Source organism: Oncorhynchus keta, unplaced genomic scaffold, assembly GCF_023373465.1.
Source record: "Oncorhynchus keta strain PuntledgeMale-10-30-2019 unplaced genomic scaffold, Oket_V2 Un_contig_28_pilon_pilon, whole genome shotgun sequence".
NCBI classification, from domain to species: Eukaryota; Metazoa; Chordata; class Actinopteri; order Salmoniformes; family Salmonidae; genus Oncorhynchus; species Oncorhynchus keta.
Genome location: NW_026286334.1, coordinates 1 through 72,089, shown reverse-complemented (window position 1 = coordinate 72,089; position 72,089 = coordinate 1). Strand labels below are relative to the sequence as shown.

Here is a 72,089-nt window from a genome sequence, read left to right as displayed (position 1 = left end):
GCTGTTGGTCTGCACTGGGTCCTGTTATGCTGTTGGTCTGCACTGGGTCCTGGTATGGTATGCTGTTGGTCTGCACTGGGTCCTGTTATGGTATTCTGTTGGTCTGCACTGGGTCCTGGTATGGTATGCTGTTGGTCTGCACTGGGTTCTGTTATGCTGTTGGTCTGCACTGGGTTCTGGTATGCTGTTGGTCTGCACTGGGTTCTGTTATGCTGTTGGTCTGCACTGGGTTCTGGTATGCTGTTGGTCTGCACTGGGTTCTGTTATGGTATGCTGTTGGTCTGCACTGGGTCCTGTTATGGTATGCTGTTGGTCTGCACTGGGTCCTGTTATGCTGTTGGTCTGCACTGGGTTCTGTTATGCTGTTGGTCTGCACTGGGTTCTGTTATGCTGTTGGTCTGCACTGGGTTCTGTTATGCTGTTGGTCTGCACTGGGTTCTGGTATGCTGTTGGTCTGCACTGGGTTCTGTTATGCTGTTGGTCTGCACTGGGTTCTGGTATGCTGTTGGTCTGCACTGGGTTCTGGTATGCTGTTGGTCTGCACTGGGTCCTGTTATGGTATGCTGTTGGTCTGCACTGGGTCCTGTTATGCTGTTGGTCTGCATTGGGTCCTGGTATGCTGTTGGCCTGCACTGGGTTCTGGTATGCTGTTGGTCTGCACTGGGTCCTGTTATGCTGTTGGTCTGCACTGGGTTCTGGTATGCTGTTGGTCTGCACTGGGTCCTGTTATGGTATGCTGTTGGTCTGCACTGGGTTCTGGTATGCTGTTGGTCTGCACTGGGTCCTGTTATGGTATGCTGTTGGTCTGCACTGGGTCCTGTTATGGTATGCTGTTGGTCTGCACTGGGTCCTGGTATGCTGTTGGTCTGCACTGGGTCCTGTTATGCTGTTGGTCTGCACTGGGTCCTGGTATGCTGTTGGTCTGCACTGGGTCCTGTTATGGTATGCTGTTGGTCTGCACTGGGTCCTGTTATGGTATTCTGTTGGTCTGCACTGGGTCCTGGTATGCTGTTGGTCTGCACTGGGTCCTGTTATGCTGTTGGTCTGCACTGGGTCCTGGTATTCTGTTGGTCTGCACTGGGTCCTGGTATGCTGTTGGTCTGCACTGGGTCCTGTTATGCTGTTGGTCTGCACTGGGTTCTGTTATGCTGTTGGTCTGCACTGGGTCCTGGTATGCTGTTGGTCTGCATTGGGTCCTGTTATGGTATGCTGTTGGTCTGCACTGGGTTCTGGTATGCTGTTGGTCTGCACTGGGTCCTGGTATGCTGTTGGTCTGCACTGGGTCCTGTTATGCTGTTGGTCTGCACTGGGTCCTGGTATGCTGTTGGTCTGCACTGGGTCCTGTTATGGTATGCTGTTGGTCTGCACTGGGTCCTGTTATGGTATGCTGTTGGTCTGCACTGGGTCCTGGTATGGTATGCTGTTGGTCTGCACTGGGTCCTGTTATGGTATGCTGTTGGTCTGCACTGGGTCCTGTTATGGTATGCTGTTGGTCTGCACTGGGTCCTGTTATGCTGTTGGTCTGCACTGGGTCCTGTTATGGTATGCTGTTGGTCTGCACTGGGTCCTGGTATGCTGTTGGTCTGCACTGGGTCCTGTTATGCTGTTGGTCTGCACTGGGTTCTGTTATGCTGTTGGTCTGCACTGGGTTCTGTTATGCTGTTGGTCTGCACTGGGTTCTGTTATGCTGTTGGTCTGCACTGGGTTCTGTTATGCTGTTGGTCTGCACTGGGTCCTGGTATGCTGTTGGTCTGCACTGGGTTCTGTTATGCTGTTGGTCTGCACTGGGTTCTGGTATGCTGTTGGTCTGCACTGGGTTCTGTTATGCTGTTGGTCTGCACTGGGTTCTGGTATGCTGTTGGTCTGCACTGGGTTCTGTTATGCTGTTGGTCTGCACTGGGTTCTGGTATGCTGTTGGTCTGCACTGGGTTCTGTTATGCTGTTGGTCTGCACTGGGTTCTGTTATGCTGTTGGTCTGCACTGGGTTCTGGTATGCTGTTGGTCTGCACTGGGTTCTGTTATGCTGTTGGTCTGCACTGGGTTCTGGTATGCTGTTGGTCTGCACTGGGTTCTGGTATGCTGTTGGTCTGCACTGGGTCCTGTTATGGTATGCTGTTGGTCTGCACTGGGTCCTGTTATGCTGTTGGTCTGCATTGGGTCCTGGTATGCTGTTGGTCTGCACTGGGTTTGGTATGCTGTTGGTCTGCACTGGGTCCTGTTATGCTGTTGGTCTGCACTGGGTTCTGGTATGCTGTTGGTCTGCACTGGGTCCTGTTATGGTATGCTGTTGGTCTGCACTGGGTCCTGTTATGGTATGCTGTTGGTCTGCACTGGGTCCTGTTATGGTATGCTGTTGGTCTGCACTGGGTCCTGGTATGCTGTTGGTCTGCACTGGGTCCTGTTATGCTGTTGGTCTGCACTGGGTCCTGGTATGCTGTTGGTCTGCACTGGGTCCTGTTATGGTATGCTGTTGGTCTGCACTGGGTCCTGTTATGGTATGCTGTTGGTCTGCACTGGGTCCTGGTATGCTGTTGGTCTGCACTGGGTCCTGTTATGCTGTTGGTCTGCACTGGGTCCTGTTATGGTATTCTGTTGGTCTGCACTGGGTCCTGGTATGCTGTTGGTCTGCACTGGGTCCTGTTATGCTGTTGGTCTGCACTGGGTTATGGTATGCTGTTGGTCTGCACTGGGTTCTGGTATGCTGTTGGTCTGCACTGGGTCCTGTTATGGTATGCTGTTGGTCTGCACTGGGTCCTGGTATGCTGTTGGTCTGCACTGGGTCCTGGTATGCTGTTGGTCTGCACTGGGTCCTGGTATGCTGTTGGTCTGCACTGGGTCCTGTTATGCTGTTGGTCTGCACTGGGTCCTGGTATGCTGTTGGTCTGCACTGGGTCCTGTTATGGTATGCTGTTGGTCTGCACTGGGTCCTGTTATGGTATTCTGTTGGTCTGCACTGGGTCCTGTTATGCTGTTGGTCTGCACTGGGTCCTGTTATGGTATGCTGTTGGTCTGCACTGGGTCCTGTTATGGTATGCTGTTGGTCTGCACTGGGTCCTGTTATGGTATTCTGTTGGTCTGCACTGGGTCCTGGTATGCTGTTGGTCTGCACTGGGTTCTGGTATGCTGTTGGTCTGCACTGGGTCCTGTTATGCTGTTGGTCTGCACTGGGTCCTGGTATGCTGTTGGTCTGCACTGGGTCCTGTTATGCTGTTGGTCTGCACTGGGTTCTGGTATGCTGTTGGTCTGCACTGGGTCCTGGTATGGTATGCTGTTGGTCTGCACTGGGTCCTGTTATGGTATGCTGTTGGTCTGCACTGGGTCCTGTTATGCTGTTGGTCTGCACTGGGTTCTGGTATGCTGTTGGTCTGCATTGGGTCCTGTTATGCTGTTGGTCTGCACTGGGTCCTGTTATGCTGTTGGTCTGCACTGGGTCCTGTTATGGTATGCTGTTGGTCTGCACTGGGTCCTGGTATGCTGTTGGTCTGCACTGGGTCCTGTTATTCATTTCTAATAGATTTAATTTAGATCATTAACAATTGTCAGGGCTTTTTCTTGGAAAAACACGTCTTTCAATGGCAGAAAACGTTTCATTTGCTTCAGCTTTTGGGTTTAGGGTTGTTGTTCAAAAAGCTGTCTTCTGCTTCTCAGAAGGCCTTGTGAAACAGCAGAGAACATGAGATGGCCTGATAACAGCATTTACAGAGAGAACATGAGACAGCCTAATAACGTCTCCGTCACCCTCGACGATGACATCATCCAAGGGTACAATAACAGAGTAGTGTTCCTCACAATATGCCTCCCGAATGACAACCTATTCCCTATGTAGTGCACTAGATTTGACCAGTGCAGATGGCACCCTATTCCCACTATGTAGGGAATAGGGTGCCATGTGGGACATATCCTCCGACGGCAGGAAGTGTCCAGTCCCACTCTCCTATAGAGCTCTGTATTGAGACCGACAGGACAATGATTGGACAACACAGCAGCCTGTAGTAGTGAAAGGTAAGGATTTTAAACAGCCCTGAAGACTCATCAGGTTGGAGAGATATCGTCATGGTGATCAGACTTCATCAATAGGGCCGTGGGTTCTTCTGACGTGAGCTGAACACGACCGGCTTGTCTTGTTTTGTTTTCATATGGTGCTTCCTTTCCCTTTGATAGATCTAAGACATGGTGGATACGGATCAGCTTTGATAGATCTAAGACATGGTGGATACGGATCAGCTTTGATAGATCTAAGACATGGTGGATACGGATCAGCTTTGATAGATCTAAGACATGGTGGATACGGATCAGCTTTGATAGATGGTGGATACGGATATAGATGGTGGACATGGTGGATATGGATCAGCTTTGATAGATCTAAGACATGGTGGATACGGATCAGCTTTGATAGATCTAAGACATGGTGGATATGGATCAGCTTTGATAGATCTAAGACATGGTGGATACGGATCAGCTTTGATAGATCTAAGACATGGTGGATACGGATCAGCTTTGATAGATCTAAGACATGGTGGATACGGATCAGCTTTGATAGATCTAAGACATGGTGGATATGGATCAGCTTTGATAGATCTAAGACATGGTGGATACGGATCAGCTTTGATAGATTAGAACATGGTGGATATGGATCAGCTTTGATAGATCTAAGACATGGTGGATACGGATCAGCTTTGATAGATCTAAGACATGGTGGATATGGATCAGCTTTGATAGATCTAAGACATGGTGGATACGGATCAGCTTTGATAGATCTAAGACATGGTGGATACGGATCAGCTTTGATAGATCTAAGACATGGTGGATACGGATCAGCTTTGATAGATCTAAGACATGGTGGATACGGATCAGCTTTGATAGATTAGAACATGGTGGATACGGATCAGCTTTGATAGATTAGAACATGGTGGATATGGATCAGCTTTGATAGATCTAAGACATGGTGGATACGGATCAGCTTTGATAGATCTAAGACATGGTGGATACGGATCAGCTTTGATAGATCTAAGACATGGTGGATACGGATCAGCTTTGATAGATCTAAGACATGGTGGATACGGATCAGCTTTGATAGATCTAAGACATGGTGGATACGGATCAGCTTTGATAGATCTAAGACATGGTGGATACGGATCAGCTTTGATAGATTAGGACATGGTGGATACGGATCAGCTTTGATAGATCTAAGACATGATGGATACGGATCAGCTTTGATAGATCTAAGACATGGTGGATACGGATCAGCTTTGATAGATCTAAGACATGGTGGATACGGATCAGCTTTGATAGATCTATAACATGGTGGATACGGATCAGCTTTGATAGATCTAAGACATGGTGGATATGGATCAGCTTTGATAGATCTAAGACATGATGGATACGGATCAGCTTTGATAGATCTAGAACATGGTGGATATGGATCAGCTTTGATAGATTAAGACATGGTGGATACGGATCAGCTTTGATAGATTAGGACATGGTGGATACGGATCAGCTTTGATAGATCTAAGACATGATGGATACGGATCAGCTTTGATAGATCTAAGACATGGTGGATATGGATCAGCTTTGATAGATCTAAGACATGGTGGATACGGATCAGCTTTGATAGATCTAAGACATGGTGGATACGGATCAGCTTTGATAGATCTAAGACATGGTGGATACGGATCAGCTTTGATAGATCTAAGACATGGTGGATACGGATCAGCTTTGATAGATCTAAGACATGGTGGATATGGATCAGCTTTGATAGATCTAAGACATGGTGGATACGGATCAGCTTTGATAGATTAGAACATGGTGGATATGGATCAGCTTTGATAGATCTAAGACATGGTGGATACGGATCAGCTTTGATAGATCTAAGACATGGTGGATATGGATCAGCTTTGATAGATCTAAGACATGGTGGATACGGATCAGCTTTGATAGATCTAAGACATGGTGGATACGGATCAGCTTTGATAGATCTAAGACATGGTGGATACGGATCAGCTTTGATAGATCTAAGACATGGTGGATACGGATCAGCTTTGATAGATTAGGACATGGTGGATACGGATCAGCTTTGATAGATTAGAACATGGTGGATACGGATCAGCTTTGATAGATCTAAGACATGGTGGATACGGATCAGCTTTGATAGATCTAAGACATGGTGGATACGGATCAGCTTTGATAGATCTAAGACATGGTGGATACGGATCAGCTTTGATAGATCTAAGACATGGTGGATACGGATCAGCTTTGATAGATCTAAGACATGGTGGATACGGATCAGCTTTGATAGATCTAAGACATGGTGGATACGGATCAGCTTTGATAGATTAGGACATGGTGGATACGGATCAGCTTTGATAGATCTAAGACATGGTGGATACGGATCAGCTTTGATAGATCTAAGACATGGTGGATACGGATCAGCTTTGATAGATCTAAGACATGGTGGATACGGATCAGCTTTGATAGATTAGAACATGGTGGATACGGATCAGCTTTGATAGATCTAAGACATGGTGGATATGGATCAGCTTTGATAGATTAGGACATGGTGGATACGGATCAGCTTTGATAGATCTAAGACATGGTGGATACGGATCAGCTTTGATAGATCTAAGACATGGTGGATACGGATCAGCTTTGATAGATCTAAGACATGGTGGATACGGATCAGCTTTGATAGATTAGAACATGGTGGATATGGATCAGCTTTGATAGATCTAAGACATGGTGGATACGGATCAGCTTTGATAGATTAGGACATGGTGGATACGGATCAGCTTTGATAGATCTAAGACATGGTGGATACGGATCAGCTTTGATAGATCTAAGACATGGTGGATACGGATCAGCTTTGATAGATTAGGACATGGTGGATACGGATCAGCTTTGATAGATCTAAGACATGGTGGATACGGATCAGCTTTGATAGATCTAAGACATGGTGGATACGGATCAGCTTTGATAGATTAAGACATGGTGGATACGGATCAGCTTTGATAGATCTAAGACATGGTGGATACGGATCAGCTTTGATAGATCTAAGACATGGTGGATATGGATCAGCTTTGATAGATCTAAGACATGGTGGATACGGATCAGCTTTGATAGATTAGAACATGGTGGATACGGATCAGCTTTGATAGATCTAAGACATGGTGGATACGGATCAGCTTTGATAGATTAGGACATGGTGGATACGGATCAGCTTTGATAGATCTAAGACATGGTGGATACGGATCAGCTTTGATAGATCTAAGACATGGTGGATACGGATCAGCTTTGATAGATCTAAGACATGGTGGATACGGATCAGCTTTGATAGATCTAAGACATGATGGATACGGATCAGCTTTGATAGATCTAAGACATGGTGGATACGGATCAGCTTTGATAGATTATAGATCTAAGAATGGTGGATACGGATCATGGTGGATACGGATCAGCTTTGATAGATTAGGACATGGTGGATACGGATCAGCTTTGATAGATCTAAGACATGGTGGATACGGATCAGCTTTGATAGATTAGAACATGGTGGATACGGATCAGCTTTGATAGATTAGGACATGGTGGATACGGATCAGCTTTGATAGATCTAAGACATGGTGGATACGGATCAGCTTTGATAGATTAGAACATGGTGGATACGGATCAGCTTTGATAGATCTAAGACATGGTGGATACGGATCAGCTTTGATAGATCTAAGACATGGTGGATACGGATCAGCTTTGATAGATCTAAGACATGGTGGATATGGATCAGCTTTGATAGATCTAAGACATGGTGGATACGGATCAGCTTTTATAGATTAGAACATGGTGGATACGGATCAGCTTTGATAGATCTAAGACATGGTGGATACGGATCAGCTTTGATAGATCTAAGACATGGTGGATACGGATCAGCTTTGATAGATCTAAGACATGGTGGATACGGATCAGCTTTGATAGATCTAAGACATGGTGGATACGGATCAGCTTTGATAGATCTAAGACATGGTGGATACGGATCAACTTTGATAGATCTAAGACATGGTGGATACGGATCAACTTTGATAGATTAGGACATGGTGGATACGGATCAGCTTTGAGAGTGATTAGCAGTTGTTGTTGATGCAGGTGTAGCAAAATGCATGTGCTTCTAGCTCCGACAGTGCAGCAATATCTAACAAGTAATATCTAACAAATTACACAACATATACCTAATACACACAAATCTAGGTAAGGAATGAATTAAGAATATGGACGAGCTATGTCAGAGCGGAATGAACTAAGATACGGCAGAATAGTATGGAATACAGTATACACAGATGAGTTATCCCATTCCTTAAATTGCTGTTACCCTAGTTATTATCCTGTTTACTATAGTCAACATTATAGGCTGATACCCTAGTTATTATCCTGTTTACTGTAATATCACAACATTATATGCTGTTGATACCCTAGTTATTATCCTGTTTACTGTAGTCAACATTATAGACTGTTGATACCCTAGTTATTATCCTGTTTACTGTAGTCAACATTATAGGTTGATACCCTAGTTATTATCCTGTTTACTGTAGTCAACATTATAGACTGTTGATACCCTAGTTATTATCCTGTTTACTGTAGTCAACATTATAGGCTGATACCCTAGTTATTATCCTGTTTACTGTAATATCACAACATTATAGACTGTTGATACCCTAGTTATTATCCTGTTTACTGTAGTCAACATTATAGACTGTTGATACCCTAGTTATTATCCTGTTTACTGTAGTCAACATTATAGACTGTTGATACCCTAGTTATTATCCTGTTTACTGTAGTCAACATTATAGGCTGATACCCTAGTTATTATCCTGTTTACTGTAGTCAACATTATAGACTGATACCCTAGTTATTATCCTGTTTACTGTAGTCAACATTATAGACTGTTGATACCCTAGTTATTATCCTGTTTACTGTAGTCAACATTATAGACTGTTGATACCCTAGTTATTATCCTGTTTACTGTAGTCAACATTATAGACTGATACCCTAGTTATTATCCTGTTTACTGTAATATCACAACATTATAGGCTGATACCCTAGTTATTATCCTGTTTACTGTAGTCAACATTATAGACTGTACCCTGATACCTGTTTACTGTAGTCAACATAGTTATTATCCTGTTTACTGTAGTCAACATTATAGACTGATACCCTAGTTATTATCCTGTTTACTGTAGTCAACATTATAGACTGTTGATACCCTAGTTATTATCCTGTTTACTGTAGTCAACATTATAGGCTGATACCCTAGTTATTATCCTGTTTACTGTAGTCAACATTATAGGTTGATACCCTAGTTATTATCCTGTTTACTGTAGTCAACATTATAGACTGATACCCTAGTTATTATCCTGTTTACTGTAGTCAACATTATAGACTGTTGATACCCTAGTTATTATCCTGTTTACTGTAATATCACAACATTATAGGCTGTTGATACCCTAGTTATTATCCTGTTTACTGTAGTCAACATTATAGACTGTTGATACCCTAGTTATTATCCTGTTTACTGTAATATCACAACATTATAGACTGATACCCTAGTTATTATCCTGTTTACTGTAGTCAACATTATAGGCTGATACCCTAGTTATTATCCTGTTTACTGTAATATCACAACATTATAGACTGAAACCCTAGTTATTATCCTGTTTACTGTAGTCAACATTATAGGCTGATACCCTAGTTATTATCCTGTTTACTGTAGTCAACATTATAGACTGTTGATACCCTAGTTATTATCCTGTTTACTGTAATATCACAACATTATATGCTGTTGATACCCTAGTTATTATCCTGTTTACTGTAGTCAACATTATAGGCTGTTGATACCCTAGTTATTATCCTGTTTACTGTAATATCACAACATTATAGACTGTTGATACCCTAGTTATTATCCTGTTTACTGTAGTCAACATTATAGGCTGATACCCTAGTTATTATCCTGTTTACTGTAGTCAACATTATAGACTGTTGTTACCCTAGTTATTATCCTGTTTACTGTAGTCAACATTATAGGCTGTTGATACCCTAGTTATTATCCTGTTTACTGTAATATCACAACATTATAGACTGATACCCTAGTTATTATCCTGTTTACTGTAGTCAACATTATAGGCTGATACCCTAGTTATTATCCTGTTTACTGTAGTCAACATTATAGGCTGTTGATACCCTAGTTATTATCCTGTTTACTGTAATATCACAACATTATAGACTGTTGATACCCTAGTTATTATCCTGTTTACTGTAGTCAACATTATAGGCTGATACCCTAGTTATTATCCTGTTTACTGTAGTCAACATTATAGACTGTTGATACCCTAGTTATTATCCTGTTTACTGTAGTCAACATTATAGGCTGATAAGTTATTATCCTGTTTACTAGTTATTATCCTGTTTACTGTAGTCAACATTATAGACTGTTGATACCCTAGTTATTATCCTGTTTACTGTAGTCAACATTATAGACTGATACCCTAGTTATTATCCTGTTTACTGTAGTCAACATTATAGGCTGATACCCTAGTTATTATCCTGTTTACTGTAGTCAACATTATAGACTGATACCCTAGTTATTATCCTGTTTACTGTAGTCAACATTATAGACTGTTGATACCCTAGTTATTATCCTGTTTACTGTAGTCAACATTATAGACTGTTGATACCCTAGTTATTATCCTGTTTACTGTAGTCAACATTATAGACTGATACCCTAGTTATTATCCTGTTTACTGTAGTCAACATTATAGGCTGATACCCTAGTTATTATCCTGTTTACTGTAGTCAACATTATAGACTGATACCCTAGTTATTATCCTGTTTACTGTAGTCAACATTATAGACTGATACCCTAGTTATTATCCTGTTTACTGTAGTCAACATTATAGACTGTACCCTGTTATTATCCTGTTTACTGTAGTCAATTATCCTAGTTATTATCCTGTTTACTGTCAACATTATAGGCTGATACCCTAGTTATTATCCTGTTTACTGTAGTCAACATTATAGACTGATACCCTAGTTATTATCCTGTTTACTGTAGTCAACATTATAGACTGATACCCTAGTTATTATCCTGTTTACTGTAGTCAACATTATAGGCTGATACCCTAGTTATTATCCTGTTTACTGTAGTCAACATTATAGGCTGTACCCTAGATACCTGTTTACTAGTTATTATCCTGTTTACTGTAGTCAACATTATAGGCTGATACCCTAGTTATTATCCTGTTTACTGTAGTCAACATTATAGACTGTTGATACCCTAGTTATTATCCTGTTTACTGTAGTCAACATTATAGGCTGATACCCTAGTTATTATCCTGTTTACTGTAGTCAACATTATAGGCTGATACCCTAGTTATTATCCTGTTTACTGTAGTCAACATTATAGACTGTTGATACCCTAGTTATTATCCTGTTTACTGTAGTCAACATTATAGACTGATACCCTAGTTATTATCCTGTTTACTGTAGTCAACATTATAGGCTGATACCCTAGTTATTATCCTGTTTACTGTAATATCACAACATTATAGGCTGATACCCTAGTTATTATCCTGTTTACTGTAGTCAACATTATAGGCTGATACCCTAGTTATTATCCTGTTTACTGTAGTCAACATTATAGGCTGATACCCTAGTTATTATCCTGTTTACTGTAGTCAACATTATAGGCTGATACCCTAGTTATTATCCTGTTTACTGTAATATCACAACATTATAGGCTGTTGATACCCTAGTTATTATCCTGTTTACTGTAGTCAACATTATAGGCTGATACCCTAGTTATTATCAACTTATAGTTTACTGTAGTCAACATTATAGACTGATACCCTAGTTATTATCCTGTTTACTGTAGTCAACATTATAGACTGATACCTGTTTACTAGTTATTATCCTGTTTACTGTAGTCAACATTATAGGCTGATACCCTAGTTATTATCCTGTTTACTGTAGTCAACATTATAGGCTGATACCCTAGTTATTATCCTGTTTACTGTAGTCAACATTATAGGCTGATACCCTAGTTATTATCCTGTTTACTGTAGTCAACATTATAGACTGTTGATACCCTAGTTATTATCCTGTTTACTGTAGTCAACATTATAGACTGTTGATACCCTAGTTATTATCCTGTTTACTGTAGTCAACATTATAGACTGATACCCTAGTTATTATCCTGTTTACTGTAGTCAACATTATAGACTGATACCCTAGTTATTATCCTGTTTACTGTAATATCACAACATTATAGGCTGTTGATACCCTAGTTATTATCCTGTTTACTGTAGTCAACATTATAGACTGATACCCTAGTTATTATCCTGTTTACTGTAGTCAACATTATAGACTGATACCCTAGTTATTATCCTGTTTACTGTAATATCACAACATTATAGACTGTTGATACCCTAGTTATTATCCTGTTTACTGTAGTCAACATTATAGGCTGATACCCTAGTTATTATCCTGTTTACTGTAATATCACAACATTATAGGCTGATACCCTAGTTATTATCCTGTTTACTGTAGTCAACATTATAGACTGATACCCTAGTTATTATCCTGTTTACTGTAGTCAACATTATAGACTGATACCCTAGTTATTATCCTGTTTACTGTAGTCAACATTATAGGCTGATACCCTAGTTATTATCCTGTTTACTGTAATATCACTGATGGCCATAGTTATTTAGACTGTACAGTGGCCATAATGTCCTTTAACTAAATGAATGCCTAGTTATTATCCTGTTTACTGTAGTCAACATTATAGACTGATACCTAGTTATTATCCTGTTTACTGTAGTCAACATTATAATGCTGATAATGCCCTTTAACTTATCCTGTTTACTGTAATATCACAACATTATAGAATGTTGATACCACAGTTATTATCCTGTTTACTGTAATCAATGCATTATAGACTGATACCCTAGTTATTATCCTGTTTACTGTAATATCCAACATTAATGAATGCCTTGATGCCACAGTGGCCATAATGCCCTTTAACTAAATGAATGCCTTGCTGCCACAGTGGCCATAATGCCCTTTAACTAAATGAATGCCTTGCTGCCACAGTGGCCATAATGCCCTTTAACTAAATGAATGCCTTGCTGCCACAGTGGCCATAATGCCCTTTAACTAAATGAATGCCTTGCTGCCACAGTGGCCATAATGCCCTTTAACTAAATGAATGCCTTGCTGCCACAGTGGCCATAATGTCCTTTAACTAAATGAATGCCTTGCTGCCACAGTGGCCATTGTGCCCTTGGGCTGTATGTAATAATTCTAAGGCTTGGCCGTGGCCATACTCCCCATAGCCTTGCTCTGAAGCACCACTCACACGCACGGCTCTCTCAGATATCTCAGTTCTTATTCACCGTCACGTGATCAGGTCCTTCTCACAGCCGTTCCGTACAGCTATTAACTACTGAAGTCGGCATTTGGGGCATCTGTTCATTTATTTCACGTTTATTTAACCTTTAATAACTAGGCAAGTCGGTTAAGGCCTTAGGCCTACAGTGGGGCAAACAAGTATTTAGTCAGCCACCAATTGTGCATGTTCTCCCACTTAAAAAGATGAGAGAGGCCTGTAATTTTCATCATAGGTACACTTCAACAGACAAAATGAGAGAAAAAAAATCCAGAAAATCACATTGTAGGATTTTTTATGAATTTATTTGCAAATTATGGTGGAAAATTAGTATTTGGTCAATAACAAAAGTTATTTTAATACTTTGTTATATACCCTTTGTTGGCAATGACAGAGGTCAAACGTTTTCTGTAAGTCTTCACAAGGTTTTCACACACTGTTGCTGGTATTTTGGCCCATTCCTCCATGCAGATCTCCTCTAGAGCGGTGATGTTTTGGGGCTGTTGCTGGGCAACACAGACTTTCAACTCCCTCCAAAGATGTTCTATGGGGTTGAGATCTGGAGACTGGCTAGGCCACTCCAGGGCCTTGAAATGCTTCTTACGAAGCCACTCCTTCGTTGCCTGGGCGGTGTGTTTGGGATCATTGTCATGCTGAAAGACCCAGCCACGTTTCATCTTCAATGCCCTTGTTGATGGAAGGAGGTTTTCACTCAAAATCTCACGATACATGGCCCCTTTCATTCTTTCCTTTCCTGGTCCCTTTGCAGAAAAACAGCCCCAAAGCATGATGTTTCCACCCCCATGCTTCACAGTAGGTATGGTGTTCTTTGAATGCAACTCAGCATTCTTTGTCCTCCAAACACGACGAGTTGAGTTTTTACCAAAACGTTATATTTTGGTTTCATCTGACCATATGACATTCTCCCAATCTTCTTCTGGATCATCCAAATGCTCTCTAGCAAACTTCAGACGGGCCTGGACATGTACTGGCTTAAGCAGGGGGACACGTCTGGCACTGCAGGATTTGAGTCCCTGGCGGCGTAGTGTGTTACTGATGGTAAGCTTTGTTACTTTGGTCCCAGCTCTGCAGGTCATTCACTAGGTACCCCGTGTGGTTCTGGAATTTTTGCTCACCGTTCTTGTGTTCATTTTGACCCCATGGGGTGAGATCTTGCGTGGAGCCCCAGATCGAGGGAGATTATCAGTGGTCTTGTATGTCTTCCATTTCCTAATAATTGCTCCCACAGTTGATTTCTTCAAACCAAGCTGCTTACCTATTGCAGATTCAGTCTTCCCAGCCTGGTGCAGGTCTACAATTTGTTTCTGGTGTCCTTTGACAGCTCTTTGGTCTTGGACATAGTGGAGTTTGGAGTGTGATTGTTTGAGGTTGTGGACATGTGTCTTTTATACTGATAACAAGTTCAAACATTAATACAGGTAACGAATGGAGGACAGAGGAGCCTCTTAAAGAAGAAGTTACAGGTCTGTGAGAGCCTTGTTTGTAGGTGACCAAATATTTATTTTCCACAATAATTTGCAAATATATTAATTAAAAATCCTACAATGTGATTTTCTGGATTTTTTTTCTCATTTTGTCTGTCATAGTTGAAGTGTACCTATGATGAAAATTACAGGCCTCTCTCATCTTTTTAAGTGGGAGAACTTGCACAATTGGTGGCTGACGAAATACTTTTTTTGTCCCACTGTATATATCACGATGTCAAGGCCTATATATCACGATGTCAAGGCCTATATATCACGATGTCAAGGCCTATATATCACGATGTCAAGGCCTATATATCACGATGTCAAGGCCTATATATCACGATGTCAAGGCCTATATATCGCGATGTCAAGGCCTATATATCGCGATGGCAAGGCCTAAATATGTCAAGGCCTATATATCGCGATGTCAAGGCCTATATATCGCGATGTCAAGGCCTATATATCGCGATGTCAAGGCCTATATATCACGATGTCAAGGCCTATATATCACGATGTCAAGGCCTATATATCACGATGTCAAGGCCTATATATCACGATGTCAAGGCCTATATATCACGATGTCAAGGCCTATATATCACGATGTCAAGGCCTATATATCACGATGTCAAGGCCTATATATCACGATGTCAAGGCCTATATATCGCGATATCAAGGCCTATATATCGCGATGTCAAGGCCTATATATCGCGATGTCAAGGCCTATATATCACGATGTCAAGGCCTATATATCACGATGTCAAGGCAAACAACACAATTATCACAACACAGGTTGTAAAATGAAATGTTTTGGGGGTGGGGGGGGGCTTGGCTTCCCCACATATGCACATACACTACATACACACACACACACATAACAAACACACACATACACACACACACAACAAACACACACATACACACACACACACACTAACACACTCATCATGTGTTCAATTAAATTTAATGTAATTTCTTTAATGTTTTTGTTCTCTTTCCACAGGTGGGTGTCATCTCCAGAATCATCTCCAAGGCCTATATATCCAGAATCATCTCCTGTCAAGAATCATCAGAAGATGTCATCTCCTGTCCAGAATCATCTCCCTCTCACATGTCAAGGCCTATAGATCTGTCAAGGCCTCCAGAATCATCTCAAGGCCTCTCCAGAGTCATCTCAAGGCTCTCCAGAATCATCTCCTCTCCAGAATCAAATCTCCTCTCCAGATATCTATCTCCTCTCCAGAATCATCTCCTCTCCACACACTCATCTCACTCATCAGAATCAAATCTAATGTCTTTCCTTTAATCATCTTGTTCTCCAGAATCATCTCCAGAATCATCTCCAGAATCATCTCCTCTCCAGAATCATCTCCTCTCCAGAATCATCTCCTCTCCAGAGTCATCTCCTCTCCAGAATCATCTCCTCTCCAGAATCATCTCCTCTCCAGAATCATCTCCTCTCCAGAATCATCTCCTCTCCAGAATCATCTCCTCTCCAGAATCATCTCCTCTCCAGAATCATCTCCTCTCCAGAATCATCTCCTCTCCAGAATCATCTCCTCTCCAGAATCATCTCCTCTCCAGAGTCATCTCCTCTCCAGAATCATCTCCTCTCTAGAATCATCTCCTCTCCAGAATCATCTCCTCTCCAGAATCATCTCCTCTCCAGAATCATCTCCTCTCCAGAATCATCTCCTCTCCAGAATCATCTCCTCTCCAGAATCATCTCCTCTCCAGAATCATCTCCTCTCCAGAATCATCTCCTCTCCAGAGTCATCTCCTCTCCAGAATCATCTCCTCTCTTTTAGAATCATCTCCTCTCCAGAATCATCTCCTCTCCAGAGTCATCTCCTCTCCAGAATCATCTCCTCTCCAGAATCATCTCCTCTCCAGAATCATCTCCTCTCCAGAATCATCTCCTCTCCAGAATCATCTCCTCTCCAGAATCATCTCCTCTCCAGAATCATCTCCTCTCCAGAATCATCTCCTCTCCAGAATCATCTCCTCTCCAGAATCATCTCCTCTCCAGAATCATCTCCTCTCCAGAATCATCTCCTCTCCAGAATCATCTCCTCTCCAGAGTCATCTCCTCTCCAGAGTCATCTCCTCTCCAGAATCATCTCCTCTCCAGAATCATCTCCTCTCCAGAATCATCTCCTCTCCAGAATCATCTCCTCTCCAGAATCATCTCCTCTCCAGAGTCATCTCCTCTCCAGAATCATCTCCTCTCCAGAATCATCTCCTCTCCAGAATCATCTCCTCTCCAGAATCATCTCCTCTCCAGAGTCATCTCCTCTCCAGAATCATCTCCTCTCTACAGTACCTGGTCTACTAACGTGATCCATCACAATTACCACCCATCAGGTCCATGCAGAGTGCCATCATACTGCTGAGGAGACAGTACAACCAACTGTCTGAACCAAAGATGAAACATTTCAGCTAACTGTCTGAACCAAAGCTGAAACATTTCAGCTATCTGTCTGAACCAAAACTCTGACAGTCCTGCTCTGCCTCTGTTCTGATCTATTCTAAAACATCCTTTTCTGATCTGACCTGGATGTTACTCTGAAACACCCTGTTCTGATCTGAACGTTACTCTGAAACACCCTGTTCTGATCTGGACGTTACTCTGAAACACCCTGTTCTGATCTGAACGTTACTCTGAAACACCCTGTTCTGTTCTGTTCTGATCTGGATGTTACTCTGAAACACCCTGTTCTGATCTGAACGTTACTCTGAAACACCCTGTTCTGTTCTGATCTGGATGTTACTCTGAAACACCCTGTTCTGATCTGGACGTTACTCTGAAACACCCTGTTCTGATCTGGACGTTACTCTGAAACACCCTGTTCTGATCTGGACGTTAATCTGAAACACCCTATTCTGATCTGGACGTTACTCTGAAACACCCTGTCTGATCTGGACGTTAATCTGAAACACCCTGTTCTGATCTGGACGTTACTCTGAAACACCCTGTTCTGATCTGGACATTACTCTGAAACACCCTGTTCTGATCTGGACGTTACTCTGAAACACCCTGATCTGATCTGGACGTTAATCTGAAACACCCTGTTCTGATCTGGACGTTAATCTGAAACACCCTATTCTGATCTGGACGTTACTCTGAAACACCCTGATCTGATCTGGACGTTAATCTGAAACACCCTGTTCTGTTCTGATCTGGACATTACTCTGAAACACCCTGTTCTGATCTGGACGTTATTCTGAAACACCCTGATCTGATCTGGACGTTATTCTAAAACACCCTGATCTGATCTGGACGTTAATCTGAAACACCCTGTTCTGATCTGGACGTTATTCTGAAACACCCTGTTCTGATCTGGACGTTATTCTGAAACACCCTGTTCTGATCTGGACGTTATTCTGAAACACCCTGATCTGATCTGGACGTTATTCTAAAACACCCTGATCTGATCTGGACGTTATTCTGAAACACCCTGATCTGATCTGGACGTTAATCTGAAACACCCTGTTCTGATCTGGACGTTATTCTGAAACACCCTGTTCTGATCTGGACGTTACTCTGAAACACCCTGATCTGATCTGGACGTTACTCTGAAACACCCTGTTCTGATCTGGACGTTACTCTGAAACACCCTGTTCTGTTCTGGACGTTACTCTGAAACACCCTGTTCTGTTCTGATCTGGACGTTACTCTGAAACACCCTGTTCTGTTCTGGACGTTACTCTGAAACACCCTGTTCTGATCTGGACGTTACTCTGAAACACCCTGTTCTGATCTGGACGTTACTCTGAAACACCCTGTTCTGATCTGGACGTTACTCTGAAACACCCTGTTCTGATCTGGACGTTACTCTGAAACACCCTGATCTGATCTGGACGTTACTCTGAAACACCCTGTTCTGATCTGGACGTTACTCTGAAACACCCTGTTCTGTTCTGATCTGGACGTTACTCTGAAACACCCTGTTCTGATCTGGATGTTAATCTGAAACACCCTGTTCTGATCTGGACGTTACTCTGAAACACCCTGTTCTGATCTGGATGTTACTCTGAAACACCCTGTTCTGTTCTGTTCTGATCTGGACGTTATTCTGAAACACCCTGTTCTGAAACACCCTGTTCTGAAACACCCTGTTCTGAAACACCCTGTTCTGATCTGATCTACTGTGGACGTTGCTCTGACACTGTCTCTGGTCTCCATAATGAATGATGTCTCTGCTCTGCCCTCCAACCACACAGACTGTCAGGTGGTGAAGGTCCCCCACCTGGTGTTCTTAGTGTTGGGTATGGTGTCTCTCAGTGAGAACCTGTTGGTGGTGGTGGCCGTGGTGCGCAACAAGAACCTCCATTCCCCGATGTACATGTTTATCTGTAGCCTGGCCACGTTCAACACCATCTCCTCCCTCTCCAAGACCTGGGAAACCCTAATGATGGAGTTCAGCGACGTCGGACAACTGGACTCCCGGGGGGACTCCGTCCGGAGGGTCGATGACATCATAGACGCGCTGCTCTGCATGTCTTTTATCGGCTGCATCTGTAGCTTCCTGGCCATCGCTGTGGACCGCTACGTCACCATCTTCCACGCACTGCGCTACCACAACATCATGACCACGAGGCGAGCCGCCGCCGCCCTGGCGGGGATCTGGGCGCTGTGCGGCGTCGCCGGGGCGGTCATGGTGGCGTTCTGTGACGCCACGGTCATCAAGATCTTTTTCATCGTGCTCTTCCTCATCTCGCTGCTCCTCATCCTCTTCCTCTACATCCACATGTTCCTGCTGGCTCGGTCCCACGCCAGGAAGATTGCAGCGCTGCCCGGGAGTGCCATGCCGCACCGCAGCCTCCGGGGGGCGCTCACGCTCACCATGCTATTCGGGGTGTTTGTGGTGTGCTGGGCGCCTTTCTTCCTCCACCTCCTCCTCCTCATGGTGTGTGTAGAGAACCCCTACTGTGAGTGCTACCGCTCTCTGTTCCAGCTGAATTTGGTTCTGCTGATGAGTCACGCCGTGGTCGACCCGGCCATCTACGCCTTCCGCAGCGCAGAGCTACGAAACACCTTCAGGAAGATGCTGCTCTGCTCCGACTCACCACTCTGCTACAAGGTCAAAGCTCTGTTCCACTGAAGGGCTTTGTCTGCACCCTTTCCCTAGATAATGCACAACTTTCCACCAGAGTTTTTGACCCCGCAGGGCTTGGTTAAAGGTAGGGCACTATATGGGGAATAGGGCATTGGTTAGAGGTAGGGCACTATATGGGGAATAGGGCCTTGGTTAAAGGTAGGGCACTATATGGGGAATAGGGCCTTGGTTAGAGGTAGGGCACTATATGGGGGTAGGGCCTTGGTTAAAGGTAGGGCACTATATGGGGAATAGGGCCTTGGTTAGAGGTAGGGCACTACATGGGGAATAGGGCCTTGGTTAAAGGTAGGGCACTATATGGGGGTAGGGCCTTGGTTAAAGGTAGGGCACTATATGGGGAATAGGGCCTTGGTTAAAGGTAGGGCACTATATGGGGAATAGGGCCTTGGTTAAAGGTAGGGCACTACATGGGGAATAGGGCCTTGGTTAGAGGTAGGGCACTATATGGGGAATAGGGCATTGGTTAGAGGTAGGGCACTATATGGGGAATAGGGCCTTGGTTACAGATAGGGCACTATATGGGGAATAGGGCCTTGGTTACAGGTAGGGCACTATATAGGGCCTTGGTTAAAGGTAGGGCACTATATGGGGAATAGGGCCTTGGTTACAGGTAGGGCACTATATGGGGAATAGGGCCTTGGTTATATGTTTAACTATATATGGAATAGATAACTACTGTATATTATACAGTACATTTAACTATATACAGAATAGATAACTACTGTATATTATACTATATGTATAACTATATACAGAATAGATAACTACTGTATATTATACTATATGTATAACTATACACAGAATAGATAACTACTGTATATTATACAGTACATTTAACTATATACAGAATAGATAACTACTGTATATTATACTATATGTATAACTATATACAGAATAGATAACTACTGTATATTATACTACACGTATAACTATATACAGAATAGATAACTACTGTATATTATACTATATGTATAACTATACACAGAATAGATAACTACTGTATATTATACTATATGTATAACTATACACAGAATAGATAACTACTGTATATTATACTATATGTATACTACAGTGCGTTTGGGAAGTATTCAGACACTTGCCCTTTTCCACATTTTGTTATGTTACAGCCTTATTCTAAAATTGATTAAATTATGTTTTTCCTCATCAATCTACACACAATACCCCATAATGACATCACACTACCCCATAATGACATCACAATACCCCATAATGACATCACAATACCCCATAATGACATCACAATACCCCATAATGACATCACAATACCCCATAATGACATCACAATACCCCATAATGACATCACAATACCCCATAATGACAAAGCAAAACAGTTTTTTAAAAAAATGTTTGCACATTTATAACAAATAAAAAAAGAAATACCTTATTTCAGTCAGTATTCAGACCCTTTGCTATGAGACTTGAAAATGAGCTCAGGTGCATTTGGAAAGCCACACACCTGTCTATATAAGGTCCCATAGTTGACAGTGCATGTCAGAGCAAAAACCAGGTTGAAGGAATTGTCCGTAGAGATCTGAAACAGGATTGTGTTGAGGCACGTGTCTGGGGGAGGGTACCAAAAAATGTCTGCAGCATTGAAGGTCCCCAAGAACACAATGGCCTCCATCATTCTTCAATGGAAGAAGTTTGGAACCACCAATATTCTTCCTAGAGCTGGCTTGCCCGGCCAAACCGAGCAATCAGGGGAGAAGGGCCTTGGTCAGGGAGGTCCCCAAGAACCCAATGTCCAGAAGGACAACCATCTCTGCAGCACTCCACCAATCAGGCCTTTATTGTAGAGTGGCCAGACGGAAACCACTCCTCAGTAAAAGGCACATGGTGGACTGGGGACAGCAAGGAGCCATCATGTCAGGTAGTCCTGGGGCATGGTCCTAGGGCTCAGGTCCTCCGAGAGAGAGAAAGAAAGAAGGAGAGAATTAGAGAACGCACACTTAGATTCACACAGGACACCGAATAGGACAGGAGAAGTACTCCAGATATAACAAACTGACCCTAGCCCCCCGACACATAAACTACTGCAGCATAAATACTGGAGGCTGAGACAGTTGTACTAGACCCCCTCAAACATTTTAAGTCATCATTGGGTTGTATGCACCAGTTATGTGTGGAGATATGGCCAAGTGGATCTAGTCCAATATGACCCCCTGCAGCTGAATGGCCGCCATATTGGAAATGGCCGCCAGGGGGTAATGGACTAAATCTGTGATGGCACAATAACCCCCCAAAATACTTCTTTAGACATGCCCCAGCTATGTGTGGAATGTGGTGGCTCTATTAGAAAGTCGACTATTCTTTCCCATAGCTGCTAGACTACGGTCAAAATGACCTCAATATGACCCCCATAAGGTCTTCCCAGACAGCACACATACATCTCGCCGACGTCGGCCCGACGCATACATTATACATTGGGCTGATGTAGTATGGAGAGCGTTTGCGCATTGGCAAGATGACGTCACCATTAGATCATATTTGACCTTGCTTGCATAGCTGCTAAGTTATACTGGCAATAATAAAAAATAAGCTTTACATTTAGCAGACACCAGTTACATTAGTGAGTGCATACATTTATGTACTTATCTTTTATCATACTTCAACCCCGTGTGAATGAAACCTACAACCCTGGCACCATGCGCTACCAACTGAGCTTACAGGGGACTGTCCCTAGACTAAGTGAATTTCTTTGTGGGTAAAATGAAGAGAGACGATTCAGGTTAATGTCAAATTTACTAAGCTTTTGCTATACCATCAAGTTGTTAAACGATCTGCAGCACAGAAAAGAGAGAAACGAGGAACAGAGAAACGTCACGTTGAATATAAGAGAGCGTGTGCAGTTAGTTCCATAAAGACGGACTTAAAGGTGTTATTACAGGCTAAGTGCAATGAATATGTGATGACTATATTTACACAAAAAAAGGTAACATTTGAGTGTTCGTGTACCAACTTGGACACTGACAACATAAAGTGGAACGATCTTGGGTATATTTGTTTCCTATCGGCTGGACTAGAGGTTTGTATCTCTTTCAAAAGAAATGGAAATTCTGACCCGAAAGGTTTTGAGGCATATCGGGAAGTGCTGTTTTTTACGCAGTTTGCAGACACCAAATCTCGCGATAAAATAAACTACGAATCCCATGATGCCGTGCGCTGTCCGAGGACACGCGGATCCCCCTCGAGCTCTGCTGTAACGGTCTTCCACTGACAGGACGGTCGTTCTATGTCCTTATGGCTCGTACAACTACAGAAAACACTTTTTTTTGACAGGATCAAAAACCTCTTGAATTTCAATGTATGTATTCCGTTACGTGTCAGCTTTGTCACGTAGTTTTACAACTTTACAACGAAAAATGTATATATACACACACACACACACACACACAACTACTTTTGCCGAGTGTCGGGGCTAAGCTAACTTAGCTAGTAAGCGAAACAACCCCGGTTGTTATCGTTCTGTCAGAATCAGGCTTCAGACAGACAACTAAACGTTTAGCTAACCACATCTAAAACTGTTTCCACAGGGTTGTTCTGGAAGCTTTTTATAAAGTGAAGGAAGTTTTTTTTTGTCGTCCTCCAGACTTCCCTTCCCCCCAATGTCAACCACACAGAAGCCTCTGCGTATGTGACAGCTAGTTAGTTAGTTAGCTCTAGAAGGATAACTAGATGTTTTGCAAGTTCTAGTAGCTAAACCTTTGCACATTTTTTTTTTTATTTCACCTTTATTTAACCAGGTAGGCTAGTTGAGAACAAGTTCTCATTTGCAACTGCGACCTGGCCAAGATAAAGCATAGCAGTGTGAACAGACAACACAGAGTTACACATGGAGTAAACAATTAGCAAGTCAATAACACAGTAGAAAAAAATGGGCAGTCTATATACAATGTGTGCAAAAGGCATGAGGAGGTAGTAACTTGGCTAGCTAGCTACTTAGCGAGCAGACTAGCTACTAACTATAGTTGGCTTGCTAGCTAGCTTTTTTTTATTTGCCTTGTTAGCTATATATCAGAATATGGCTGTGTAGCTAGTAAACTTAGTTCAACCAGAACTTTGGTTGTTTAGCTGAGGATCACCCACAGTTCGTGGCTACTGGATTAGTCTGTTGTGGCTAATCATTTTATTTTGGACGTTTTCATTTCAGGTGTTGGATTAATGGTTGACCTGCTCTAGTTGGAGGTATGTTTTGGTATTATGTCTTATCATCAGATACGTTTCTTCACTTAAATATATACTTATCAACATAAATGATTACTCCTGTTGTAAATTATAGTCATTAGTAAACGATGATGATGTGTGCTGTCTGCAGGCTCTGTGGTCAAACGTCTCAGGGAGGAGGAGATGCATCGTGTTCTGTCCCAGGGTGCATTGCGGCAGATGGCCTACGTGCGGCCTGTGGTCGTGGGCCTGTCGGTGTGTGAGGCTCGCCTGGCCGTGTCGGTGTGTATTGTAGGCCGCCTGCCCCCGGGCCCGGCCAGCACTGGATCAGTACCTCAGCCTTTAACAGGGCAGTAGAACAGCCCAAGCTCCGGCCGGAGGACCAGGACCCACCCAGCCATCCCCCCAGCCTGGCTGGAACAGAGCCCGTCTATGGGGCAGACTCCTCCAAGCTGCCTGTGGAGGCTCCACCGGAGGCCCCAGAGATAGACCCTCTGCAGGACAAGTCCATTGGTCTGGTGCAGAGGTTCAAGAAGACCTTCAAGCAGTATGGGAAGGTGATGATACCTGTCCATCTCCTGACCTCCAGCGTCTGGTTCGGGACCTTCTACTACGCTGCTATGCAGTGAGTCACCTGTCTCTGGTCTAATCTCCCTGGGGATTCCTATATTAACCCACCTGTCTGGTGTTCCTCTCCCTGGGGATTCCATTACTATGGTCTTTTGTTATGAGTCATTTCGCTATACATAGAGAATTTAGAAGTGCAGTACCTAACTGGTCTTTTGGCCTGAGTCATTTAGCTATACATAGAGCATTTAGAAGTGCAGTACCTAACTGGTCTTTTGTTATGAGTCATTTAGCTATACATAGAGAATTTAGAAGTGCAGTACCTAACTGGTCTCTTGGCCTGAGTCATTTAGCTATACATAGAGCATTTAGAAGTGCAGTACCTAACTGGTCTTTTGGCCTGAGTCATTTAGCTATACATAGAGAATTTAGAAGTGCAGTACCTAACTGGTCTCTTGGCATGAGTCATTTAGCTATACATAGAGCATTTAGAAGTGCAGTACCTAACTGGTCTTTTGTTATGAGTCATTTAGCTATACATAGAGCATTTAGAAGTGCAGTACCTAACTGGTCTTTTGGCCTGAGTCATTTAGCTATACATAGAGCATTTAGAAGTGCAGTACCTAACTGGTCTTTTGGCCTGAGTCATTTAGCTATACATAGAGAATTTAGAAGTGCAGTACCTAACTGGTCTTTTGGCCTGAGTCATTTAGCTATACATAGAGCATTTAGAAGTGCAGTACCTAACTGGTCTTTTGGCCTGAGTCATTTAGCTATACATAGAGAATTTAGAAGTGCAGTACCTAACTGGTCTTTTGGCCTGAGTCATTTAGCTATACATAGAGAATTTAGAAGTGCAGTACCTAACTGGTCTTTTGGCCTGAGGTTACTGACATTGCTGTTTTGTTCATTGTACTACTACCTAGATACTCAATGGCCAGTTTATTAGGTACACCCATCTAGTACTGTGTCGAACCCCGCTTTGCCTCTACAACAAGCTGTTTGATTTACCGGCATGTCAACTGAGCCAGAGTCAAACGGATTGGGAAGTAGGTGCTCTTCCACGCGTTGGAGGTGAGCAGTCATCACTGGTGTGGGACACTTCCTGATGCTGTTTGCTGATAGAAACAGGCACAGTGGAGGGAAGGGGGGCACGGTTCTCTTTTGAAAGACTCTCTCCAATAATAATGACTTCCTCTGAATCGACTGATCGGGTCACTAATCTGTAGAATGTTTTTGTATTCCCCCCTGCATGCTTGGGTTCAGGTTCCCAAATATGTCTGTTACAGGCAAGGAGACACATTTTCTTTTCATCACACAGAAAGTCAACAAAGATTTTTATTTTTTATTTTGTTCAGGGGCAGAACAACAGATTTTTACCTTATCAGCATGGGGATTCGATCTAGCAACCTTTCGGTTACTGGCCCAACACTCTAACTACTATGCTGTGGAAATGATCTCAAATGAGTGCAGGAAATGCAGAAAATTATTTTAGGTTGAAGTTGAATTGAGCGGTATAAACCAATCAGAATGGAGAAAGACTCATTGAAATCATTTAGAATGTATGTGTTGCCACCCCAAGGTCACTGCTCATAAAGCACATGTAGAACTTTTATTAATCAAAAACATAAAATACTGTAAAAATTTCAAATAAAAAAATAAAAATAAATACTATAAATATGATATGATATTTTGGTCTTATCGCCCAGCCCTAGATAAAACTGCACATTTTTAGTGGCATTTTATTGTCCCCCAGCACAAGGTGCACCTGCGTAATGCTCATGCTGTTTAATCAGCTTCTTGATATGCCACACCTGTCCAGGTGGATGGATTATCTTGGTGAAGGAGAGATGCTCACTAACAGAGATGTCAACAAATGTGAGCACAACATTTTTGAGAAATCAGCTTTTTGTGCGTATGGAACATTTCTGGGATATTTTATTTCAGCTCATGAAAAATGGGACACTTTACAGGTTTATTTTTGTTAGGTGAAGTTTACAATGCAAGTTACCTGCTGCGGTATATCTCAGAGCATAAGCTGGGGAGTCTGAGTCGGTCAGTTTCCTCTCTAGCTATAGCGTACATTGTTTGTTTAACAGTGTTATCTGACAAAGGTATTGATGTGAGTTTCTGTGCCTCTACCTCACCACACATTGCTTTCACCATATCTGCAATAGTGTGTAGTTTCATAGTGTAGCTAGACATTCACCATGGGAATGATTCAATAGTGTGTAGTTTCATAGTGTAGCTAGACATTCACCATGGGAATGATTCAATAGTGTGTGGTTTCATAGTGTAGCTAGTCATTCACCATGGGAATGATTCAGTAGTGTGTGGTTTCATAGTGTAGCTAGACATTCACCATGGGAATGATTCAATAGTGTGTGGTTTCATAGTGTAGCTAGTCATTCACCATGGGAATGATTCAATAGTGTAGCTAGTCATTCAGCATGGGAATGATTCAATAGTGTGTGGTTTCATAGTGTAGCTAGTCATTCACCATGGGAATGATTCAATAGTGTGTGGTTTCATAGTGTAGCTAGTTATTCAGCATGGGAATGATTCAATAGTGTGTGGTTTCATAGTGTAGCTAGTCATTCACCATGGGAATGATTCAATAGTGTAGCTAGTCATTCACCATGGGAATGATTCAATAGTGTAGCTAGTCATTCACCATGGGAATGATTCAATAGTGTAGTTTCATAGTGTAGCTAGTCATTCACCATGGGAATGATTCAATAGTGTGTGGTTTCATAGTGTAGCTAGTCATTCACCATGGGAATGATTCAATAGTGTAGCTAGTGATTCACCATGGGAATGTTCCAATAGTGTGTAGTTTCATAGTGTAGCTAGTCATTCACCATGGGAATGATTCAATAGTGTGTGGTTTCATAGTGTAGCTAGTGATTCACCATGGGAATGATTCAATAGTGTAGTTTCATAGTGTAGCTAGTCATTCACCATGGGAGTGATTCAATAGTGTGTGGTTTCATAGTGTAGCTAGTGATTCACCATGGGAATGATTCAATAGTGTGGTTTCATAGTGTAGCTAGTCATTCACCATGGGAGTGATTCAATAGTGTAGTTTCATAGTGTAGCTAGTCATTCACCATGGGAATGATTCAGTAGTGTGTGGTTTCATAGTGTAGCTAGTCATTCACCATGGGAATGATTCAATAGTGTAGCTAGTGATTCACCATGGGAATGTTCCAATAGTGTGTAGTTTCATAGTGTAGCTAGTCATTCACCATGGGAATGATTCAATAGTGTGTGGTTTCATAGTGTAGCTAGTGATTCACCATGGGAATGTTCCAATAGTGTGTAGTTTCATAGTGTAGCTAGTCATTCACCATGGGAATGATTCAATAGTGTAGCTAGTCATTCACCATGGGAATGATTCAATAGTGTGTGGTTTCATAGTGTAGCTAGTCATTCACCATGGGAATGATTCAGTAGTGTGTGGTTTCATAGTGTAGCTAGTCATTCACCATGGGAATGATTCAATAGTGTGTGGTTTCATAGTGTAGCTAATCATTCACCATGGGAATGACTCAATAGTGTGTGGTTTCATAGTGTAGCTAGTCATTCACCATGGGAATGACTCATTACATTTACATTTAAGTCATTTAGCAGATGCTCTTATCCAGAGCGACTTACAAATTGGTGCATTTGGTTTCATAGTGTAGCTAGTCATTCAGCATGGGAATGATTCAATAGTGTAGCTAGTCATTCACCACGGGAATGATTCAATAGTGTAGCTAGTGATTCAGCATGGGAATGTTCCAATAGTGTGTGGTTTCATAGTGTAGCTAGTCATTCACCATGGGAATGATTCAATAGTGTAGCTAGTCATTCACCACGGGAATGATTCAATAGTGTAGCTAGTGATTCAGCATGGGAATGATTCAATAGTGTGTGGTTTCATAGTGTAGCTAGTAATTCACCATGGGAATGATTCAATAGTGTGTGGTTTCATAGTGTAGCTAGTCATTCACCATGGGAATGACTCATTACATTTACATTTAAGTCATTTAGCAGACGCTCTTATCCAGAGCGACTTACAAATTGGTGCATTTGGTTTCATAGTGTAGCTACTCATTCACCATGGGAATGATTCAGTAGTGTGTGGTTTGATAGTGTAGCTAGTCATTCACCATGGGAATGATTCAATAGTGTGTGGTTTCATAGTGTAGCTAGTCATTCACCATGGGAATGATTCAATAGTGTAGCTAGTCATTCACCACGGGAATGATTCAATAGTGTGTGGTTTCATAGTGTAGCTAGTCATTCACCAGCCAGAGTCAGTGGAACTGGGGGCTCCCAGCCGGAGTCAGTGGGGGCTCCCAGTCAGAGTCAGTGGGGGCTCCCAGTCAGAGTCAGTGGGGGCTCCCAGTCGGAGTCAGTGGGGGCTCCCAGTCGGAGTCAGTGGGGGCTCCCAGTCGGAGTCAGTGGGGGCTCCCAGTCGGAGTCAGTGGGGGCTCCCAGTCGGAGTCAGTGGGGGCTCCCAGTCGGAGTCAGTGGGGGCTCCCAGTCGGAGTCAGTGGGGGCTCCCAGTCGGAGTCAGTGGGGGCTCCCAGTCGGAGTCAGTGGGGGCTCCCAGTCGGAGTCAGTGGGGGCTCCCAGTCGGAGTCAGTGGGGGCTCCCAGTCGGAGTCAGTGGGGGCTCCCAGTCGGAGTCAGTGGGGGCTCCCAGTCGGAGTCAGTGGGGGCTCCCAGTGGGGTGGGGGCTCCCAGTCGGAGTCAGTGGGGGCTCCCAGTCGTGTCAGTGGGGGCTCCCAGTGGGGTGGGGGCTCCCAGTCGGAGTCAGTGGGGGCTCCCAGTCGGAGTCAGTGGGGGCTCCCAGTCGGGTCAGTGGGGGCTCCCAGTCGGAGTCAGTGGGGGCTCCCAGTGGGTCAGTGGGGGCTCCCAGTCGGAGTCAGTGGGGGCTCCCAGTCGGAGTCAGTGGGGGCTCCCAGTGGGGGCTCCCAGTCGCTAGTCATTCAGTGGGGAGTCAGTGGGGGCTCCCAGTCGGAGTCAGTGGGGGCTCCCAGTCGGAGTCAGTGGGGGCTCCCAGTCGGAGTCAGTGGGGGCTCCCAGTCGGAGTCAGTGGGGGCTCCCAGTCGGAGTCAGTGGGGGCTCCCAGTCGGGTCAGTGGGGGCTCCCAGTCGGAGTCAGTGGGGGCTCCCAGTCGGAGTCAGTGGGGGCTCCCAGTCGGAGTCAGTGGGGGCCCCAGTCAGTGGGGGCCCCCAGTCGGAGTCAGTGGGGGCCCCCAGTCGGAGTCAGTGGGGGCCCCCAGAGTCGTGGGGGCTCCCAGTCAGTGGGGGGCTCCCAGTCAGGGGGCTCCCAGTCAGTGGGGGCTCCCAGTCGGAGTCAGTGGGGGCTCCCAGTCGGAGTCAGTGGGGGCTCCCAGTCAGAGTCAGTGGGGGCTCCCAGTCAGAGTCAGTGGGGGCTCCCAGTCGGAGTCAGTGACATAATGAAATTCAGTTAGAATACATTCCCGTCTGAGCCCTGTGTCAACACGTAAATTAAACAGATGTGTTATATAGAGTAGAGGGAACACGATCACTATGGTGAAGTCCTGTTCCAGTTTTATATAGAAATATATACACACCCACAATGTATAGCCAATGTGTACTTTACACATTTCATTACTGATTATATTTGTATATATTGCAAATAAAAACAACGGCATTAGCATGAGAAGAACCTACCAGTCCAAAACGATGTCCTCCCCGTGCAAAAACACGTCTTATGTCTGTGAGCCGAAGCGATGCTCGCTCACAGGCTCGTCGTCCTGTAGCAACTCTCTCACTTTCCCTATCAATGTCTTCTATCGTTTGGTGTAAATCTATATACCTACACTTTGATTTAGATTCGCCATAATGTTTTATATAAAAGTGCTGAAAATGCTCTTTACCAAATATTGCTGTGCGTAACGAGCGGTTGGCTGCTTCAACTCAGATCTTTAATGGCGAATGAACCTTTTTTACCTTCGCATTTACTACGAAGGTTGGTCCTCCAACATTTAACCATTACGCTTTGCCGTTTACCTCAGCTCATTGGCTAGCGACCAAGCTAGATTTCTAGACGATCGGTGGTCATCGGGCCAAGATACAATCAATCAACGAAACACCACTCGTATCATTGGTGCGCAATGAGGTCATTGCTTAGTGTCTTCAAACCGGTTTCTTTGGGTCAATTACGTCCCGCGACAAGAACCATCAAGTCTGGTGGTGTCTACTAACAACCAGAGGATTGCAACGAAACCAACCATGACTGGATAAACGTGCGTTTGGTGTAATTATTACATCGAATGTTTCATCGGTAGTTAAATGAGACGGAATTCACGACACGAGCGGTTTACAAAACGTTTCGTGTTAGGCTATAAAAAAAATGGATTTTTTTCAAAGAAAACGGCACTGCATTTGATCACTGGGATCCTCAGGACGACAAATTAGCCGTCCGATTACCAAGACTTTTGAATGATGTGAGACACTTGTATTTCCATTCATGTTTAATATCACCATTTCTTATTTTTGAATTTGACGCTCTGCAATTTCACCGGATGTTGTCGAATTTGATCCCGCTGGCGGGATCCGTGTGCTAATTCAGGGCTTGTCATGAAGCATCTCACAGTAAGGGGATCCGTGTGCTAATTCAGGGCTTGTCATGAAGCATCTCACAGTAAGGGGATCCGTGTGCTAATTCAGGGCTTGTCATGAAGCATCTCACAGTAAGGGGATCTGTGTGCTAATTCAGGGCTTGTCATGAAGCATCTCACAGTAAGGGGATCCGTGTGCTAATTCAGGGCTTGTCATGAAGCATCTCACAGTAAGGGGATCCGTGTGCTAATTCAGGGCTTGTCATGAAGCATCTCACAGTAAGGGGATCCGTGTGCTAATTCAGGGCTTGTAATGAAGCATCTCACAGTAAGGGGATCCGTGTGCTAATTCAGGGCTTGTAATGAAGCATCTCACAGTAAGGGGATCCGTGTGCTAATTCAGGGCTTGTAATGAAGCATCTCACAGTAAGGGGATCCGTGTGCTAATTCAGGGCTTGTAATGAAGCATCTCACAGTAAGGGGATCTGTGTGCTAATTCAGGGCTTGTAATGAAGCATCTCACAGTAAGGGGATCTGTGTGCTAATTCAGGGCTTGTAATGAAGCATCTCACAGTAAGGGGATCTGTGTGCTAATTCAGGGCTTGTAATGAAGCATCTCACAGTAAGGGGATCTGTGTGCTAATTCAGGGCTTGTAATGAAGCATCTCACAGTAAGGGGATCTGTGTGCTAATTCAGGGCTTGTCATGAAGCATCTCACAGTAAGGGGATCTGTGTGCTAATTCAGGGCTTGTAATGAAGCATCTCACAGTAAGGGGGATCCGTGTGCTAATTCAGGGCTTGTAATGAAGCATCTCACAGTAAGGGGATCTGTGTGCTAATTCAGGGCTTGTAATGAAGCATCTCACAGTAAGGGGATCTGTGTGCTAATTCAGGGCTTGTCATGAAGCATCTCACAGTAAGGGGATCCGTGTGCTAATTCAGGGCTTGTCATGAAGCATCTCACAGTAAGGGGATCTGTGTGCTAATTCAGGGCTTGTCATGAAGCATCTCACAGTAAGGGGGATCCGTGTGCTAATTCAGGGCTTGTAATGAAGCATCTCACAGTAAGGGGATCTGTGTGTTAATTCAGGGCTTGTAATGAAGCATCTCACAGTAAGGGGATCTGTGTGCTAATTCAGGGCTTGTAATGAAGCATCTCACAGTAAGGGGGATCCGTGTGCTAATTCAGGGCTTGTAATGAAGCATCTCACAGTAAGGGGATCTGTGTGCTAATTCAGGGCTTGTAATGAAGCATCTCACAGTAAGGGGGATCCGTGTGCTAATTCAGGGCTTGTAATGAAGCATCTCACAGTAAGGGGGATCCGTGTGCTAATTCAGGGCTTGTAATGAAGCATCTCACAGTAAGGGGATCCGTGTGCTAATTCAGGGCTTGTAATGAAGCATCTCACAGTAAGGGGGATCTGTGTGCTAATTCAGGGCTTGTAATGAAGCATCTCACAGTAAGGGGGATCCGTGTGCTAATTCAGGGCTTGTAATGAAGCATTTCACAGTAAGGGGGATCCGTGTGCTAATTCAGGGCTTGTAATGAAGCATCTCACAGTAAGGGGATCCGTGTGCTAATTCAGGGCTTGTAATGAAGCATCTCACAGTAAGGGGATCTGTGTGCTAATTCAGGGCTTGTAATGAAGCATCTCACAGTAAGGGGATCCGTGTGCTAATTCAGGGCTTGTAATGAAGCATCTCACAGTAAGGGGATCCGTGTGCTAATTCAGGGCTTGTAATGAAGCATCTCACAGTAAGGGGATCCGTGTGCTAATTCAGGGCTTGTAATGAAGCATCTCACAGTAAGGGGATCTGTGTGCTAATTCAGGGCTTGTACTGAAGCATTTCACAGTAAGGGGATCGGTGTGCTAATTCAGGGCTTGTACTGAAGCATTTCACAGTAAGGGGATCGGTGTGCTAATTCAGGGCTTGTCATGAAGCATCTCACAGTAAGGGGGATCTGTGTGTTAATTCAGGGCTTGTCATGAAGCATCTCACAGTAAGGGGGATCTGTGTGTTAATTCAGGGCTTGTCATGAAGCATCTCACAGTAAGGGGGATCTGTGTGTTAATTCAGGGCTTGTCATGAAGCATCTCACAGTAAGGGGGATCTGTGTGTTAATTCAGGGCTTGTCATGAAGCATCTCACAGTAAGGGGATCTGTGTGCTAATTCAGGGCTTGTAATGAAGCATCTCACAGTAAGGGGATCTGTGTGCTAATTCAGGGCTTGTCATGAAGCATCTCACAGTAAGGGGGATCCGTGTGCTAATTCAGGGCTTGTAATGAAGCATCTCACAGTAAGGGGATCCGTGTGCTAATTCAGGGCTTGTCATGAAGCATCTCACAGTAAGGGGGATCCGTGTGCTAATTCAGGGCTTGTCATGAAGCATCTCACAGTAAGGGGATCTGTGTGCTAATTCAGGGCTTGTACTGAAGCATTTCACAGTAAGGGGATCGGTGTGCTAATTCAGGGCTTGTACTGAAGCATTTCACAGTAAGGGGATCGGTGTGCTAATTCAGGGCTTGTCATGAAGCATCTCACAGTAAGGGGGATCTGTGTGTTAATTCAGGGCTTGTCATGAAGCATCTCACAGTAAGGGGGATCTGTGTGTTAATTCAGGGCTTGTCATGAAGCATCTCACAGTAAGGGGGATCTGTGTGTTAATTCAGGGCTTGTCATGAAGCATCTCACAGTAAGGGGGATCTGTGTGTTAATTCAGGGCTTGTCATGAAGCATCTCACAGTAAGGGGATCTGTGTGCTAATTCAGGGCTTGTAATGAAGCATCTCACAGTAAGGGGATCTGTGTGCTAATTCAGGGCTTGTCATGAAGCATCTCACAGTAAGGGGGATCCGTGTGCTAATTCAGGGCTTGTAATGAAGCATCTCACAGTAAGGGGATCCGTGTGCTAATTCAGGGCTTGTCATGAAGCATCTCACAGTAAGGGGATCCGTGTGCTAATTCAGGGCTTGTCATGAAGCATCTCACAGTAAGGGGGATCCGTGTGCTAATTCAGGGCTTGTCATGAAGCATCTCACAGTAAGGGGGATCTGTGTGTTAATTCAGGGCTTGTCATGAAGCATCTCACAGTAAGGGGATCCGTGTGCTAATTCAGGGCTTGTCATGAAGCATCTCACAGTAAGGGGGATCCGTGTGCTAATTCAGGGCTTGTCATGAAGCATCTCACAGTAAGGGGATCCGTGTGCTAATTCAGGGCTTGTAATGAAGCATCTCACAGTAAGGGGATCCGTGTGCTAATTCAGGGCTTGTACTGAAGCATTTCACAGTAAGGGGATCCGTGTGCTAATTCAGGGCTTGTCATGAAGCATCTCACAGTAAGGGGATCTGTGTGCTAATTCAGGGCTTGTCATGAAGCATCTCACAGTAAGGGGGATCTGTGTGTTAATTCAGGGCTTGTAATGAAGCATCTCACAGTAAGGGGATCGGTGTGCTAATTCAGGGCTTGTAATGAAGCATCTCACAGTAAGGGGATCTGTGTGCTAATTCAGGGCTTGTAATGAAGCATCTCACAGTAAGGGGATCCGTGTGCTAATTCAGGGCTTGTAATGAAGCATCTCACAGTAAGGGGGATCCGTGTGCTAATTCAGGGCTTGTAATGAAGCATTTCACAGTAAGGGGATCCGTGTGCTAATTCAGGGCTTGTCATGAAGCATCTCACAGTAAGGGGATCCGTGTGCTAATTCAGGGCTTGTCATGAAGCATCTCACAGTAAGGGGATCCGTGTGCTAATTCAGGGCTTGTACTGAAGCATTTCACAGTAAGGGGATCCGTGTGCTAATTCAGGGCTTGTAATGAAGCATTTCACAGTAAGGGGATCCGTGTGCTAATTCAGGGCTTGTAATGAAGCATTTCACAGTAAGGGGATCCGTGTGCTAATTCAGGGCTTGTAATGAAGCATTTCACAGTAAGGGGATCTGTGTGTTAATTCAGGGCTTGTAATGAAGCATCTCACAGTAAGGGGATCTGTGTGCTAATTCAGGGCTTGTAATGAAGCATCTCACAGTAAGGGGATCTGTGTGCTAATTCAGGGCTTGTAATGAAGCATCTCACAGTAAGGGGATCTGTGTGCTAATTCAGGGCTTGTAATGAAGCATCTCACAGTAAGGGGATCTGTGTGCTAATTCAGGGCTTGTAATGAAGCATTTCACAGTAAGGGGATCTGTGTGCTAATTCAGGGCTTGTAATGAAGCATCTCACAGTAAGGGGATCTGTGTGCTAATTCAGGGCTTGTAATGAAGCATCTCACAGTAAGGGGATCCGTGTGCTAATTCAGGGCTTGTAATGAAGCATCTCACAGTAAGGGGATCCGTGTGCTAATTCAGGGCTTGTAATGAAGCATTTCACAGTAAGGGGATCCGTGTGCTAATTCAGGGCTTGTAATGAAGCATCTCACAGTAAGGGGATCTGTGTGTTAATTCAGGGCTTGTAATGAAGCATTTCACAGTAAGGGGATCTGTGTGTTAATTCAGGGCTTGTAATGAAGCATCTCACAGTAAGGGGATCTGTGTGTTAATTCAGGGCTTGTAAATGAAGCATCTCACAGTAAGGGGATCTGTGTGCTAATTCAGGGCTTGTAAATGAAGCATCTCACAGTAAGGGGATCTGTGTGTTAATTCAGGGCGTGTAAATGAAGCATCTCACAGTAAGGGGATCTGTGTGCTAATTCAGGGCTTGTAATGAAGCATTTCACAGTAAGGGGATCTGTGTGTTAATTCAGGGCTTGTAATGAAGCATTTCACAGTAAGGGGATCTGTGTGCTAATTCAGGGCTTGTAATGAAGCATTTCACAGTAAGGGGATCCGTGTGCTAATTCAGGGCTTGTAATGAAGCATTTCACAGTAAGGGGATCTGTGTGCTAATTCAGGGCTTGTAATGAAGCATTTCACAGTAAGGGGATCTGTGTGCTAATTCAGGGCTTGTAATGAAGCATCTCACAGTAAGGGGATCTGTGTGTTAATTCAGGGCTTGTAAATGAAGCATCTCACAGTAAGGGGATCTGTGTGTTAATTCAGGGCTTGTAAATGAAGCATCTCACAGTAAGGGGATCTGTGTGCTAATTCAGGGCTTGTAAATGAAGCATCTCACAGTAAGGGGATCTGTGTGTTAATTCAGGGCGTGTAAATGAAGCATCTCACAGTAAGGGGATCTGTGTGCTAATTCAGGGCTTGTAATGAAGCATTTCACAGTAAGGGGATCTGTGTGTTAATTCAGGGCTTGTAATGAAGCATTTCACAGTAAGGGGATCCGTGTGCTAATTCAGGGCTTGTAATGAAGCATTTCACAGTAAGGGGATCTGTGTGCTAATTCAGGGCTTGTAATGAAGCATTTCACAGTAAGGGGATCTGTGTGCTAATTCAGGGCTTGTAATGAAGCATTTCACAGTAAGGGAATCTGTGTGCTAATTCAGGGCTTGTAATTAAGCATCTCACAGTAAGGGGATCTGTGTGCTAATTCAGGGCTTGTAATAAAGCATCTCACAGTAAGGGCTACACTTGTCTACACCTGTATTCTGCGTTTGTGATAAAGTTTGATTTGAAGTACAACAGTCAAGTGCTTTTCCCATGATCTAAGGGCACTCTAGTTGAATTGTATCTTTAAAAAAAAATTGTAATCATTTTCATTTAGATTTTAAAGGTTAACTACATTACAATGTTTAAAGATGAAATTATAATCTAACAGTAACAGAATGTCTGTCTGTCACTGCCATGTGACTCACTGTTTTATAGAAGCTACCCGTTTTGGTGAACAGGGTGGTGTACCTAATAAACTGGCCACTGAGTGTATGTTTCATGTGAAGGCACAGTATCTGGCCTGAGTTAACCTGGATATTACACAGTATCTGGCCTGAGTTAACCTGGATATTACACAGTATCTGGCCTGAGTTAACCTGGATATTACACAGTATCTGGCCTGAGTTAACCTGGATATTACACAGTATCTGGCCTGAGTTAACCTGGATATTACACAGTATCTGGCCTGAGTTAACCTGGATATTACACAGTATCTGGCCTGAGTTAACCTGGATATTACACAGTATCTGGCCTGAGTTAACCTGGATATTACACAGTATCTGGCCTGAGTTAACCTGGATATTACACAGTATCTGGCCTGAGTTAACCTGGATATTACACAGTATCTGGCCTGGGTATTACACAGTATCTGGCCTGAGTTAACCTGGATATTACACAGTATCTGGCCTGAGTTAACCTCTATATTACATAGTATCTGGCCTGAGTTAACCTCGCTGTATATTTCACAGGGGAGTGAATGTGGTGCCTTTTCTGGAGTTCATTGGTTTACCAGAGAAGATCGTTGGTCTGCTGAATCACTCTTCTGGGGGCTATGCCCTTACTGCCTACGCCATGTACAAGGTAATACTCCCTGTCTACTCCATGTACAAGGTAATACTCCCTGTCTACTCCATGTACAAGGTAATACTCCCTGCCTACTCCATGTACAAGGTAAGAATACTGCCTGTCTACTCCATGTACAAGGTAAGAATACTGCCTGTCTACTCCATGTACAAGGTAAGAATACTGCCTGTCTACTCCATGTACAAGGTAAGAATACTGCCTGTCTGTTCCATGTACAAGGTAATACTCCCTGTCTACTCCATGTACAAGGTTAGAATACTCCCTGTCTACTCCATGTACAAGGTTAGAATACTCCCTGTCTACTCCATGTACAAGGTAAGAATACTCCCTGTCTACTCCATGTACAAGGTTAGAATACTCCCTGTCTACTCCATGTACAAGGTTAGAATACTCCCTGTCTACTCCATGTACAAGGTAAGAATACTCCCTGTCTACTCCATGTACAAGGTAATACTCCCTGTCTACTCCATGTACAAGGTAAGAATACTCCCTGTCTACTCCATGTACAAGGTTAGAATACTCCCTGTCTACTCCATGTACAAGGTTATGAATACTCCCTGTCTACTCCATGTACAAGGTTAGAATACTCCCTGTCTACTCCATGTACAAGGTTAGAATACTCCCTGTCTACTCCATGTACAAGGTAATACTCCCTGTCTGTTCCATGTACAAGGTTAGAATACTCCCTGTCTACTCCATGTACAAGGTTAGAATACTGCCTGTCTACTCCATGTACAAGGTAATACTCCCTGTCTACTCCATGTACAAGGTAAGAATACTCCCTGTCTACTCCATGTACAAGGTTAGAATACTCCCTGTCTACTCCATGTACAAGGTTAGAATACTCCCTGTCTACTCCATGTACAAGGTTAGAATACTCCCTGTCTACTCCATGTACAAGGTTAGAATACTCCCTGTCTACTCCATGTACAAGGTAATACTCCCTGTCTGTTCCATGTACAAGGTTAGAATACTCCCTGTCTACTCCATGTACAAGGTTAGAATACTGCCTGTCTACTCCATGTACAAGGTTAGAATACTGCCTGTCTACTCCATGTACAAGGTAATACTCCCTGTCTACTCCATGTACAAGGTAATACTCCCTGTCTGTTCCATGTACAAGGTAATACTGCCTGTCTACTCCATGTACAAGGTAATACTCCCTGTCTACTCCATGTACAAGGTTAGAATACTCCCTGTCTACTCCATGTACAAGGTAAGAATACTCCCTGTCTACTCCATGTACAAGGTAAGAATACTCCCTGTCTACTCCATGTACAAGGTTAGAATACTGCCTGTCTACTCCATGTACAAGGTTAGAATACTGCCTGTCTACTCCATGTACAAGGTAATACTCCCTGTCTACTCCATGTACAAGGTAATACTCCCTGTCTGTTCCATGTACAAGGTAATACTGCCTGTCTACTCCATGTACAAGGTAATACTCCCTGTCTACTCCATGTACAAGGTTAGAATACTCCCTGTCTACTCCATGTACAAGGTAAGAATACTCCCTGTCTACTCCATGTACAAGGTTAGAATACTCCCTGTCTACTCCATGTACAAGGTAATACTCCCTGTCTACTCCATGTACAAGGTAAGAATACTCCCTGTCTACTCCATGTACAAGGTTAGAATACTCCCTGTCTACTCCATGTACAAGGTTAGAATACTCCCTGTCTACTCCATGTACAAGGTTAGAATACTCCCTGTCTACTCCATGTACAAGGTTAGAATACTCCCTGTCTACTCCATGCACAAGGTAAGAATAATATATAATTATATCAATGCATATAATTAGTGCACATTTGATATAATTTGTGTATATTTTAAGACAAATTATAGGAAACCTGCCCTGTACACGTCACTTTAGGTCAAATCAAATTTATTTGTCAAGCCCTTCCTACATCAGCTGATGTCGCAAAGTGCTGTACAGAATCCCAGCCTAAAACCCCAAACAGCAAGCAATGCAGGTGTAGAAGCACGGTGGCTAGGAAAAACTCCCTAGAAAGGCCAAAACCTAGGAAGAAACCAGGCTATGAGGGGTGGAGATTATAAACCTAGAGAGGAACCAGGCTATGTGGGGTGGAGATTATAAACCTAGAGAGGAACCAGGCTATGAGGGGTGGAGATTATAAACCTAGAGAGGAGCCAGGCTATGAGGGGTGGAGATTATAAACCTAGAGAGGAACCAGGCTATGAGGGGTGGAGATTATAAACCTAGAGAGGAGCCAGGCTATGAGGGGTGGAGATTATAAACCTAGAGAGGAACCAGGCTATGAGGGGTGGAGATTATAAACCTAGAGAGGAACCAGGCTATGTGGGGTGGCCAGTCCTCTTCTGGCTGTGCCGGGTGGAGATTATTACAGAACATGACCAAGATGTTCAAATGTTCATAAATGACCAGCATGGTCAAATAAAAATGAGTGAGAATACTCACTGACTATGACTTGTACAGGGTAAGAATACTCACTATGATTTGTACAGGGTAAGAATACTCACTATGATTTGTACAGGGTAAGAATACTCACTATGACTTGTACAGGGTAAGAATACTCACTATGATTTGTACAGGGTAAGAATACTCACTATGACTTATACAGGGTAAGAATACTCACTGACTATGACTTGTACAGGGTAAGAATACTCACTGACTATGACTTGTACAGGGTAAGAATACTCACTAAGAATACTCACTATGATTTGTACAGGGTAAGAATACTCACTGACTATGACTTGTACAGGGTAAGAATACTCACTGACTATGACTTGTACAGGGTAAGAATACTCACTATGACTTGTACAGGGTAAGAATACTCACTATGACTTGTACAGGGTAAGAATACTCACTATGACTTGTACAGGGTAAGAATACTCACTCACTATGACTTGTACAGGGTAAGAATACTCACTATGACTTGTACAGGGTAAGAATACTCACTATGACTTGTACAGGGTAAGAATACTCACTATGACTTGTACAGGGTAAGAATACTCACTATGACTTGTACAAGGTAAGAATACTCACTATGACTTGTACAAGGTAAGAATACTCACTATGACTTGTACAGGGTAAGAATACTCACTGACTGACTTGTACAAGGTAAGAATACTCACTCACTATGACTTGTACAGGGTAAGAATACTCACTATGACTTGTACAGGGTAAGAATACTCACTGACTGACTTGTACAGGGTAAGAATACTCACTATGACTTGTACAGGGTAAGAATACTCACTATGACTTGTACAGGGTAAGAATACTCACTATGACTTGTACAGGGTAAGAATACTCACTGACTGACTTGTACAGGGTAAGAATACTCACTATGACTTGTACAGGGTAAGAATACTCACTCACTATGACTTGTACAGGGTGAGAATACTCACTAAGAATACTCACTATGACTTGTACAGGGTAAGAATACTCACTGACTGACTTGTACAAGGTAAGAATACTCACTCACTGGGACTTGTACAAGGTAAGAATACTCACTATGACTTGTACAGGGTAAGAATACTCACTGACTGACTTGTACAAGGTAAGAATACTCACTCACTATGACTTGTACAGGGTAAGAATACTCACTATGACTTGTACAGGGTAAGAATACACACTATGACTTGTACAGGGTAAGAATACTCACTGACTGACTTGTACAGGGTAAGAATACTCACTGACTGACTTGTACAGGGTAAGAATACTCACTATGACTTGTACAGGATAAGAATATTCACTGACTATGACTTGTACAGGGTAAGAATACTCACTATGACTTGTACAGGGTAAGAATACTCACTATGACTTGTACAGGGTAAGAATACTCACTATGACTTGTACAGGGTAAGAATACTCACTATGACTTGTACAAGGATATGTGCATACGACGCCCTGTTCAGGATAAGCATAAATACTCAGATTGCAACATCAGCTTCAATTCACTTGTTCTACTGAACTTAGTGGCTTTCTTTATCCTTTATTCAGATTGCTACACCCGCCAGATACACGGTGACTCTGGGTGGGACGTCCTTCTCGGTGCAGTACCTCCGTAAACACGGCTACTTCTCCACCCCTCCGCCCGTCAAAGACTACCTGCAGGACCGGATGGAAGAGACCAGGGAGAAACTCACAGAGAAAATGGAGGAAACTAAGGAACTGTTCTCTGAAAAAATGGAGGAAACCAAAGAACTACTCTCGGGGAAAATGGAAGATACGAAAGAACGATTGTCTGGTATTTCCGAAAAGATGGAGGAGACGAAAGAACGTTTCTCTGGAAAGATGGAGGAGACGAAAGAACGTTTCTCTGGAAAGATGGAGGAGACGAAAGAACGTTTCTCTGGAAAGATGGGGAGACGAAAGAACGTTTCTCTGGAAAGATGGGGAGACGAAAGAACGTTTCTCTGGAAAGATGGGGAGACGAAAGAACGTTTCTCTGGAAAGATGGGGAGACGAAAGAACGTTTCTCTGGAAAGATGGAGGAGACGAAAGAACGTTTCTCTGGAAAGATGGAGGAGACGAAAGAACGTTTCTCTGATAAACTACAGGAAGCCAAAGACGAAGTGTCTTACCGAAAGAAGCTCGATTAGTCTTGTTCACAAGTGGTTGTGAATAAACACGTTTGGTGTCTTCAATGTGGTTGGGGTCAAAGACAGAATTAAGGCACATATTATGAACCTATTGTTGAGAGACGAATGAGTCCAGACATTACGCTGTTCTTCTGCAGTTCCTGACTGCCCCAGCTAGTACCATTATACCTGCTATAAGGAGGAGGCTGGTGGGATTTCTCAGTTGTATTAGAATACACTGAGGAGCATTATGAATTCTGGGTATGAAAAATAAAATTCCTGTTTTAATTCATCATCGTCCATCAAAGCCTCATGAAGACTGTAACTGCATGTGTCTTTCAACGTTTTAAATCACGTTTTCTAATGTCTTTTTAATCCAATACCCAAAGTTTAATATATTGTATTATTTTTGTGTTCCTACTACCTAATGTCTAGTCAACTGAAAGTTGTGCATTTAATAGGAAGTGTGATTACAGACGTCGTTTGGTTGATTCCTTAAAGGGGATACTTCCGGATGTTGGCAATGCAGCCCCTTTATCTACTTCCGCAGTCAGATTAAATCATGGACAAAATCCAGAAGTATCCCTTTAAGTTGCTCTGTGGATATTACAGAAGTATTCAACCAAAATGCAATGAAATGAAAACCACAGTCTGAACAGAAGGGTGTTGGATGCTGTAGTACCAGTTATTGGACTGTACTGTTAATGTCATGTCTGGTATGATCACAATTTGCAATAAAGCAGAATATTGAGCTTCCAAACATCGTTCCGTTTCCTGTCTTCATTCCATGTTCTGAGTACTGTACTTAACTATGGAACAGTTCACTCCCAAAATCATGTAGGGAATTGAAAGCCCAACAACTGATTACCAGCAGCATTGATAAAGGCTGAAGCCGTCGCTTTCAAGGAGAGAGAGACACTAATCCGGACGCTTATTAGAAGTCCTGCTACGACCTCCCAACGGGCCGTCAAACAGTCGAGACGTCAAAGATTGAATTATACCATGCCGGCTCTGACGCTCGTGGCAGGGCTTACAAACTATCACAGATTACAGAGGGAAACAGAGCCACGGGCCTACCAGAAGAGCTAAATTCGCATCGAGGAAAGCCATACATGAGAGCACCAGCTGTTCCGGACGACTATGAACTTGCTCACCATAGGCAATGTGAGTAAGACTTTTGAACAGGTTAACATTCACAAGGCCACGCTAACATCTGGCAAGTGTCAATGCTGTTAATTTACTATAACTCAGCATTCAACACCATAGTGGCTAAGCTCAGGACCCTGGGACTGAACACCTCCCTCTGCAACTGGGTCCTGGACTTCCTGATGGGCCGCCCTCAGGTGGTGAGGGTGGGCACCAACACATCCACCACGCTGACCTCAAACACGGGGGTGTTGTGCTTCGTCCCCTCCTGTACTCCCTGTTCACCCATGACTGTGTGACACGACTCCAACACCATTATTACGTTTGTGGACGACGGTGGTAGGCCTGATCACAGACAACGAGGAGACTATAGGGAGGAGGTCAGAGACATGGCAGTATGGTGCAAGGACCACAACCTCTTCCTCAACGAGGAGACAGACAGTCTATAGGGAGGAGGTCAGAGACATGGCAGTATGGTGCCAGGGCAACGACCTCTTCCTCAACATACACAAGCTGACCGTGGACTACAGGAAATGGAAGGCCAAGCAGGAATAGAACAGGGGAAAGCAGGAATAGAACAGGAGAAAGCAGGAATAGAACAGGAGAAAGGAATAGATCAGGGGAAAGCAGGAATAGAACAGGGGAAAGCAGGAATAGAACAGGAGAAAGGAATAGATCAGGGGAAAGCAGGAATAGATCAGGAGAAAGGAATAGAACAGGGGAAAGCAGGAATAGAACAGGAGAAAGCAGGAATAGAACAGGAGAAAGGAATAGATCAGGGAAAGCAGGAATAGAACAGGAGAAAGCAGGAATAGAACAGGAGAAAGGAATAGATCAGGGGAAAGCAGGAATAGAACAGGAGAAAGCAGGAATAGAACAGGAGAAAGGAATAGATCAGGGGAAAGCAGGAATAGAACAGGAGAAAGCAGGAATAGAACAGGAGAAAGGAATAGATCAGGGGAAAGCAGGAATAGAACAGGGGAAAGCAGGAATAGAACAGGAGAAAGGAATAGATCAGGGGAAAGCAGGAATAGAATAGGAGAAAGGAATAGAACAGGGGAAAGGAATAGAACAGGGGAAAGGAGGAATAGATCAGGAGAAAGGAATAGATCAGGGGAAAGCAGGAATAGAATAGGAGAAAGGAATAGAACAGGGGAAAGGAGGAATAGATCAGGAGAAAGGAATAGATCAGGGGAAAGCAGGAATAGAACAGGAGAAAGCAGGAATAGATCAGGAGAAAGGAATAGATCAGGGGAAAGCAGGAATAGATCAGGGGAAAGGAATAGAACAGGAGAAAGCAGGAATAGAACAGGAGAAAGCAGGAATAGAACAGGAGAAAGGAATAGATCAGGGGAAAGCAGGAATAGAACAGGAGAAAGCAGGAATAGAACAGGAGAAAGGAATAGATCAGGGGAAAGCAGGAATAGAACAGGAGAAAGGAATAGATCAGGGGAAAGGAATAGATCAGGAGAAAGCAGGAATAGAACAGGAGAAAGCAGGAATAGAACAGGAGAAAGCAGGAATAGAACAGGAGAAAGGAATAGATCAGGGGAAAGCAGGAATAGATCAGGAGAAAGGAATAGATCAGGGGAAAGCAGGAATAGAACAGGAGAAAGCAGGAATAGAACAGGAGAAAGGAATAGATCAGGGGAAAGCAGGAATAGATCAGGAGAAAGGAATAGATCAGGGGAAAGCAGGAATAGATCAGGAGAAAGGAATAGATCAGGGGAAAGCAGGAATAGAACAGGAGAAAGCAGGAATAATACAGGAGAAAGGAATAGATCAGGGGAAAGCAGGAATAGAACAGGAGAAAGCAGGAATAGAACAGGAGAAAGGAATAGATCAGGGGAAAGCAGGAATAGAACAGGAGAAAGCAGGAATAGAACAGGAGAAAGGAATAGATCAGGGGAAAGGAATAGATCAGGAGAAAGCAGGAATAGAACAGGAGAAAGCAGGAATAGGAGGAGGACTGCTATAGAGTAGACTAGTAAATGAGGACTGCTATAGAGTAGACTAGTAAATGAGGACTGCTATAGAGTAAACTAGTAAATGAGGACTGCTATAGAGTAAACTAGTAAATGGGGAGGACTGCTATAGAGTAGACTAGTAAATGGGGAGGACTGCTATAGAGTAGACTAGTAAATGAGGACTGCTATAAAGTAGACTAGTAAATGAGGACTGCTATAGAGTAAACTAGTAAATGGGGAGGACTGCTATAGAGTAGACTAGTAAATGAGGACTGCTATAAAGTAGACTAGTAAATGAGGACTGCTATAGAGTAAACTAGTAAATGGGGAGGACTGCTATAGAGTAGACTAGTAAATGGGGAGGACTGCTATAGAGTAAACTAGTAAATGGGGACTGCTATAGAGTACACTAGTAAATGGGGAGGACTGCTATAGAGTAGACTAGTAAATGGGGAGGACTGCTATAGAGTAGACTAGTAAATGGGGAGGACTGCTATAGAGTACACTAGTAAATGGGGAGGACTGCTATAGAGTACACTAGTAAATGGGGAGGACTGCTATAGAGTAGACTAGTAAATGAGGACTGCTATAAAGTAGACTAGTAAATGAGGACTGCTATAGAGTAGACTAGTAAATGAGGACTGCTATAAAGTAGACTAGTAAATGAGGACTGCTATAGAGTAAACTAGTAAATGAGGACTGCTATAGAGTAAACTAGTAAATGAGGACTGCTATAGAGTAGACTAGTAAATGGGGAGGACTGCTATAGAGTAAACTAGTAAATGAGGACTGCTATAGAGTAGAATAGTAAATGAGGACTGCTATAGAGTAGACTAGTAAATGAGGACTGCTATAGAGTAGACTAGTAAATGAGGACTGCTATGAGTACACTAGTAAATGAGGACTGCTATGAGTACACTAGTAAATGAGGACTGCTTTAGAGTAGAATAGTAAATGAGGACTGCTATAGAGTAAACTAGTAAATGAGGACTGCTATAGAGTAAACTAGTAAATGAGGACTGCTATAGAGTAAACTAGTAAATCAGGACTGCTATAGAGTAAACTAGTAAATGGGGAGGACTGCTATAGAGTAAACTAGTAATTGAGGACTGCTATAGAGTAGACTAGTAAATGGGGAGGACTGCTATAGAGTAAACTAGTAAATGAGGACTGCTATAGAGTAGACTAGTACATGAGGACTGCTATAGAGTAAACTAGTAAATGAGGACTGCTATAGAGTAGACTAGTACATGAGGACTGCTATAGAGTAGACTAGTAAATGAGGACTGCTATAGAGTAAACTAGTAAATGAGGACTGCTATAGAGTAGACTAGTAAATGTGGACTGCTATAGAGTAGACTAGTAAATGGGGAGGACTGCTATAGAGTAGACTAGTAAATGAGGTTTGCTATAGAGTAGACTAGTAAATGGGGAGGACTGCTATAGAGTAGACTAGTAAATGGGGAGGACTGCTATAGAGTAGACTAGTAAATGAGGACTGCTATAGAGTAGACTAGTAAATGAGGACTGCTATAGAGTAAACGAGTAAATGAGGACTGCTATAGAGTAAACTAGTAAATGAGGACTGCTATAGGGTAGACTAGTAAATGAGGACTGCTATAGAGTAGACTAGTAAATGGGGAGGACTGCTATAGAGTAGACTAGTAAATGGGGAGGACTGCTATAGAGTAGACGAGTAAATGAGGACTGCTATAGAGTAAACTAGTAAATGAGGACTGCTATAGAGTAGACTAGTAAATGAGGACTGCTATAGAGTAAACTAGTAAATGAGGACTGCTATGAGTAGAATAGTAAATGAGGACTGCTATAGAGTAGACTAGTAAATGAGGACTGCTATAGAGTAGACTAGTAAATGAGGACTGCTATGAGTACACTAGTAAATGAGGACTGCTATGAGTACACTAGTAAATGAGGACTGCTTTAGAGTAGAATAGTAAATGAGGACTGCTATAGAGTAAACTAGTAAATGAGGACTGCTATAGAGTAAACTAGTAAATGAGGACTGCTATAGAGTAAACTAGTAAATCAGGACTGCTATAGAGTAAACTAGTAAATGGGGAGGACTGCTATAGAGTAAACTAGTAATTGAGGACTGCTATAGAGTAGACTAGTAAATGAGGACTGCTATAGAGTAGACTAGTAAATGGGGAGGACTGCTATAGAGTAAACTAGTAAATGAGGACTGCTATAGAGTAGACTAGTACATGAGGACTGCTATAGAGTAGACTAGTAAATGAGGACTGCTATAGAGTAAACTAGTAAATGAGGACTGCTATAGAGTAGACTAGTAAATGAGGACTGCTATAGAGTAGACTAGTAAATGGGGAGGACTGCTATAGAGTAGACTAGTAAATGAGGTTTGCTATAGAGTAGACTAGTAAATGGGGAGGACTGCTATAGAGTAGACTAGTAAATGGGGAGGACTGCTATAGAGTAGACTAGTAAATGAGGACTGCTATAGAGTAGACTAGTAAATGAGGACTGCTATAGAGTAAATGAGTAAATGAGGACTGCTATAGAGTAAACTAGTAAATGAGGACTGCTATAGGGTAGACTAGTAAATGAGGACTGCTATAGAGTAGACTAGTAAATGGGGAGGACTGCTATAGAGTAGACTAGTAAATGGGGAGGACTGCTATAGAGTAGACGAGTAAATGAGGACTGCTATAGAGTAAACTAGTAAATGAGGACTGCTATAGAGTAGACTAGTAAATGAGGACTGCTATAGAGTAAACTAGTAAATGAGGACTGCTATGAGTAAACTAGTAAATTAGGAGGACTGCTATAGAGTCGACTAGTATATGAGGACTGCGATAGAGTCGACTAGTAAATGAGGACTGCTATAGAGTAGACTAGTAAATGAGGACTGCTATAGAGTAAACTAGTAAATGAGGACTGCTATAGAGTAGACTAGTAAATTAGGACTGCTATAGAGTAGACTAGTAAATGAGGACTGCTATAGAGTAAACTAGTAAATGGGGAGGACTGCTATAGAGTAAACTAGTAATTGAGGACTGCTATAGAGTAGACTAGTAAATGAGGACTGCTATAGAGTAGACTAGTAAATGGGGAGGACTGCTATAGAGTAAACTAGTAAATGAGGACTGCTATAGAGTAGACTAGTAAATGAGGACTGCTATAGAGTAGACTAGTAAATGAGGACTGCTATAGAGTAAACTAGTAAATGAGGACTGCTATAGAGTAAACTAGTAAATGGGGAGGACTGCTATAGAGTAGACTAGTAAATGGGGAGGACTGCTATAGAGTAAACTAGTAAATGGGGACTGCTATAGAGTACACTAGTAAATGGGGAGGACTGCTATAGAGTAGACTAGTAAATGGGGAGGACTGCTATAGAGTAGACTAGTAAATGGGGAGGACTGCTATAGAGTACACTAGTAAATGGGGAGGACTGCTATAGAGTACACTAGTAAATGGGGAGGACTGCTATAGAGTAGACTAGTAAATGAGGACTGCTATAAAGTAGACTAGTAAATGAGGACTGCTATAGAGTAGACTAGTAAATGAGGACTGCTATAGAGTAGACTAGTAAATGAGGACTGCTATAGAGTAAACTAGTAAATGAGGACTGCTATAGAGTCAACTAGTAAATGAGGACTGCTATAGAGTAGACTAGTAAATGAGGACTGCTATAGAGTAGACTAGTAAATGAGGACTGCTATAGAGTAAACTAGTAAATGAGGACTGCTATAGAGTAGACTAGTAAATGAGGACTGCTATAGAGTAGACTAGTAAATGAGGACTGCTATAGATTAGACTAGTAAATGAGGACTGCTATAGAGTAGACTAGTAAATGAGGACTGCTATAGAGTAAACTAGTAAATGAGGACTGCTATAGAGTAGACTAGTAAATGAGGACTGCTATAGAGTAGACTAGTAAATATGGACTGCTATAGAGTAAACTAGTAAATGAGGACTGCTATAGAGTAGACTAGTAAATGAGGACTGCTATAGAGTAGACTAGTAAATGAGGACTGCTATAGAGTAAACTAGTAAATGAGGACTGCTATAGAGTAGACTAGTAAATGAGGACTGCTATAGAGTAAACTAGTAAATTAGGAGGACTGCTATAGAGTAAACTAGTAAATTAGGAGGACTGCTATAGAGTAGACTAGTAAATTAGGAGGACTGCTATAGAGTAGACTAGTAAATTAGGAGGACTGCTATAGAGTAGACTAGTAAATGAGGACTGCTATAGAGTAAACTAGTAAATGAGGACTGCTATAGAGTAAACTAGTAAATGAGGACTGCTATAGAGTAAACTAGTAAATTAGGAGGACTGCTATAGAGTAAACTAGTAAATTAGGAGGACTGCTATAGAGTAGACTAGTAAATTAGGAGGACTGCTATAGAGTAGACTAGTAAATGAGGACTGCTATAGAGTAAACTAGTAAATGAGGACTGCTATAGAGTAGACTAGTAAATGAGGACTGCTATAGAGTAGACTAGTAAATGAGGACTGCTATAGAGTAGACTAGTAAATGAGGACTGCTATAGAGTAGACTAGTAAATGAGGACTGCTATAGAGTAAACTAGTAAATGAGGACTGCTATAGAGTAAACTAGTAAATGAGGACTGCTATAGAGTAGACTAGTAAATGAGGACTGCTATAGAGTAGACTAGTAAATGAGGACTGCTATAGAGTAGACTAGTAAATGAGGACTGCTATAGAGTAAACTAGTAAATGAGGACTGCTATAGAGTAGACTAGTAAATGAGGACTGCTATAGAGTAGACTAGTAAATGAGGACTGCTATAGAGTAAACTAGTAAATGAGGACTGCTATAGAGTAGACTAGTAAATGAGGACTGCTATAGAGTAGACTAGTAAATGAGGACTGCTATAGAGTAGACTAGTAAATGAGGACTGCTATAGAGTAAACTAGTAAATGAGGACTGCTATAGAGTAGACTAGTAAATGAGGACTGCTATAGAGTAAACTAGTAAATGAGGACTGCTATAGAGTAAACTAGTAAATGAGGACTGCTATAGAGTAGACTAGTAAATTAGGACTGCTATAGAGTAGACTAGTAAATTAGGAGGACTGCTATAGAGTAGACTAGTAAATGAGGACTGCTATAGAGTAGACTAGTAAATGAGGACTGCTATAGAGTAAACTAGTAAATGAGGACTGCTATAGAGTAAACTAGTAAATTAGGAGGACTGCTATAGAGTAAACTAGTAAATGAGGACTGCTATAGAGTAGACTAGTAAATTAGAGGACTGCTATAACTAGTAAATGAGGACTGCTATAGAGTAGACTAGTAAATGAGGACTGCTATAGCTAGTAAATGAGGACTGCTATAGAGTAGACTAGTAAATGAGGACTGCTATAGAGTAGACTAGTAAATGAGGACTGCTATAGAGTAAACTAGTAAATGAGGACTGCTATAGAGTAGACTAGTAAATGAGGACTGCTATAGAGTAGACTAGTAAATGAGGACTGCTATAGATTAGACTAGTAAATGAGGACTGCTATAGAAACTAGTAAATGAGGACTGCTATAGAGTAAACTAGTAAATGAGGACTGCTATAGAGTAGACTAGTAAATGAGGACTGCTATAGAGTAAATGACTAGTAAATGAGGACTGACTATAGAGTAAACTAGTAAATGAGGACTGCTATAGATTAGACTAGTAAATTAGGAGGACTGCTATAGAGTAGACTAGTAAATGAGGACTGCTATAGAGTAGACTAGTAAATGAGTACTGCTATAGAGTAGACTAGTAAATGAGGACTGCTATAGAGTAGACTAGTAAATGAGGACTGCTATAGAGTAGACTAGTAAATTAGGAGGACAGCTATAGAGTAAACTAGTAAATTAGGAGGACTGCTATAGAGTAGACTAGTAAATTAGGAGGACTGCTATAGAGAAGACTAGTAAATGAGGACTGCTATAGAGTAGACTAGTAAATGAGGACTGCTATAGAGTAAACTAGTAAATGAGGACTGCTATAGAGTAAACTAGTAAATGAGGACTGTAAATTAGAGGACTATAGAGTAGACTAGTAAATGAGGACTGCTATAGAGTAGACTAGTAAATGAGGACTGCTATAGAGTAAACTAGTAAATGAGGACTGCTATAGAGTAGACTGCTATAGACTAGTAAATGAGGACTGCTATAGAGTAAACTAGTAAATGAGGACTGCTATAGAGTAGACTAGTAAATGAGGACTGCTATAGAGTAGACTAGTAAATGAGGACTGCTATAGAGTAGACTAGTAAATGAGGACTGCTATAGAGTAGACTAGTAAATGAGGACTGCTATAGAGTAAACTAGTAAATGAGGACTGCTATAGAGTAGACTAGTAAATGAGGACTGCTATAGAGTAGACTAGTAAATGAGGACTGCTATAGAGTAAACTAGTAAATGAGGACTGCTATAGAGTAGACTAGTAAATGAGGACTGCTATAGAGTAGACTAGTAAATGAGGACTGCTATAGAGTAGACTAGTAAATGAGGACTGCTATAGAGTAAACTAGTAAATGAGGACTGCTATAGAGTAGACTAGTAAATGAGGACTGCTATAGAGTAAACTAGTAAATTAGGAGGACTGCTATAGAGTAAACTAGTAAATTAGGAGGACTGCTATAGAGTAGACTAGTAAATGAGGACTGCTATAGAGTAGACTAGTAAATGAGGACTGCTATAGAGTAAACTAGTAAATGAGGACTGCTATAGAGTAAACTAGTAAATTAGGAGGACTGCTATAGAGTAAACTAGTAAATTAGGAGGACTGCTATAGAGTAGACTAGTAAATGAGGACTGCTATAGAGTAGACTAGTAAATGAGGACTGCTATAGAGTAAACTAGTAAATGAGGACTGCTATAGAGTAGACTAGTAAATGAGGACTGCTATAGAGTAAACTAGTAAATGAGGACTGCTATAGAGTAAACTAGTAAATGAGGACTGCTATAGAGTAAACTAGTAAATTAGGAGGACTGCTATAGAGTAAACTAGTAAATTAGGAGGACTGCTATAGAGTAGACTAGTAAATGAGGACTGCTATAGAGTAGACTAGTAAATGAGGACTGCTATAGAGTAAACTAGTAAATGAGGACACTAGTAAATGTACTGCACAAGGCTGACTGTAGGTCTGTCTTCTATCTAATGGACGTCCAGACAAGTGGGCTAGCTAGTTGTTCTAGTCATCCAGCCTCAAGCAGCTAAACTGATGATGTCAGAGAAAAGAAAAGTACTACTGAAGTAGAAAATGACACGTCCCAAATGGAACCTTATTCCCATAGAGCTCTGGTCAAATGGCACCTTATTCCCACAGAACTCTGGTCAAATGGAACCTTATTCCCATAGAGCTCTGGTCAAATGGAACCTTATTCCCATAGAACTCTGGTCAAATGGAACCTTATTCCCATAGAGCTCTGGTCAAATGGAACCTTATTCCCATAGAGCTCTGGTCAAATGGCACCTTATTCCCATAGAACTCTGGTCAAATGGAACCTTATTCCCATAGAACTCTGGTCAAATGGAACCTTATTCCCATAGAACTCTGGTCAAATGGAACCTTATTCCCATAGAACTCTGATCAAATGGAACCTTATTCCCATAGAACTCTGACCAAATGGAACCTTATTCCCATAGAGCTCTGGTCAAATGGAACCTTATTCCCATAGAACTCTGGTCAAATGGAACCTTATTCCCATAGAACTCTGGTCAAATGGAACCTTATTCCCATAGAGCTCTGGTCAAATGGTACCTTATTGCCATAGAACTCTGGTCAAATGGAACCTTATTCCTGCAGAGCTCTGGTCAAATGGAACCTTATTCCTGCAGAACTCTGGTCAAATGGCACCTTATTCCCATAGAGCTCTGGTCAAATGGTACCTTATTCCCGCAGAGCTCTGGTCAAATGGCACCTTATTCCCATAGAGCTCTGATCAAATGGAACCTTATTCCCATAGAGCTCTGGTCAAATGGTACCTTATTCCCATAGAGCTCTGGTCAAATGGCACCTTATTCCCATAGAGCTCTGGTCAAATGGAACCTTATTCCCATAGAGCTCTGGTCAAATGGAACCTTATTCCCATAGAGCTCTGGTCAAATGGAACCTTATTCCCATAGAGCTCTGGTCAAATGGAACCTTATTCCCATAGAACTCTGGTCAAATGGAACCTTATTCCCATAGAGCTCTGGTCAAATGGCACCTTATTCCCATAGAGCTCTGGTCAAATGGAACCTTATTCCCATAGAGCTCTGGTCAAATGGAACCTTATTCCCATAGAACTCTGGTCAAATGGCACCTTATTCCCATAGAGCTCTGGTCAAATGGAACCTTATTCCCATAGAGCTCTGGTCAAATGGTACCTTATTCCCATAGAGCTCTGGTCAAATGGCACCTTATTCCCATAGAGCTCTGGTCAAATGGAACCTTATTCCCATAGAACTCTGGTCAAATGGAACCTTATTCCCATAGAGCTCTGGTCAAATGGAACCTTATTCCCATAGAGCTCTGGTCAAATGGCACCTTATTCCCATAGAGCTCTGGTCAAATGGAACCTTATTCCCATAGAGCTCTGGTCAAATGGTACCTTATTCCCATAGAACTCTGGTCAAACGGAACCTTATTCCCAAAGAGCTCTGGTCAAATGGTACCTTATTCCCATAGAGCTCTGGTCAAATGGCACCTGGTCAGTGTTGTGGATTAGTTACTAAATCTCTCAGGGTTCTGGTCAGTGTTGTGGATTAGTGAGAAGGTTTTAGGGTCTTACTCGGCTGGGTTCTACAGGGTAGCTGGTGTACTGTGTGGTAGGACTGATAGATACTAGGCTGGGTTCTACAGGGTAGTTGGTGTACTGTGTGGTAGTGGAACTGATAGATACTAGGCTGGGTTCTACAGGGTAGCTGGTGTACTGTGTGGTAGGACTGATAGATACTAGGCTGGGTTCTACAGGGTAGCTGGTGTACTGTGTGGTAGTGGGACTGATAGATACTAGGCTGGGTTCTACAGGGTAGCTGGTGTACTGTGTGGTAGGACTGATAGATACTAGGCTGGGTTCTACAGGGTAGCTGGTGTACTGTGTGGTAGGACTGATAGATACTAGGCTGGGTTCTACAGGGTAGCTGGTGTACTGTGTGGTAGTGGGACTGATAGATACTAGGCTGGGTTCTACAGGGTAGCTGGTGTACTGTGTGGTAGTGGGACTGATAGATACTAGGCTGGGTTCTACAGGGTAGCTGGTGTACTGTGTGGTAGTGGGACTGATAGATACTAGGCTGGGTTCTACAGGGTAGCTGGTGTACTGTGTGGTAGTGGGACTGATAGATACTAGGCTGGGTTCTACAGGGTAGCTGGTGTACTGTGTGGTAGTGGGACTGATAGATACTAGGTTGGGTTCTACAGGGTAGCTGGTGTACTGTGTGGTAGTGGGACTGATAGATACTAGGCTGGGTTCTACAGGGTAGCTGGTGTACTGTGTGGTAGTGGGACTGATAGATACTAGGCTGGGTTCTACAGGGTAGCTGGTGTACTGTGTGGTAGTGGGACTGATAGATACTAGGCTGGGTTCTACAGGGTAGCTGGTGTACTGTGTGGTAGTGGGACTGATAGATACTAGGCTGGGTTCTACAGGGTAGCTGGTGTACTGTGTGGTAGTGGGACTGATAGATACTAGGCTGGGTTCTACAGGGTAGCTGGTGTACTGTGTGGTAGTGGGACTGATAGATACTAGGCTGGGTTCTACAGGGTAGTTGGTGTACTGTGTGGTAGGACTGATAGATACTAGGCTGGGTTCTACAGGGTAGCTGGTGTACTGTGTGGTAGGACTGATAGATACTAGGCTGGGTTCTACAGGGTAGCTGGTGTACTGTGTGGTAGGACTGATAGATACTAGGCTGGGTTCTACAGGGTAGCTGGTGTACTGTGTGGTAGGACTGATAGATACTAGGCTGGGTTCTACAGGGTAGCTGGTGTACTGTGTGGTAGGACTGATAGATACTAGGCTGGGTTCTACAGGGTAGCTGGTGTACTGTGTGGTAGTGGGACTGATAGATACTAGGCTGGGTTCTACAGGGTAGCTGGTGTACTGTGTGGTAGTGGGACTGATAGATACTAGGCTGGGTTCTACAGGGTAGCTGGTGTACTGTGTGGTAGTGGGACTGATAGATACTAGGCTGGGTTCTACAGGGTAGCTGGTGTACTGTGTGGTAGGACTGATAGATACTAGGCTGGGTTCTACAGGGTAGCTGGTGTACTGTGTGGTAGGACTGATAGATACTAGGCTGGGTTCTACAGGGTAGCTGGTGTACTGTGTGGTAGTGGGACTGATAGATACTAGGCTGGGTTCTACAGGGTAGCTGGTGTACTGTGTGGTAGTGGGACTGATAGATACTAGGCTGGGTTCTACAGGGTAGCTGGTGTACTGTGTGGTAGTGGGACTGATAGATACTAGGCTGGGTTCTACAGGGTAGCTGGTGTACTGTGTGGTAGGACTGATAGATACTAGGCTGGGTTCTACAGGGTAGCTGGTGTACTGTGTGGTAGTGGGACTGATAGATACTAGGCTGGGTTCTACAGGGTAGCTGGTGTACTGTGTGGTAGTGGGACTGATAGATACTAGGCTGGGTTCTACAGGGTAGCTGGTGTACTGTGTGGTAGTGGGACTGATAGATACTAGGCTGGGTTCTACAGGGTAGCTGGTGTACTGTGTGGTAGTGGGACTGATAGATACTAGGCTGGGTTCTACAGGGTAGCTGGTGTACTGTGTGGTAGTGGGACTGATAGATACTAGGCTGGGTTCTACAGGGTAGCTGGTGTACTGTGTGGTAGTGGGACTGATAGATACTAGGCTGGGTTCTACAGGGTAGCTGGTGTACTGTGTGGTAGTGGGACTGATAGATACTAGGCTGGGTTCTACAGGGTAGCTGGTGTACTGTGTGGTAGGACTGATAGATACTAGGCTGGGTTCTACAGGGTAGCTGGTGTACTGTGTGGTAGTGGGACTGATAGATACTAGGCTGGGTTCTACAGGGTAGCTGGTGTACTGTGTGGTAGTGGGACTGATAGATACTAGGCTGTTGGTCCTCCAATAGAAAGAGGCCTGGCCCTACCATTTGCTCCTACCTTACCTTTGGAGCCAGAGTTCAATCAATCCACTCCTGACAGGACAACGACACACATCATCACAGTGTTTCTCTCTTTACGCTTCAACAAGTAAACAATGCAACATCATATAACGCTTATTATTTTTATTGTTAGTTACATAGACACGTCAGTTCCTCTCCTCTGTTTCCACGGTAACCTTGGCACTAAGATTTGGATGTTTGAGTCGTTCCTTCTCCAGCTTGGTTGTGTTCAGACCCTGGTCTGTATAAAACCCCCAGTCCAGCTCGGGGTCAGTACAAACCCTGGTCTGTATAAAACCCCCCAGTCCATCTCGGGGTCAGTACAGACCCTGGTCTGTATAAAACCCCCAGTCCAGCTCGGGGTCAGTACAGACCCTGGTCTGTATAAAAAACCCCCAGTCCAGCTCGGGGTCAGTACAGACCCTGGTCTGTATAAAACCCCCAGTCCAGCTCGGGGTCAGTACAGACCCTGGTCTGTATAAAACCCCCCAGTCCAGCTCGGGGTCAGTACAGACCCTGGTCTGTATAAAACCCCCCAGTCCAGCTCGGGGTCAGTACAGACCCTGGTCTGTATAAAACCCCCAGTCCAGCTCGGGGTCAGTTCAGACCCTGGTCTGTACCCCCAGTCCAGCTGTATAAGACCCTGGTCTGTCCAGCCAGTCCAGGGGGGTCAGTACAGACCCTGGTCTGTATAAAACCACCCAGTCCATCTCGGGGTCAGTACAGACCCTGGTCTGTATAAAACCACCCAGTCCATCTCGGGGTCAGCACAGACCAGGTCTGTATAAAACCACCCAGTGGTCTGTATAAAACCCCCAGTCCATCTCGGGGTCAGTACAGACCCTGGTCTGTATAAAACCCCCAGTCCAGCTCCAGTACAGACCCTGGTCTGTATAAAACCAGTCCAGCTCGGGGTCAGTCTGAATAAAACCCCCAGTCCATCTCGGGGTCAGTACAGACCCTGGTCTGTGGGATAAAACCCCCAGTCCATCTCGGGGTCAGTACAGACCCTGGTCTGTATAAAACCCCCAGTCCATCTCGGGGTCAGTACAGACCCTGGTCTGTATAAAACCCCCAGTCCAGCTCGGGGTCAGTACAGACCCTGGTCTGTATAAAACCCCCAGTCCAGCTCGGGGTCAGTACAGACCCTGGTCTGTATAAAACCCCCCAGTCCATCTCGGGGTCAGTACAGACCCTGGTCTGTATAAAACCCCCCAGTCCATCTCGGGGTCAGTACAGACCCTGGTCTGAATAAAACCCCCCAGTCCATCTCGGGGTCAGTACAGACCCTGGTCTGAATAAAACCCCCCAGTCCAGCTCGGGGTCAGTACAGACCCTGGTCTGAATAAAACCCCCCAGTCCAGCTCGGGTCAGTACAGACCCTGTTTAGTCTGTATAAAACCCCCATCCATCTGGGTTCAGTACAGACCCTGGTCTGTAAAAACCCCCAGTTTAGCTGTAGCAGGTCAGTAATGTTGGTCTGAATAAAACCCCCAGTCCATCTCGGGGTCAGTACAGACCCTGGTCTGTGTTTAATTGTATCTCGGGGTCAGTACAGACCCTGGTCTGTATAAAACCCCAGTCCAGTCGATAATGCTGTATAAAACCCCCAGTCCATCTCGGGGTTACAGACCCTGGTCTGTAAAACCCCCAGTCCAGCTCAGTTTGTGTTTAGTAAAACCCCCAGTCCAGTAGCAGGTCCTAATGGTGTGGGGTCAGTTGTAGACCCTGGTCTGATAAAATGTTGTGTTTATTTCGTTCAGTACAGACCCTGGTCTGTTAAAACCCCCCAGTCCATCTCGGGGTCAGTTCCTGGTCTGTATTTCCCCCAGTCCATCTCGGGGTCAGTACAGACCCTGGTGTTTAAAAACCCCAGTCCATCTCGTCAGTACAGACCCTGGTCTGAGTCCATGGTCTGTATAAACCCCCAGTCCAGCTCGGGGTCAGTACAGACCCTGGTCTGATAAAACCCCCAGTCCATGTGTTCAGTTGTAGCAGGTCGATAATCTGTGTCCAGCTCGGGGTCAGTACAGACCCTGGTCTGAATAAAACCCCCAGTCCATCTCGGGGTCAGTACAGACCCTGGTCTGTATAAAACCCCCAGTCCATGTCAGTACAGACCCTGGTCTGTATAAACCCCCAGTCCATCTCGGGGTCAGTACAGACCCTGGTCTGAATAAAACCCCCCAGTCCATCTCGGGGTCAGTACAGACCCTGGTCTGAATAAAACCCCCCAGTCCAGCTCGGGGTCAGTACAGACCCTGGTCTGAATAAAACCCCCCAGTCCATCTCGAATAAAAAAAGAAATGTATTTATGCTTGGTTCCTCTCTGTGTTGTGTTTAGTTGTAGCAGGTTGATAATGCTGTGTTTAGTTGAAGCAGGTCATTAATGCTGTGTTTAGTTGTAGCAGGACGATAATGGTGTGTTTAGTTGTAGCAGGTTGATAATGTTGTGTTTATTTGTAGCAGGAAGATAATGTTGTGTTTATTTGTAGAAGGTCGATAATGTTGTGTTTAATTGTAGCAGGTCGATAATGCTAGGTTCAGCTGTAGCAGGTCGATAATGTTGTGTTTAGCTGTAGCAGGTCGATAATGGTGTGTTTAGTTGTAGCAGGATGATAATGTTGTGTTTAGTTGTAGCAGGTTGATAATGTTGTGTTTAGTTGTAGCAGGTTGATAATGTTGTGTTTAGTTGTAGCAGGTTGATAATGTGTGTTTAGTTGTAGCAGGTCGATAATGTTGTGTTTAGTTGTAGCAGGTCGATAATGCTGTGTTTAGTTGTAGCAGGACGATAATGGTGTGTTTAGTTGTAGCAGGTTGATAATGTTGTGTTTATTTGTAGCAGGAAGATAATGTTGTGTTTATTTGTAGCAGGTCGATAATGTTGTGTTTAGTTGTAGCAGGTCGATAATGCTGTGTTTAGTTGTAGCAGGTCGATAATGTTGTGTTTAGTTGTAGCAGGATGATAATGCTGTGTTTATTTGTAGCAGGATGATAATGTTGTGTTTATTTGTAGCAGGTTGATAATGCTGTGTTCAGTTGTAGCAGGTCGATAATGTTGTGTTTAGTTGTAGCAGGTCATTAATGCTATGTTTAGTTGTAGCAGGTTGATAATGTTGTGTTTAGTTGTAGCAGGACGATAATGCTGTGTTTAGTTGTAGCAGGATAATGTTGTGTTTAGTTGTAGCAGGTTGATAATGTTGTGTTTAGTTGTAGCAGGTTGATAATGTTGTGTTTAGTTGTAGCAGGTCATAATGTTGTGTTTAGTTGTAGCAGGTTGATAATGTTGTGTTTAGTTGTAGCAGGATGATAATGTTGTGTTTAGTTGTAGCAGGATTATAATGTTGTGTTTAGTTGTAGCAGGATTATAATGTTGTGTTTAGTTGTAGCAGGTCGATAATGCTGTGTTTAGTTGTAGCAGGTCGATAATGTTGTGTTTAGTTGTAGCAGGTTGATAATGTTGTGTTTAGTTGTAGCAGGTCGATAATGTTGTGTTTAGTTGTAGCAGGTCGATAATGTTGTGTTTAGCTGTAGCAGGTTGATAATGTTGTGTTTAGTTGTAGCAGTATGATAATGTTGTGTTTATTTGTAGCAGGAAGATAATGTTGTGTTTATTTGTAGCAGGTCGATAATGTTGTGTTTAATTGTAGCAGGTCGATAATGCTAGGTTCAGCTGTAGCAGGTCGATAATATTGTGTTTAGTTGTAGCAGGATGATAATGTTGTGTTTATTTGTAGCAAGACGATAATGTTGTGTTTAGTTGTAGCAGGTTGGTAATGTTGTGTTTAGTTGTGCATCCTGGGAGTGTCGGTCCATATAGAGATTGGCCACACCTCTTTACAGGGGGGAGGAGTCTAAGACAGCTTAGTCCCTCATCCATCTCACCTCAGCTCCTCCCCTTTCCTGGTCTTGGCAGGTATTGTGCTTTCTGATTGGCCCTGCTGGCTGGTCCCACCCCCGGTCCAGGTCCCGAGTGGGTTACTGCTGTGCGGGTGTTGAAAAAAGTGACCAATCACCTCGCAATATGCCGGAGGCGAGCGTTCCATGCGTCCGTGGCTGCTGCTATTGGCTACACTGATACCAGAGTTACTGCTGGGTGGTCTCGGCCCCCCCCCTCCACTGTGCATGTCTATCACTTCACTGTGGAAGATGGTTCTATTGGGGGGGGCCCTGACCGACTCCCTGTTTAACTCCAACTGCTGCTCTGGGTCCCTCAGCTGTAAGGTGCAGGGGCCCTGGTAGGGCGGGGGCTCCTCTCCGTCAGACAGGGAGATGGTGGGGGGAAGGTGGATGTCGTGGGTCAGGTAGGGGTAGGTGGGCTGGAAGCGACTGAAACGATCCCGGTACATAAAGGAGGGGGCTGTGAACCTCTCCCTGGCCTGGGGCACATACACCACCTAGACACAGAGATAGATAGAGGGTTAGATAGTTACACCACCTAGACACAGAGATAGATAGAGGGTTAGATAGTTACACCACCTAGTCCTAGACACAGAGATAGATAGAGGGTTAGATAGTTACACCACCTAGACACAGAGATAGATAGAGGGTTAGATAGTTACACCACCTAGACACAGAGATAGATAGAGGGTTAGATAGTTACACCACCTAGACACAGAGATAGATAGAGGGTTAGATAGTTACACACCTACCTAGACACAGAGATAGATAGAGGGTTAGATAGTTACACCACCTAGACACAGAGATAGATAGAGGGTTAGATAGTTACACCACCTAGACACAGAGATAGATAGAGGGTTAGATAGTTACACCACCTAGACACAGAGATAGATAGAGGGTTAGATAGTTACACCACCTAGACACAGAGATAGATAGAGGGTTAGATAGTTACACCACCTAGTCCTAGACACAGAGATAGATAGAGGGTTAGATAGTTACACCACCTAGACACAGAGATAGATAGAGGGTTAGATAGTTACACCACCTAGTCCTAGACACAGAGATAGATAGAGGGTTAGATAGTTACACCACCTAGACACAGAGATAGATAGAGGGTTAGATAGTTACACCACCTAGACACAGAGATAGATAGAGGGTTAGATAGTTACACCACCTAGACACAGAGATAGATAGAGGGTTAGATAGTTACACCACCTAGACACAGAGATAGATAGAGGGTTAGATAGTTACACCACCCTAGACACAGAGATAGATAGAGGGTTAGATAGTTACACCACCTAGACACAGAGATAGATAGAGGGTTAGATAGTTACAACACCTAGACACAGAGATAGATAGAGGGTTAGATAGTTACACCACCTAGACACAGAGATAGATAGAGGGGTTAGATAGTTACACCACCTAGACACAGAGATAGATAGAGGGTTAGATAGTTACAACACCTAGTCCTAGACACAGAGATAGATAGAGGGTTAGATAGTTACACCACCTAGACACAGAGATAGATAGAGGGTTAGATAGTTACACCACCTAGACACAGAGATAGATAGAGGGTTAGATAGTTACACCACCTAGACACAGAGATAGATAGAGGGTTAGATAGTTACACCACCTAGACACAGAGATAGATAGAGGGTTAGATAGTTACACCACCTAGACACAGAGATAGATAGAGGGTTAGATAGTTACACCACCTAGACACAGAGATAGATAGAGGGTTAGATAGTTACACCACCTAGACACAGAGATAGATAGAGGGTTAGATAGTTACACCACCTAGACACAGAGATAGATAGAGGGTGAGATAGTTACAACACCTAGTCCTAGACACAGAGATAGATAGAGGGTTAGATAGTTACACCACCTAGACACAGAGATAGATAGAGGGTTAGATAGTTACACCACCTAGACACAGAGATAGATAGAGGGTTAGATAGTTACACCACCTAGTCCTAGACACAGAGATAGATAGAGGGTTAGATAGTTACACCACCTAGACACAGAGATAGATAGAGGGTTAGATAGTTACACCACCTAGACACAGAGATAGATAGAGGGTTAGATAGTTACACCACCTAGACACAGAGATAGATAGAGGGTTAGATAGTTACACCACCTAGACACAGAGATAGATAGAGGGTTAGATAGTTACAACACCTAGTCCTAGACACAGAGATAGATAGAGGGTTAGATAGTTACACCACCTAGACACAGAGATAGATAGAGGGTTAGATAGTTACACCACCTAGACACAGAGATAGATAGAGGGTTAGATAGTTACACCACCTAGACACAGAGATAGATAGAGGGTTAGATAGTTACAACACCTAGTCCTAGACACAGAGATAGATAGAGGGTTAGATAGTTACACCACCTAGACACAGAGATAGATAGAGGGTTAGATAGTTACACCACCTAGACACAGAGATAGATAGAGGGTTAGATAGTTACACCACCTAGACACAGAGATAGATAGAGGGTTAGATAGTTACACCACCTAGACACAGAGATAGATAGAGGGTTAGATAGTTACACCACCTAGACACAGAGATAGATAGAGGGTTAGATAGTTACACCACCTAGACACAGAGATAGATAGAGGGTTAGATAGTTACACCACCTAGACACAGAGATAGAGGGTTAGATAGTTACACCACCTAGTCCTAGACACAGAGATAGATAGAGGGTTAGATAGTTACAACACCTAGTCCTAGACACAGAGATAGATAGAGGGTTAGATAGTTACAACACCTAGACACAGAGATAGATAGAGGGTTAGATAGTTACACCACCTAGACACAGAGATAGATAGAGGGTTAGATAGTTACACCACCTAGACACAGAGATAGATAGAGGGTTAGATAGTTACACCACCTAGACACAGAGATAGATAGAGGGTTAGATAGTTACACCACCTAGACACAGAGATAGATAGAGGGTTAGATAGTTACACCACCTAGACACAGAGATAGATAGAGGGTTAGATAGTTACACCACCTAGACACAGAGATAGATAGAGGGTTAGATAGTTACACCACCTAGACACAGAGATAGATAGAGGGTTAGATAGTTACACCACCTAGACACAGAGATAGATAGAGGGTTAGATAGTTACACCACCTAGTCCTAGACACAGAGATAGATAGAGGGTTAGATAGTTACACCACCTAGACACAGAGATAGATAGAGGGTTAGATAGTTACACCACCTAGACACAGAGATAGATAGAGGGTTAGATAGTTACACCACCTAGACACAGAGATAGATAGAGGGTTAGATAGTTACACCACCTAGACACAGAGATAGATAGAGGGTTAGATAGTTACACCACCTAGACACAGAGATAGATAGAGGGTTAGATAGTTACACACACCTAGACACAGAGATAGATAGAGGGTTACTAAATAGATACACCACCTAGACACAGAGATAGATAGAGGTTAGATAGTTACACCACCTAGACACAGAGATAGATAGAGGGTTAGATAGTTACACCCTAGTCCTAGACACAGAGATAGATAGAGGGGTTAGATAGTTACACCACCTAGACACAGAGATAGATAGAGGGTTAGATAGTTACACCAGATTGGATCTAGACACAGAGATAAATAGAGGGTTAGATAGTTACACCACCTAGACACAGAGATAGATAGAGGGTTAGATAGTTACAGATAGACACAGAGATAGATAAAGGGTTAGATAGTTACACCACCTAGACACAGAGATAGATAGAGGGTTAGATAGTTACAAACAGTCCTAGACACAGAGATAGATAGAGGTTAGATAGTTACACCACCTAGACACAGAGATAGATAGATCCATTACCTAGAACAGAGATAGATAGGGTTAGATAGTTACACCACCTAGACACAGAGATAGATAGAGGGTTAGATAGTTACAAACACCTAGACACAGAGATAGATAGAGGTTAGATAGTTAACAGATTGGATCCATAGACACAGAGATAGATAAACAGATTGGGTTAGATCCACCTAGAACAGAGACCATTACACAGAGATAGATCCAGTTAGAGATAGATAGAGGGTTAGATAGTTACACCACCTAGACACAGAGATAGATAGAGGGTTAGATAGTTACACCACCTAGACACAGAGATAGATAGAGGGTTAGATAGTTACACCACCTAGACACAGAGATAGATAGAGGGTTAGATAGTTACAAACACCTAGACACAGTAGATAGTTACTAAACACCTAGTCCACACAGAGATAGATAGAGGGTTAGATAGTTACACCACCTAGACACAGAGATAGATAGAGGGTTAGATAGTTACACCACCTAGTCCTAGACACAGAGATAGATAGAGGGTTAGATAGTTACACCACCTAGTCCTAGACACAGAGATAGATAGAGGGTTAGATAGTTACACCACCTAGACACAGAGATAGAGGGTTGGATAGTTACACCACCTAGACACAGACAGATACACCACCTAGTCCTAGACACAGACAGATACACCACCTAGTCCTAGACACAGACAGATACACCACCTAGTCCTAGACACAGACAGATACACCACCTAGTCCTAGACACAGACAGTCAGACCATCTAGTCCTAGATCCATTACTAAACAGATTGGGTCCATTACTAAACAGATTGGGTCCATTACTAAACAGATTGGATCCATTGGGTCCATTACTAAACAGATTGGATCTAGTGGATCCATTACTAAACAGATTGGATCTAGTGGATCCATTACTAAACAGATTGGATCCATTGGGTCCATTACTAAACAGATTGGATCTAGTGGGATCCATTACTAAACAGATTGGATCCAGTGGGTCCATTACTAAACAGATTGGATCTAGTGGGATCCATTACTAAACAGATTGGATCTAGTGGATCCATTACTAAACAGATTGGATCTAGTGGGGTCCGTTACTAAACAGATTGGATCCAGTGGGTCCATTACTAAACAGATTGGATCTAGTGGGTCCATTACTAAACAGATTGGGATCCATTACTAAACAGATTGGATCTAGTGGGGTCCGTTACTAAACAGATTGGATCCATTACTAAACAGATTGGATCTAGTGGGGTCCGTTACTAAACAGATTGGATCCATTACTAAACAGATTGGATCCATTACTAAACAGATTGGATCCATTACTAAACAGATTGGATCTAGTGGATCCATTACTAAACAGATTGGATCAAGTGGGGTCCGTTACTAAACAGATTGGATCCAGTGGAGTCCGTTACTAAACAGATTGGATCTAGTGGGATCCATTACTAAACAGATTGGATCCATTACTAAACAGATTGGATCTAGTGGGGTCCGTTACTAAACAGATTGGATCCATTACTAAACAGATTGGATCCATTACTAAACAGATTGGATCCATTACTAAACAGATTGGATCCATTACTAAACAGATTGGATCCATTACTAAACAGATTGGATCCATTACTAAACAGATTGGATCCAGTGGAGTCCGTTACTAAACAGATTGGATCCATTACTAAACAGTGGATCCATTACTAAACCAGTGGATCCATTACTAAACAGATTGGATCCAGTGGATCCATTACTAAACAGATTGGATCAGATTGGATCCAGTGGGTCCCATTACTAAACAGATTGGATCTAGTGGATCCATTACTAAACAGATTGGATCTAGTGGATCCATTACTAAACAGATTGGATCCAGTGGATCCATTACTAAACAGATTGGATCTAGTGGATCCATCACTAAACAGATTGGATCCAGTGGGTCCATTACTAAACAGATTGGATCTAGTGGATCCATTACTAAACAGATTGGATCTAGTGGATCCATTACTAAACAGATTGGATCCAGTGGATCCATTACTAAACAGATTGGATCTAGTGGATCCATTACTAAACAGATTGGATCTAGTGGATCCATTACTAAACAGATTGGATCCAGTGGATCCATTACTAAACAGATTGGATCTAGTGGATCCATTACTAAACAGATTGGATCTAGTGGATCCATTACTAAACAGATTGGATCTAGTGGATCCATTACTAAACAGATTGGATCCATTACTAAACAGATTGGATCCATTACTAGTGGATCCATTACTAAACAGATTGGATCCAGTGGATCCAGATTGGATCCACTAAACAGATTGGATCCATTACTAAACAGATTGGATCTAGTGGGGTCCGTTACTAAACAGATTGGATCCATTACTAAACAGATTGGATCCATTACTAAACAGATTGGAACCAGTGGGGTCCATTACTAAACAGATTGGAACCAGTGGGGTCCATTACTAAACAGATTGGATCTAGTGGGGTCCATTACTAAACAGATTGGATCCATTACTAAACAGATTGGATCTAGTGGGGTCCATTACTAAACAGATTGGATCCATTACTAAACAGATTGGATCCAGGGGATCCATTACTAAACAGATTTGATCCAGTGGGGTCCATTACTAAACAGATTGGATCTAGTGGGGTCCATTACTAAACAGATTGGATCCAGTGGGGTCCATTACTAAACAGATTGGATCCATTACTAAACAGATTGGGTCCATTACTAAACAGATTGGATCCATTACTAAACAGATTGGATCCATTACTAAACAGATTGGATCCATTACTAATCAGATTGGATCCAGTGGATCCATTACTAAACAGATTGGATCGATTACTAAACAGATTGGATCCATTACTAAACAGATTGGATCCATTACTAAACAGATTGGATCCATTACTAAACAGATTGGATCCATTACTAAACAGATTGGATCCATTACTAAACAGATTGGATCCAGTGGGATCCATTACTAAACAGATTGGATCCATTACTAAACAGATTGGATCCAGTGGGATCCATTACTAAACAGATTGGATCCAGTGGGATCCATTACTAAACAGATTGGATCCATTACTAAACAGATTGGGTCCATTACTAAACAGATTGGATCCATTACTAAACAGATTGGATCCATTACTAAACAGATTGGATCCATTACTAAACAGATTGGATCCATTACTAAACAGATTGGATCCATTACTAAACAGATTGGATCCATTACTAAACAGATTGGGTCCAGTGGATCCATTACTAAACAGATTGGATCCATTACTAAACAGATTGGATCCATTACTAAACAGATTGGATCCATTACTAAACAGATTGGATCCATTACTAAACAGATTGGATCCATTACTAAACAGATTGGATCCATTACTAAACAGATTGGATCCAGTGGGTCCATTACTAAACAGATTGGATCCGTTACTAAACAGATTGGATCCATTACTAAACAGATTGGATCCATTACTAAACAGATTGGATCCGTTACTAAACAGATTGGATCCATTACTAAACAGATTGGATCCATTACTAAACAGATTAGATCCATTACTAAACAGATTGGATCTAGTGGATCCATTACTAAACAGATTGGATCCAGTGGATCCATTACTAAACAGATTGGGTCCATTACTAAACAGATTGGATCCATTACTAAACAGATTGGATCCAGTGGATCCATTACTAAACAGATTAGATCCATTACTAAACAGATTGGATCTAGTGGATCCATTACTAAACAGATTGGATCCAGTGGATCCATTACTAAACAGATTGGATCCATTACTAAACAGATTGGATCTAGTGGATCCATTACTAAACAGATTGGATCCAGTGGATCCATTACTAAACAGATTGGATCCATTACTAAACAGATTGGATCTAGTGGATCCATTACTAAACAGATTAGATCCATTACTAAACAGATTGGATCTAGTGGATCCATTACTAAACAGATTGGATCCAGTGGATCCATTACTAAACAGATTGGATCCGTTACTAAACAGATTGGATCCGTTACTAAACAGATTGGATCCATTACTAAACAGATTGGATCCATTACTAAACAAATTGGATCCGTTACTAAACAGATTGGATCCATTACTAAACAGATTGGATCCATTACTAAACAGATTGGATCCATTACTAAACAGATTGGATCCATTACTAAACAGATTGGATCCAGTGGGGTCCATTACTAAACAGATTGGATCTAGTGGGTCCATTACTAAACAGATTGGATCCGTTACTAAACAGATTGGATCCATTACTAAACAGATTGGATCCATTACTAAACAGATTGGATCCGTTACTAAACAGATTGGATCCAGTGGATCCATTACTAAACAGATTGGATCCGTTACTAAACAGATTGGATCCATTACTAAACAGATTGGATCCATTACTAAACAGATTGGATCCATTACTAAATAAATTGGATCCATTACTAAACAGATTGGATCCATTACTAAACAGATTGGATCCATTACTAAACAGATTAGATCCATTAATAAACAGATTGGATCCATTACTAAACAGATTAGATCCATTACTAAACAGATTGGATCCATTACTAAACAGATTGGATCCATTGGGCTCCCCATCACATCAGACAGACTGATGTCAGTGACTGCCAATTAGACCTGTCTCTCTCCTCCGCTGCACACACACACACACACACACACACACACACACACACACACACACACACACACTTGGTTTTTACCTCGGAGGCGCCTTGTCGAGAGCCGCTGTCCGGCGGCCAGAGACACACATCCTGATGACAGAAAGAGACAGTCTGAACATTTGACCTGTGGAGGAAACCGATAACCTAACGGCCATATTGGTCTGCTTCACTCAGCAATATATGTTAAAACAAGAACCAGCTCCAATCTGGTGAACTGGGTCAGCTGTCTAGACAGATGTCTGGTACAGGGTCAGCTGTCTAGACAGGTGTCTGGTGAACTGGGTCAGCTGTCTAGACAGGTGTCTGGTACAGGGTCAGCTGTCTAGACAGGTGTCTGGTACAGGGTCAGCTGTCTAGACAGGTGTCTGGTGAACAGGGTCAGCTGTCTAGACAGGTGTCTGGTACAGGGTCAGCTGTCTAGACAGGTGTCTGGTACAGGGTCAGCTGTCTAGACAGGTGTCTGGTGAACAGGGTCAGCTGTCTAGACAGGTGTCTGGTACAGGGTCAGCTGTCTAGACAGGTGTCTGGTACAGGTGTCTGGTCAGGTGTCTGTCTAGACAGGTGTCTGGGGTCAGCTGTCTACAGGTGTCAGCTGTCTAGACAGGTGTCTGGAACAGGGTCAGCTGTCTACAGGGTCAGCTGTCTAGACAGGTGTCTGGTACAGGGTCAGCTGTCTAGACAGGTGTCTGGTACAGGGCCAGGTGTCTGGTACAGGGTCAGCTGTCTAGACAGGTGTCTGGTACAGGGTCAGCTGTCTAGACAGGTGTCTGGTACAGGGTCAGCTGTCTAGACAGGTGTCTGGTACAGGGTCAGCTGTCTAGACAGGTGTCTGGTACAGGGTCAGCTGTCTAGACAGGTGTCTGGTACAGGGTCAGCTGTCTAGACAGGTGTCTGGTACAGGGTCAGCTGTCTAGACAGGTGTCTGGTACAGGGCCAGGTGTCTGGTACAGGGTCAGCTGTCTAGACAGGTGTCTGGTACAGGGTCAGCTGTCTAGACAGGTGTCTGGTACAGGGTCAGCTGTCTAGGTGTCAGGGTCAGCTGTCTACAGGTGTCTGGTACAGGGTCAGCTGTCTAGACAGGTGTCTGGTAGCTGTCTAGACAGGTGTCTGGTACAGGGTCAGCTGTCTAGACAGGTGTCTGGTACAGGGTCAGCTGTCTAGGTGTCTGGTACAGGTCAGCTGTCTGACAGGTGTCTGGTACAGGGTCAGCTGTCTAGACAGGTGTCTGGTACAGGGTCAGCTGTCTAGACAGGTCAGCTGTCTAGAGGGTCAGCTGTCTAGACAGGTGTCTGGTACAGGGTCAGCTGTCTAGACAGGTGTCTGGTACAGGGTCAGCTGTCTAGACAGGTGTCTGGTACAGGGTCAGCTGTCTAGACAGGTGTCTGGTACAGGGTCAGCTGTCTAGACAGGTGTCTGGTACAGGGTCAGCTGTCTAGACAGGTGTCTGGTACAGGGCCAGGTGTCTGGTACAGGGTCAGCTGTCTAGACAGGTGTCTGGTACAGGGTCAGCTGTCTAGACAGGTGTCTGGTACAGGGTCAGCTGTCTAGACAGGTGTCTGGTACAGGGTCAGCTGTCTAGACAGGTGTCTGGTGAACAGGGTCAGCTGTCTAGACAGGTGTCTGGTACAGGGTCAGCTGTCTAGACAGGTGTCTGGTACAGGGTCAGCTGTCTAGTGTCAGCTCAGCTGTCTAGACAGGTGTCTGGTACAGGGTCAGCTGTCTAGACAGGTGTCTGGTCAGCTGTCTAGACAGGTGTCTGGTACAGGGTCAGCTGTCTAGACAGGTGTCTGGTACAGGGTCAGCTGTCTAGACAGGTGTCTGGGTCAGGGTCTGGTACAGGGTCTGTCTAGACAGGTGTCTGGTACAGGGTCAGCTGTCTAGACAGGTGTCTGGTACAGGGTCAGCTGTCTAGACAGGTGTCTGGTACAGGGTCAGCTGTCTAGACAGGTGTCTGGTACAGGGTCAGCTGTCTAGACAGGTGTCTGGTACAGGGTCAGCTGTCTAGACAGGTGTCTGGTACAGGGTCAGCTGTCTAGACAGGTGTCTGGTACAGGGCCAGGTGTCTGGTACAGGGTCAGCTGTCTAGACAGGTGTCTGGTACAGGGTCAGCTGTCTAGACAGGTGTCTGGTACAGGGTCAGCTGTCTAGACAGGTGTCTGGTACAGGGTCAGCTGTCTAGACAGGTGTCTGGTACAGGGTCAGCTGTCTAGACAGGTGTCTGGTACAGGGTCAGCTGTCTAGACAGGTGTCTGGTACAGGGTCAGCTGTCTAGACAGGTGTCTGGTACAGGGTCAGCTGTCTAGACAGGTGTCTGGTACAGGGCCAGGTGTCTGGTACAGGGTCAGCTGTCTAGACAGGTGTCTGGTACAGGGTCAGCTGTCTAGACAGGTGTCTGGTACAGGGTCAGCTGTCTAGACAGGTGTCTGGTACAGGGTCAGCTGTCTAGACAGGTGTCTGGTACAGGGTCAGCTGTCTAGACAGGTGTCTGGTACAGGGTCAGCTGTCTAGACAGGTGTCTGGTACAGGGTCAGCTGTCTAGACAGGTGTCTGGTACAGGGTCAGCTGTCTAGACAGGTGTCTGGTCAGGGTCTAGACAGGTGTCTGGTACAGGGTCAGCTGTCTGACAGGTGTCTGGACAGGTGTCTGGTACAGGGTCAGCTGTCTAGACAGGTGTCTGGTACAGGTCAGGGTCAGCAGGTGTCTGTCTGTCTAGACAGGTGTCTGGTACAGGGTCAGCTGTCTAGACAGGTGTCTGGTACAGGGTCAGCTGTCTAGACAGGTGTCTGGTACTGGTACAGGGTCAGGTGTCTAGAGCTGTCTAGACAGGTGTCTGGTACAGGGTCAGCTGTCTAGACAGGTGTCTGGTCTCTAGACAGGTGTCTGGTACAGGGTCAGGGTGTCTGGTACAGGGTCAGCTGTCTAGACAGGTGTCTGGTACAGGGTCAGCTGTCTAGACAGGTGTCTGGTACAGGGTCAGCTGTCTAGACAGGTGTCTGGTACAGGGTCAGCTGTCTAGACAGGTGTCTGGTACAGGGTCAGCTGTCTAGACAGGTGTCTGGTACAGGGTCAGCTGTCTAGACAGGTGTCTGGTACAGGGTCAGCTGTCTAGACA

The 72,089-nt window shown here is 43.5% G+C and overlaps 3 protein-coding genes and 4 long non-coding RNA genes across 33 annotated transcripts; 3 read left to right on the top strand and 4 right to left on the bottom strand.

Annotated features, from left to right (window-relative positions):
- Positions 1-18,959: 18,959 nt before the first annotated feature.
- On the top strand, positions 18,960-21,100 carry mc2r (melanocortin 2 receptor). Of its 24 annotated transcripts, XM_052507229.1 has the most exons (4): positions 18,960-20,272; positions 20,310-20,419; positions 20,494-20,567; positions 20,598-21,100. In XM_052507229.1, the coding sequence occupies exon 1, from the start codon at positions 19,092-19,094 to the stop codon at positions 20,007-20,009; it is 918 nt and encodes a 305-aa protein (XP_052363189.1). In that variant the 5' UTR covers positions 18,960-19,091; the 3' UTR covers positions 20,010-20,272; positions 20,310-20,419; positions 20,494-20,567; positions 20,598-21,100. The 24 variants fall into 24 exon arrangements, with proteins under 24 accessions (XP_052363189.1, XP_052363195.1, XP_052363192.1 ...); XM_052507235.1 differs by lacking the exon at positions 20,494-20,567 and having other exon boundaries at positions 18,960-20,125; XM_052507232.1 differs by having other exon boundaries at positions 18,960-20,125; positions 20,494-21,100.
- Positions 21,101-23,650: 2,550 nt separating this feature from the next.
- LOC127923249 (uncharacterized protein C18orf19 homolog B-like) lies at positions 23,651-43,084 on the top strand. Its single transcript, XM_052507211.1, has 5 exons — positions 23,651-23,675; positions 24,474-24,834; positions 37,640-37,751; positions 41,740-41,986; positions 42,244-43,084. The coding sequence occupies exons 1-5, from the start codon at positions 23,651-23,653 to the stop codon at positions 42,339-42,341; spliced, it is 843 nt and encodes a 280-aa protein (XP_052363171.1). The 3' UTR covers positions 42,342-43,084.
- On the bottom strand, positions 24,847-28,283 carry LOC127923245 (uncharacterized). Of its 2 annotated transcripts, none has more exons than XR_008113792.1 (3): positions 25,520-28,283; positions 25,340-25,459; positions 24,847-25,219 (listed from the first exon to the last, which is right to left on the bottom strand). It is a non-coding gene; the product is annotated as an uncharacterized LOC127923245 (long non-coding RNA). The 2 variants fall into 2 exon arrangements; XR_008113793.1 differs by having other exon boundaries at positions 24,847-25,339; positions 25,400-25,459.
- A 9,498-nt stretch (positions 43,085-52,582) lies between the features above and the next one.
- Positions 52,583-53,664, bottom strand: LOC127923248 (uncharacterized). The gene is made up of 3 exons (XR_008113798.1): positions 53,606-53,664; positions 53,414-53,445; positions 52,583-52,741 (listed from the first exon to the last, which is right to left on the bottom strand). It is a non-coding gene; the product is annotated as an uncharacterized LOC127923248 (long non-coding RNA).
- A 3,875-nt stretch (positions 53,665-57,539) lies between these two features.
- Positions 57,540-59,681, top strand: LOC127923247 (uncharacterized). The gene is made up of 5 exons (XR_008113797.1): positions 57,540-57,818; positions 58,745-58,907; positions 59,198-59,255; positions 59,458-59,486; positions 59,661-59,681. It is a non-coding gene; the product is annotated as an uncharacterized LOC127923247 (long non-coding RNA).
- A 134-nt stretch (positions 59,682-59,815) lies between these two features.
- On the bottom strand, positions 59,816-69,121 carry ldlrad4b (low density lipoprotein receptor class A domain containing 4b; the record flags this gene model as incomplete). Its single annotated transcript, XM_052507237.1, has 2 exons — positions 59,816-60,951; positions 69,017-69,121. Coding segments are annotated over 2 exons (621 nt in total), but the record flags the coding sequence as incomplete, so codon positions are not given.
- Positions 61,213-65,382, bottom strand: LOC127923246 (uncharacterized). Of its 3 annotated transcripts, none has more exons than XR_008113794.1 (3): positions 64,775-65,382; positions 62,217-63,308; positions 61,213-61,505 (listed from the first exon to the last, which is right to left on the bottom strand). It is a non-coding gene; the product is annotated as an uncharacterized LOC127923246 (long non-coding RNA). The 3 variants fall into 3 exon arrangements; XR_008113796.1 differs by lacking the exon at positions 64,775-65,382 and having other exon boundaries at positions 61,213-61,411; positions 61,459-61,505; positions 62,217-63,838; XR_008113795.1 differs by lacking the exon at positions 64,775-65,382 and having other exon boundaries at positions 62,217-62,802; positions 63,227-63,838.
- Positions 69,122-72,089: the final 2,968 nt, after the last annotated feature.

Coding starts and splice junctions, on each gene's coding strand:
- mc2r (XM_052507233.1), top strand. CDS start 19,092: ATGAATGATGTCTCTGCTCTGCCCTCCAACCACACAGACTGTCAGGTG.
- LOC127923249 (XM_052507211.1), top strand. CDS start 23,651: ATGTCAACCACACAGAAGCCTCTGC. Junction 24,835..37,639: donor TTCTACTACGCTGCTATGCA/GTGAGTCACCTG, acceptor TATATTTCACAG/GGGAGTGAATGTGGTGCCTT. Junction 41,987..42,243: donor TACGAAAGAACGATTGTCTG/GTATTTCCGAAA, acceptor AGGAGACGAAAG/AACGTTTCTCTGGAAAGATG.